The 72089-nt window shown below is 39.3% G+C and overlaps 1 protein-coding gene and 1 pseudogene across 3 annotated transcripts; one reads left to right on the top strand and one right to left on the bottom strand.

Annotated features, from left to right (window-relative positions):
- Positions 1–3133: 3133 nt before the first annotated feature.
- On the bottom strand, positions 3134–32856 carry PI4K2B (phosphatidylinositol 4-kinase type 2 beta). Of its 3 annotated transcripts, XR_002479777.1 has the most exons (11): positions 32372–32856; positions 24507–24643; positions 22673–22873; positions 21918–22049; positions 20138–20291; positions 18299–18360; positions 16633–16732; positions 12716–12849; positions 12090–12149; positions 5280–5559; positions 4027–4048 (listed from the first exon to the last, which is right to left on the bottom strand). XR_002479777.1 is itself a non-coding variant. In XM_021679412.1 (10 exons), the coding sequence occupies exons 1-10, from the start codon at positions 32679–32681 to the stop codon at positions 5386–5388; spliced, it is 1449 nt and encodes a 482-aa protein (XP_021535087.1). In that variant the 5' UTR covers positions 32682–32856; the 3' UTR covers positions 3134–5385. The 3 variants fall into 3 exon arrangements, 2 of the variants coding, with proteins under 2 accessions (XP_021535087.1, XP_021535086.1); XM_021679412.1 differs by having other exon boundaries at positions 3134–5559; positions 20138–20276; XM_021679411.1 differs by having other exon boundaries at positions 3134–5559.
- On the top strand, positions 12940–13087 carry LOC123324270 (annotated as a pseudogene).
- Positions 32857–72089: the final 39233 nt, after the last annotated feature.

Raw genomic sequence — 72089 nt, forward strand, 5'->3', positions numbered from 1 at the left:
TACTTGGTGTTAGAATAAAAACTCTAAAGGTTAGGATTTACTTTCTCAAAAAACTCTTTACATGGATTTTGAAACAGGCTAAAAACTTACTGAATAAAATGATTCTGATTAATAATGCAGTTTGCTTAGATAAATTCATTTTTGTTATGTACTTACACTGTTCAGCCCATGAGCCCACTTAATATTTAGGGATCTTCCTATGAAAAGCACCGAGTAAATAGCAAAATAGCTCACAGCAAGGAATGAAAGCTCACAGAAGTGAAATACAGCTTTGTTGTAAGTTATGAATTTTATTCTTGAGATTTTAGGCTTAATGAGTATCAATCATGACAATATTCTTTTGATATTGTGACAGATTAGTACATTTGCTTAATGAAAACCAACTCATCTTTATCATCCATCCTTCATCATCATCATCATCGAAAAAGAGAGCTAACTTAGAAAAAGTCATTGATAAAGAAGATGGGACAAAAATTAAGTTTTCAAAGAAATGGGCGGGGGGAATCTAACCACCCTCTACACGGACAAGATGATTTGATTTGTGACCAGAGTTCCTACCGCCATAGCTCTCTGGCTCCTTTGGGACTTCCTCCCCTACCATGATGAATTCTTCAATAAAAATGAGATCTCTTTTATCTAACTCTTGATGTAAATGCAGTATGAAATGTGCAGAGTCATCTATGAAATATTCTTGTCAAAAATGTTTAACCTGAACTGAGTCAAGCTTTCAGATCTCACCTCCAGTTTATAGAAAATGTAGGGAATAGAAGATCAAGCTAAACAGTAAGAGGAAATAATTACACAAATTCAGAAGGGAGGATGTTCCAAAAGTTACTGTTGTGGGGAAAGTGAAAGAACTGTTCTAGATTAGAAGATGGAACAAACAAATGCAATGAATAAAACTTGATTGGATCCCAACTCAAGGAAATCTGTTTCCTTGTTTCATTTCTTAATTTCTGATCCTCCTGCCTTTTGCCTCTTTCCTGCCTTGACTGCGCTGGTTATAGGCTCTCCAGTACAATATTGAGCAAGAGCAACGAAAGCAGGCATCCTTACCACGTAACCGATCTCTGAGGGAAAGTACAGAAGGCAGAATAATAGCGCCCCCGAAATGCCCATGTCCTGCTCTCCAGAACTCGTGAACATGTTGTATGGCCAAGGGAGGTTAACGTTGCTGATGGAATTAAGGTTGTGTATCAGCAGGCCTTAAAATAGGGAGAAAACCTAGGTCATCTGGGTGGACCCAATGTAATCACAAGGGTCCTTAAAAATGCAAGACGGATGCAGAAGTCAGTGTCAGAGCTATGTGATAGGAAAAGAATTCAACCTCTTGTCGCTGGCTTTGTAGATGGGAGGAAGAGGGCTTCAAGTCAAGGAATGTGTGAGGCCTCTAGAAACTGGCAATGGTAGGAAAACAGACTCTCCCCTAGAGCCTCCAGAAAGGAATGCGGTCCTGCTCACCCCGTGATTCTAGCCCCGTGAAACCTGCACCAAACTTCAAACCTGCAGAACTTTTAACATAACGGATCTGTATTGGTTTTGTCACTAAAGTTTGTGGCCATTTATTACAGCAGCAATAGAAAACTAACACAGATCCTTGAGACTTTCCAACAGTATGATGTTTGCCGTAGGGTTTTTGTGGATTTGTTGTCTGTTTGCTCTTGTATTCCTTCCAGTTTATTTCTGAAGTGTATTTTTAACTCTAATATTTGCTCTGAGCCCTGTCAGCTCTCATTTTATTTCCTCCTGTTGCTTGCTATCTAATCTGAGCTTTTCCAATATTGATGTTACAGCCTTCTTTCTTAAGCTTCTATCATTCCTTGAATTTCTTCATAATTTTTAAAAATATTAGATCACAGATTTCCTCTGCTTTGCAAGTGTTTTTGGGTATCTTTGCTTTCTGTGGGTATGTTATACAGGTCGTTATCCTTCTCTTAGAGCACAGTGTAAGATGTGGGTTGTGTTTAAGTGAGAAGGATTTCCCTGTCTTTTTATAAGATTCCTGTGTAGGAGGTGAGGTGGGCCAGAATGGTTTCCTAATTTTGTGGTTCGAGGCTTCTCTCTGCTGCAGTTACTACGCAGGGTTGGAGAACGTGGTTTTCTGTGTACCGCGTTAGTACTTTCCATATTCGGTCTCCTTGGGTCCCCTCTTCCATCCGTGTCCGAACCTTCTCTCCTTTACCTGTTCCCGCGCAGTCCGTCCTTTGCCAATGTGTGCTCCACACCCATCATTTCCCTCAGGCCAGGCCCACGTGCTCCCCGGGGCTACTTCTGAGAACTCTGCAGACCAGGTCGCCCTAGCACTCTCGTACCTTTCTGCGGGCTCCTATTCCCAGCTGCCAGCCGAATGCTCAACAGACCTGTCTGTTTCCCCACCACTAGTCCCCTTACTTTGCTTCTGCTCACTCCTCTAAAACCTCTGTTCCCCTGTGATCTTACTGCTATTGATGGTTTTAGCCCAAACTGCTCAGATTCTGGGATTCACAGGGTTACTTACCACCTAATTTTAGTGAAGATGGTGTCACGGTGTTTTCTTCTTTTGCTATAACATAGCACCTGGGGGTTTGGGGAGATTAAAAAACCACCTGCTGTTGCTACCATGGCGCCTCCTAAAAGTGATTTTTTATTTTAAAATGATTTGTATTTTTCTATTATAATGCCCAGAATAGGGCAGACTATGCTACAGCAACACATAAATTCCAGACTTCCGTGACTCAACACAAGCACTTGTTTCTTGCTCACGTCAGTCGGCGCGCGCTCCTGGTGGTTCCCTAAGCCGTGACCGACAGGCCCCAGCCGTGTGCATTCTGTGAATTCTTTGTATATATGCCAACAGGAAGAGAAGAGGTGGTCAATCACGGCCACTGCAGGTGAAGGCAGTGAGTTTTACTGCCAGATCCAGAAGTCACGTCAATCACTCGTCCCCACATGTCATTGGCCCTAGACGAACTGCAACAGAGGCTGGGCAGAGTTAGAGCGACACTTTGTCAATCTTTGCCACAACTCTGTACCGTTGCCCAAGCACCTGGGAGAAAAGACGGACTATCAAACGTAAGACCCTGCCTAGCTCTTCATGCGTCTGTAAGAGGATTTCGGATGTAATGTGATTAAAGAACACTCGCTATCTGTTTTTAATAAGGCTTTAATTCCATCAGTACAGAACTTTAAATAAAAAAAAAAATTGTGACTCAAACTGTTTTCAAGTCTGCAAAAAACCTTCCACAGGTTTTCCACAGCCTCCAACTGCTGACAAATTCGGAGGAGAGTAAGAAAGCATATAATTAAACAAAAGTAAAATGTCTCCAATTATAAAGGTTCCAGTTAAATATGGCTTTTAGAATTTTAAAGAATTAAACTATACCACTAACATATGAGGGAAATAGTGGTTTGGCATCATTCATAAACATAAATGTGTTCACAAATATTCTAAATATTCAATATACGTACTTCAGGAGAACCGTGACCTTAAGCAATGATTAGTCTACCAAGTTTGACGCGATAAATATACTCATTGAAAAAAATTAACACACTATTTAAATAAGAATCAAGTTCATGAAAATTTACAAAATATAACCAATGTACTCTGACTTATGATCATATCTTAAATATTTCAACTTTACTCTTCTAGCCTGATGAGGCCATTTAAAAAATAGTTCCACACTATTTTTAACTTCAGGATATAAAACAGTAGGAATTTACTAAGTTTTCCATTATAAAAATTAATATAGCAATTCTCAAAATACTAAAAAAACCATTTTATGAAAGCAGTACTCACATCGTAACAACTTATTTCTTTAAGAACACATCTTCAAAAGGCACATTTTAATCACTAGTATTTATCTGAAGATGGTAGTTGAGTTTTGAATTTCCAGTCAGTTTCCCATGCTCTCAGCATGAAGACGGCAGGAGGTTGGGAGAGGCAGGGGACCACGGTGTCTAGGGGGCGTGTACTGAGACAGCAGTGTTCTTATTCGCCATATCCAGAGAGACCAGGAGAAAGAGGTGAAGGAAGGGGGATCTGCAGACCTGTCTTCTGTCCTAATTTAACCTTCATGAAATATTTTTTACACGAAAATATTTAATTAAAAAAAAAAAGTCACAAGACAGAAAGCTAAAAAACCAAAAGGCCCAGAACTCAAACTGCCAATTTAGTTTGAGTGGTAATGTTACTTGTTTGGGGCCTGAAGAAAAGAATGAAGCTTCTCGTTCCTTGTAATCAAATCTTTGGACTGGGCTCGTCTCAATTTAAATCACTTGGTGAGTTAAAGGTGCTACAAAGTCCTAGGATGTCTGGTATACTGATTTTCAAAATCAAATTATAAATGACTTTACGGTTATCTTTGTCATGTTCCCTGTTAGTTAGGGCTGATATTTTAAAGTTGACTGTTAATTAAACTAACACTGGTAATTTCAAGTACCCTACAATATGACTGTTATTTTTAAGGACTTACGCCCTAGAACCCCAAAATGCAATCCAATATACCCTTTGAGGTATGGTTTACTTTTCAGTGAAGTTAATACCAACTGAACTACTAAAGTGAGTAAGATCAGTACTCTAAAGTACTAACTCATTAAGTAACTGATCCCATGCAAGAAACAAAAGGGACTTTTAATGCTATTTTGGAATTTCAAAATATTGGAGATCTGCCTTAATTTCATGTTAGTCCCCTCCAGTCTCAGTTGAGTGTTTCCATTTTTTTTTTTTTAAAGAAAGGGGAATATCTTTAGATTTGTTTCCTTACTATAACAAAATAAATGACCAAAAATATTCTGAAGTACAGAAAATGAAATGGTCACTTTTTACTCAACCAAAATATAACTTTCTGGTCCCTAACAATGGTCACTTTAGGGACTTATTCAAGTTCTAAAATAGCAGCTTTTTCAATTAAGGCAACATTGCTCTATTCTTACCTGTTTTTCTATTAACCACTTATTAAAGTTTGTAAGAGCAGTTTCACCCTCGAAGGCCTTTTATAATGTAAGAAGAGTGAACATGAACATCCTTCTCAATGTTTAAAAAGAATATAAAAAGTTATTCAAAGTCAACAAATGCCTTATTTTTCTACTTGGAATTCTAAAGTAGTTACAGTCATTTCAGAACGTATAAACCATGAAATTACCTTTTAAACTAACATCAACAACATAAAATACAATTTTTCTACAAAAATACAATATAGAAGATTTATCACTGCTTCCCTGAAATAGAAATTTAATATTTGGACAAAAAAAACTGTAAACTTTTGATTACATTCAAAAGATAACCTTTTAAAAAGACTTACATTATTTGAGGTTTTGGCAATGGGAGCTCTGAACAGCAGATTTGCATTACTGTATTGTTTTAACGACATTGTGCCAAACGGTTTGTTTGTTTTACTCTTAGATCTGCTACCAGGAGGAAAAGAATGGCTTCCTGCAGTGGACAGTCTGGGTGAACGCACTGCTCAGATGGACGATCCGACCCTGACTTCCACCCTGACTGCGCTCCACAAGCACACACGGCATCTGCACCAGCTGCACAGGACTCTTCCCGTCTTTCAGTGCCTGGGTAAGATTTAAGATCTGTGCGAAGAAGAGATATTTTCACTAGTTCAAGTAAGATAAAAAAACCTTCCCTCAGTTCACTGACATGATTTTAACCATTTGTTCATAACTACAATTTTTATTTCATCCATTTATGCCCAACAGACCGAGTAAAGTAAATGGCTCCACATTCTCCATTTGACATAGAAGCTAAACGAAGACTGGTCTAAGTTGTCTGCTTGTTCCATAATTTGGCTATTGTTGATAGTGCTGCTATAAACATCAGGGGGCATGTAACCCTTCAAATCAGTATTTTTGTATTCTTTGTGTAAATTCCTATTAGTGCAATTGCTGGGTCGCAGGGTAGCTCTATTTTTAACTTTTTGAGGAACCTCCATACTGTTTTCCAGAGTGGCTGCACCAGCTTGCATTCCCACCAGCAGTGTACGGAAGGAGCCCAAATGGCCACCACTGATGAAAGGGTAAAGAAGATTTATATATATATATAAAATATACAATATTTTGTATACAATATAAATATTTTACAATATTTACAATATACAATATAAATATATATATATAAAAAATATATATTTTATATATATATAAAATATACAATGGATTATTACTCAGCCACAAGAAAAAATGAAATTTGCCATTTTCAATGACGTGGATGGAGCTAGAGAGTATTACGCTAAGCAAAATAAGTCAGAGAAAGATAAATACCATATGATTTCACTCATATGTGGAATTCATGAAACAAAACAAACTATCAGAGGGGGAAAAAAAGAGAGAGGCAAACCAAGAAACAGACTCTTAACTATAGAGAACTGATAGTTACCAGAGGGGAAGTGGGTGGGGGGACGAGGGAAATAGGGGATGGGATTAAAGAGGGCACTTGTGATGAGCACCAAGTGTTGTATGGAAGTGTTGAATCACTCAATCGTATACCTGAAACAAATATTACACTGTATGTTAGCTGGAATTTAATAAAAACTTAAAAAAAAAATAGTCTGCTTTTAACTACATACTTGCCTTATCCACTCATCCAACAAAAAAATTATTGCATGCCTACTACGTGCTAGGCTCTAAGTGCTGGGGCTACAACAGGAAAAAACCAAACAAAACCCCTGCTTCCATAAGGCTTACATTTTAGCAGGGGGAGGAGTCACGAAGCATGAATCAGTAAATTATACCAAGTATATTACAGGGTAAAAGTGTGATGGGAAAGCATGAGGCAAGGCCAGGGGGTTAAAGATTTAGGGAAGGTAGCCATTTAAAATAAAGTTTCATTTAAGAGTTTACTCTTAAATAGAAAAGATAAAACTAGGAAGAGTAAAATATATTACATTCCATGTTTAAACATACTCTCAGAATTGCTACTTGACCACATAAATAAGGTTATGAAACTCAATGCATAGCTTACTCTACTCTGTTCAGATAAAATAAAATTTTAATAATTCATTTTCTTTTTTTCCTGCATATCAGGTAAAAAAACTCCCTTTGTTATGTACTTTAGAAACAAAGATGTCTCCTTCAGGTATTTGAAAATATTTAATATACAGATAGTATATATTTTAATGGTTCTTGTAAAGATTATTTAATAGTGATAGCATAAAGGTTTCAACATAAAGCCATACTAATAAATAAAATTCAAATACTTTGAATAGTATAAAACTGGACAGTTTAGATCCTAGAAAATCTGAAGTATTTAACACCTCAGGGAAATAAATCTTTACTAGCTACAGTAGTTACTCACTGTATTTAGGATCCCTTTTAAGTTCTTCCCTTAAAATCTTCTAGGCTGGCTATACTTGGATAACATGACACAAAGAATTCATGAAATTCACATTTATAAGCATTGTTTTTATCATGAAAATAAATGTGGGCACATTTATTAGTTTCTTCTTCTGGTTAGTTTCTTCTTCTGGTTTTAAAAATTCTATTCTAAAAATGTTAGTCTAAACACACTAATTTAAGTAATATCTAATATTTTCCTGACTCTAAAGACATGACTGTTGTAGAGAATCTGGAAAATAGAATTGTATAAAGAAAATGAAAGTCATTCTACAAGCTTAACAATTTTTAAATATATAATAGCAAAAATTACTCAATCCTAAAACTATCCTAAATATTAATGTTTCTTTGAAAGTTGAGAAGACACTTGATGATGTTGGATTTACTTATTAAAGAAACATCTATGGTGCATGCACTGTGTTGGGGCAGAGAGAAGACTGAACAGGAGAAAAAAACCCATATGAGCCCTTAAAGTACACACATTCTAGAAACAAACAGCCATATGAACAAATAACTAGAATAAAAAGCAATGAACACTTTAACAACAGTGGACCTATGCCCTGACTTAAAATCTGATGCCCTCCCCTAGATATCACCCATTTTTTCATTTCTGAAAGAACAAATATATTATTATATATTTAAATCAGAGAAGACTATTTTTAGAAATAGACTAAGCACTGCAGGCAAGGAGAAACACTCTAGTCTCCATCGATGCCACATTTGAGAACTGGGTAGGGATGTGATGGTTAGGCCAAAGGCAGATGATATAAACTCACAGACTTCCACATACAGACTTTGCTCTCCTTTAGACTGGTTCACTGGTCCTCAAATTTTAGTGGGTATAAGAACTACTGCACTATGTAAAACCACACCTATTTTCTGGTTGATTTTAAGTGATAGTAAGCAATAGTAATATGCCCAACATGCTGTTTTAACATCGGATTTTTGAGTCAAGGCTGACACCAGTGTATTTCCAGGGAGTGCTGCAGAAAACAGAACTCTGAGCCTAGGAAGATAGGGCTGGAGCTTGAAGGAAAACCGTCCTCCAGAGGAAGAAGAAAAGGCAACTGAGGAGTGGTAAGAAGGCACATGAGGGCGCCACTGGGAAATGGGAAACGGGAGGGAAGGATGGCTAGGAGTGGCCAGGCTTAGGGGAAGCCACCACTGCCCAGAGATAAGGCAGGTGCATGGGATGGATGCAGGAAGAGTGCCAAAGGTCCCGTGGCCTGTGCTCTAAGTCGGCACTGGAACCAATGCACACCCAGGAGTCATGGAGTCGTAAGTCACAGGAGACGTGATCAGATGTGCTTTTAGAGAGATGGTTCTGGACTACTGTGAAAGACAGGAGAAGAGGTCAGGATACCACTTACAAGATCATTAAATCCAGAGAAGACATGGGAAGGGTCGCAGGCAGAGGCTAAATGCAGCTGATGTGCCAGACGAAGAGCTCCTTATTTTACAGACTTAACATGTTACTTAACCCCGTTGAGTCAAGTTTCCTCCACATAAAACGCAGAGAACTATGGAGAGCTGCTGTAAGGATAAGTGATACCAAACATCACAGGGGTAAAGTACTCAGGAGCTACTCAAGTGTTCGTTTTCTTTTCTTCAACATCAATTATTACTGAATCTGCAAATGAGCTTCTGGTTTAAAAGTCACTGAATAGGTGTTCACTGTGTATTCCTAGGGCAGTTTTATTTATTATTTCTGCCATTTTTTCAGACCACATGTAAAATACATTTCACATAAATATGTCCCGAAGTCCAGTGTTCCCAACAGGCACAGTAATAGTAATATGCCCGGCAGAGATAGAACACAAAATGAATGACCTTAGACTCTTAACGACAGAGAACAAACTGAGGGTTGATGGAGGGACGTGGGTGGGGAATGGGCTAGATGGGTGATGGGTATGAAGGTGCACACTTGTGACGAGCACTGGGTGTTGTCTGTCAGTGATGAATCACCACACTCTATTTCTGAAACTAATATTGCACTACATATTAACTAACTAGAATTTAAATAAAAACTTGAAACATAAAAAATAATAAAACAAAATGAACGATCTTACTGACCCTGATCATGACCTACTGTATTTTTTTTTAAGATTTTATTTATTTATTTGACAGAGAGAGAGAGAGAACAAGTAGGCAGAGAGGCAGGCAGAGGGAGAGGGAGAAGCAGGCTCCCCGCCGAGCAGGGAGCCTGATGCGGGGCTCGATCCCAGGACCCTGGGACCATGACCCAAGCCGAAGGCAGCGGCTTAACCGACTGAACCACCCAGGTGCTCCATGACCTACTGTATTTAAAGTAACATTCAAAATCTTTAACTTTAATAAACATTACCAGTCCCAGTCTTAAAAAAAAAAAAAAAAGCCTTCATATAAGTTCTTAGTTCCAGTCCACATCTTTATGAGAAGAATTAGAACATGTCACTGATTATGTGTGCAAAACTAAAAACTTACCATAAACTAGGGCAAAAGATTTGGTTGTACCAAAGCACAAATCTGAAGTTAAGTGGAAAACTGGAGGGCAAAGAGGTTTAAAGAAAATTATAAACAATAGAAATAAAATAAGTATTTTGACTTATTTAAGGAACCGGCTGAATAATGATTTTGTTGCTGGGAACATAGGTTGCTGTTATTTGTTTTTGTTTGTTAGGCTTCTGTTTCAAAACACTGATTTACTTTAGGACATAAAATACTATCTAACTTTTCAAACAAACTTTTTTTAAAAAAACAGCTAAAACCAAAAAGCTATATACATATAATCATGTACATGGTCAGGGTACCTTATTCTTTTTGGCTATCAGAAAGACAAAACCAAATTAAAATTTTAAAAAACCAAAACAAAATCAAATTAAAACATATAGCCAAGGTATCATTTTATCTTTTTCTTTCCCCAGATCTTGAGCTTATCATTTTTACATATTATACACATTTGTGTAATACCTTAACTCATTTGTGAATGAGATAGGACATGAATAAATAAACTTAAAATAGCAGGTAGCCTCTGGTCTAGCTTTGCGACAGACCTCAGAACTGGAATGCCCCCATATCTTGTCAGACAAGCATTTTAAAATTTATATTTAAATTCCTCAGGTACTGGCTTTAATCTATAATTAAAGCTGACACAATTATTTACAGCTTTTCCTTAAAAAGAATTCCTAAGATATATCTTTAGGGATAAGAGAATTCTTGAAGATGGAACATACTGATAAATCAATTTTGTTTCAATCGAAAGGGTCAACTTAGGGGATAATTATCTATGCCAGAAAACTTAGCTCAACTATAGTTTGGGATGGTAACACTCTTCAACATAATTATAACCACCAATCACTTGAGCCCTTCATACCTGCCTGAATTACCTCACTCACTGAACCCCTCCCTGCAAGGCTCCCTGGCTTCAGCCTCCTCTTCTGCTGAGCAAATCTACACCTCACTGTCCAGCCTCACCTTTTGCAGTAATCCTTAATCTTTGGGTTACAGACTCCTTTTGCTGACATATAAATCCTATTGCCTGTCCCCCACCCTAAAATGCACATATAAACAGAATTTAGCAGAAGTTCAGGGAGTTCACAAAAGCAATCCAGGAGGTGTCCTCTCTAGAAATATTGTCTCATCACACAACATTTCTGAATGGTAGTCTCTCATGGCTCTAATCCCTTCCACGTGGAATCTGTATTCTGGCACTTACAGCCTCCAAGATCTGGCTATAGCCTACTTCTCCAGCCATTTCGCTTACTATTTAAAACTTATGATTCCAGGAAAGGACTGCATACATACAATGGAGCACAGAGAGGTGTATGAAGTAATAATCCATCTCTTTTCCCTGACTCCTGGCCTTGTCATCACAGCACATGCTCCAGGAAAGAAGGAACTGGGTTTTGCTCATGGTTTTATTTCAATCACTAGAACACTTTCTGGCACTAGTTCTGTCAATAAATGTTTGGTGAATGAATGATTTTCTAATTTAATTATATATATTTGTTAAAATTATATAATGTAATAATTAGTACAAAAACTAGACTTCTTTGCCCCAGGTATGCATGCAGCAAACAGCTACCTTAAATTAAATGCGTACTTTAGGAAGAAAACGTTAATTAGTAAGTCACTAAAAGACAATGTTTATAGTAAATTTATTTGTTTACAATATTTACAAAATTATTTACATTAATTTATTTTCATGTCAAGTCTTCCTTTTGGAATCTAAATACTACTAATAGAGTGGAAGGACCAGACATTATCGGTAGGTCAGCCAGCCTACAGGTCCACACCAGCAGACCTAACACCTTATATCCCTAAGTAAAGGAGGTAAGGAGTGACAGGACTGAGTTACAATCAGTACTTTTATGCCTCAATCAGTGCTCAACCTTGGTGATGTGATGATTCACTGACTGCTCCAGGAAAGGCCAAACACATTCTATGAGAAAGACAATCAACAGGCAACGGAACTTGGTATTGAAACATCCAAGCAAGTAGATTTGAGGAGGAAAAATATAGTAACACTCGGGAAAACAGTTATCAAAATGAGGACAAAGAATTCACAGGAGGGGAAACTGGCTAACAAACAATAAACAAAAAGGTAAAAAAATATCTAATTTAGAACACAAGGAAAGCCGCTACTGAAATCCACTTCATTTTTAATCACATGAGCTATTTTGGTTCAGCATAAAAGAACTGCCTCTTTGGGTCACCATGGAGAAAAAAGTTAACAACTGTTTCAAAGAGATTTTTTTCTTAATGAACAAGATCATATAAAAAGGTTAACTTACCTGACCCCTCATCACAGACATCTGACTTTCAAAAGTGGCTTTGTTAAATCTTCTGTCGGTCTTTCATGGAACAGAAAAAAACCCCACATTATTATAATTCCAAAAATCAAGATCTTTGAAACAAATATTTGAAAAGAAATGTACTCTTCAACTTAGCACATAAGGCCATTTTGAAGCCTTCCTAAAAGATAAAATAATGTTTAAAGAGTATTTTTCCTTGATTTATTTTTGGATGCCTCTAGAATGACAAGAATAGTTTATTTATACTCCAACTGGTTCCAAAAGGATTTAAAATGACCTTCCAGCCAATGGGTTTAGGCTTTTTTGAGAGGATTCAATCTTAGCAGCTCACCAAGCATTTATTATAAATTATAGGGTACTTCTGTAAAAAATCAACTTTTGAAGAAAACAACTTGTCAAGTTTTAATACAACCTCACGTCAGAGAACACTCATAATCAGTGTAACTTCACAAATTTATGCTCCTGTAAGGTAAAACTGTTAATTCCTTTTTAAGTCAGGTTCTACTGCAAGTAGTGATACCAGAAGCAGTAAATTGCAAATTAGCTCTATTAAGAAAATCTCCTCTGAGATTTATTTCATTTTCCGCAATTAACTAAAAATTTACCTTAAAAAGTTCATGAAGGTCTTCACATAAATCTTGCACAAAGTTCATGTCAGAAATATATGGTAGAATTAAGTTTCTTATTTCTTCAGAAAAAGGAACTTTTGCTTGAGGAAGCCAAGCCCAGTGAAATGGATCTAACAAAAGAGAGAGAGAGAGAAAGAAGTTATCAGAGAATGATCATCCTGATTCCAAGTTTGGTTGGTTAATTTAGACGGTAAAGCACAATCACTTCTTAGCCTTTTGGCTAAGATCAAGTGTAGATGGTAAAGCACAGGAAGGTATTACTGGAACTAATTAATTAGGTTCCTGAGTTTTAAATAGTAAAGGGTAAGAATTTCAATAATGAGTCTATCTCAAACAGCCCTACATCAAAAATATATCTGAATCTCTGGTTCCTGAGTTTGGAAATTACGGGACACCTATAATTTATTCACAGCCCCAGATCAAATACCATGGCTGACGTTTCCCTGCCCTCTTACTCACAAATCATCAGGAATTGACCACTTGCATACGCACGTAAACATATGATGTTCCAAAATTTTAAGTCATTAGTAGGTAAAGAGGTAAGTGGCTTTAAGGGATCAAAGATCCATTACTCCAGGCTAATTCTAGTTTTCTCCTAAGAAGACCGTTAAATATATGCAGTTCTAGGATTAGAAAGATTTGTAAAGCAGTAGAATCTTCTAGAGAGGGTGCATATTCAGATTCCTGCAAGAAAGTGTAAGGCTTGTAACAATATGATCAACCACAAAACCACTGTGGGTTCATATGATGATGACCTCCAGCTTTGATGGCTCCTACCACTTAGAAAGCCCTAAGGAAAAAAATCTATATCTACAGTCATTCCTTCTTACTTCTCTTTTACTATATCCTTGTACACTGTGGGAAGTACACTGTCCATTCCTCTGGCCCACATCTCCCTGAAGCTATATCCAATTTCCTTTTCCCTGACCAATCACATAAAAGCCCTATTCCAAGCCTGCTTTTACTTCCAATCCCTATCCCTCAATTTCTATTATCACCATTCAAACTCTCTCATTTAGGGGCACCTGGGTGGCTTAGTTGGTTGAGCATCTGACTCGTGATTTCAGCGCAGGTCATGACCTCAGGGTTGTGGGATTAAGCCATGCATCAGGCTCTGCACTCAGCGCAGAGTCGGCTTTCCCTTTCCCTCTGCCCCTCCCCTGCTCAAGTGCACTCTTTCCTTAAATAAAAAACAAAACAAACAAAAAACCTCTCTCCCCTAAGACCACCAGTCATTTCATAAGAGTCTCTCCAAAGGCCCATTTGTTCTCATGCTACTTATCAAGTAGTACTGTTCTTGATCATCTCCCTCTGTAAAATTCTCTGTGTGGCTTTGGAAATACTACTCTCTCAAAGTGTACCTTCTATCTTTTAAGCCACTTCTCTTGTTTGCTGGCTTTTCCTCTCGTCTTCAATGCCACCATTCCCCCTTTCTCTCCTTCATTTGCTAAGCATTCATGAAACATTTACTGAGTATTTGTGTATCTCATATTGTCCTAGTGATGGTATTTGTTCACCATGACCTCCCTGGGCAGTAACCACCACCACAGCTTCCACTACCACGGTGACAATTTAAAAACTATATCCTCAATATCAATTCCTTATTTAAGTTCCAGATCCTTAATTCTCAACTGCATACTTGGCAAAATTTCCCAGATGTATTGTAGGCACCTTAAACTTAACACTTTTAAAATACGATTTGCATATAAATTCCAAACTATTAGAGGAAAAAAAAACAATGAAACAAAGACATCTTAAGTCAGTTCAACAAAAGACAGGAAAGGAAAAAAGAACAACTGGAATTTATGGTCGATAGAAAAAAAACAAGATGGCAGGAAAAGTTCAAACACATCAGTAATTTATTGAGACTTTAACTAGAGTTGAGTATACCTATTAAAAGAATCTCAGATTGAGTAAAAAAAATATCCAGTTAAGTGTTGTTTATAAGTCATATACTTAAAACAAAATGATGGAAGTAAAAAATAAAAGTATAGAATAATACCAGGTAAATGCTAATAAAAAGAAATAAGGTGTAGCAATGTAACAACAGATAAAATAAGAAAAGTAAAAAACACTGAGGGATAAAGTGGGATATATTTCACACTAATAAAAGAACAAGCCACCAGCAAGATAAAATGCTGAGCCTTTATGTATGTGAATACACAACAAAAAACGTATAGAAATGCAGTAAGAAATTGCCAGAATCAATCACAGTGAACTTCAACTCTCTCAAAAATTAACAGATCAAAAAAATTATGATTTGACTAACAACTAACAAACTTTAATTAATAGACAGATGCAGAACTTTGTGTCCAAACACATTCTTTTCAAGTGCCTTCAAACTGGCCATCTATAAGATTATAAAGGAATTACTAACAAATTTCAAAGAGAATTCACGCAGCTGCATTCACAGATCACAAAGCAAAAAAACTTGAAAATGACAATGGGCGATTCTTTTTTTTTTAAATCAATTGACATAGAAAATCTAAAACCAAACAAAATCTTCCTAAGTTACTCCCACCAAAGGGTAAGTCCCATAGTATGAATATGCAGAGCAGAACAACAGAGCAGCCCCTATCTAATCTATGGCTTAGCCAAAAGGATACCTACAGAAAAATATATAGGCAAGCAAAATAGGATGAACACAACAGAAGAAAAGAATAACAATGGAAAACACAAATCAATGAAAGAGAAAAAGCAAACAAAATGAAAACCTGATCAATACAAGGCCAATTATACGAAAACAATGAATCGTGGATCACTACATCAAAAACTAATGATGTATTGTATGGTGACTAACATAACATAATAAAATTAAAAAAAAAAAAAAAAAAGGCCAATTATCTTAAAAAAAAAAATAGAAAATAAAAAAGTGTAAAAAGGCCAATGCTTTAAAAGTCTGTGGCAAGCCTAATGATAAAAAAAAAAAAAAAGCCCACTAATAAACAGTAGGAATTTAAAAAGGCACAGTCATAGATACAGAGATTATTTATTTTTTACTTATTTTTTAAAGTAAGCTCCACACCCAGCGTGGAGCCCAATGCAGGACTCAAACTCACGACCCTGAGATCAAAACCTGAGCTCAGGTCAAGAGTTGAATGCTTAAATCAACTGAGCCACCCAGGTGCCTCGATAAAGAGATTATTTTAAAAATATATTACATCTATTTCAGAAATATAAAAAAATTTAAAAACTAGTACAATGAACTCTTATATTTTGAATAATCTAACTATTCCCAAATTTTTACAAAACGTGTTTCACCTATCCCTGTTTTCCCTCCCCCTAAATATTTTAAGGCAAATTAGATACCATTTCCTTTCACACCTAAATACTTAATATACATACAGGGGATTTTTTTTTTAATTATAAGACAATTCTATAAAAAACTTTGTACCCATAAATCTAGATCTCAAGATGTCATGAACAATTTTAAGCAAAATAAAAATGTCAAAAATTAGCTCAAGAAGATGTAGCAAACCAGACCAGTAACCACAGGAGACTGAAAAGGTAGATAAAACACGACTCACTCGGAAGGGGGTAGGTAAGTCTAAACTGTTTTTTAAGTGAATACTACCCAACACATTAAAGTTAAATTCTACCCAAATATTAAAATAGATGATTCCCAATTTGTTAATATTTAAAAACTTATTCTACAAGACTAACACAAGCCAAAAAACCAAAACCAGACCCAGTCATTCAAAGCTAAGCAAACAATACATGGCAAGACCCACGCAATACACATTTCTGCATCCCCAGACTCTAGACCAGAGCCCTAATCAATGGTTATCCTTCACCCAGGTTTTCTTTTCCTTTTTTGATATCTGTAATTTTTGTTCCCTTCTTATTCTGGAAAAGGGTAATTACAGAATCTATAGGTGGTTCTAAATACTCACATGTTCTCCATTCATCAGGATGCTTAAAAGGAAATGCCAGACCATTATCAATTGCAGCTATTTTAATAAGTGATTCTTTATTATCAATCCATTGCGTTTCCTAAAGAAGAAAAAAATGGTCTGCTGATAAAAAATTTGAATATTTCCAAAAGATCAAGTATTAAATAAATTTTTAAAAATTACTAAGGTTTAAAGACATTTTATTTGAAGAGCCTATAAAAATAAAAAATAGGTTGCCAGAAAATATAAATTTTTACCCTCAAAAGGAAGAAACTGTCTTATAAATCAGTAAGAATTTCATAATCACTGTTTTTTTTTTAATTTGTTATTATAAATTTAGATAGTAATGGTTTCATTTTTTTTCCTCTTTGGGGAAGAGGACCTGGAAATGCTAAGACTTAACAATATGTTGTTCCACGTAATTTACTGCTATATGCACTGCTTAAATGTATGACATTTGCAAAATACTGATATTTTTAAGAGAACTTAACAAAGCTACCTTATTAAAAATTTAGTCTTTCCTAGGGTCCCCTAGAATTAATTAGTCCAAATACAAAATGTTTCTAAATAAAATTACCCAAAGACCAAATATAATAAGGTCCAGTAGAAGGAATCTCAAGATGCTATTCATGACAGAATGTAGGCCATTCCTAACTTCTACATTTTTCCATAGCTGAAACAAAGACCTTGAGAGCAAGAGGGTTTTCATGTTAAGGGGTATGTAAAGATAGATGGCTGCCATTATTAAGTGGCCAACATAAAAACAAAAGGTGAAAAAGATAAAATTAAAAGTATTAGTATGAAGGTCTGTTTGATATATGTCTGGTTTGTTTCTTTTAGTTTATATCAAATATCTGACCTCAATGAAAATGCACAAAATACTTAAAAGAATGAAGTTTTCAGTAAAATCTAATTGCTTAAGATATACCAATAAAATATATTTAGATACTATTTTGAATGTGTATATTTATGTGTGTATTTTAAACCCATTTCTGCTACAATTGCCATTTCTTTTTTTTCTATTTACAATGTCACTGAGGTATAATTTACACACAATAAACTTCACATATTAAAGTATTCAATTTGATAAGCATTTGCAGATGTGAAACCTTCACCAAAAGTTTCCTGGTGTCCTTTGCAGTCCCTCCCTCCCTCTGACCCACCTGCAGGCAACCATGGTCTGCCTTCTGTCACCAGGGATTAGTTTGCAGTTTCTAGATTTTTATATAAGTGGAATCAGACAGTGTGTTCCCTTTGTGTGTAGCTTCTTTCACTCAGCAGGATTTTGAGATTCATCCGCATTATTGAGTAGTCTTAAGACTCAGAAAGAAGCGAATTACTAAAATATAAACATGCTGACCAAAAATACCAGAAGCCTTTATTTTTATTACATAAAGGCAAAATAAATCTAGTGGTTCTACAACAAATTTCACAAGTTCTAAAAAAAAGTTTTAAAAAAATACAACATAAAAGCTACATAGAGATTTAGAAAAATAGAATTTAAAAAATGCAATGTAAACAGAGGAAGAAAAGAAGATGAGAAAAACGGAAAAAGGAGATAAAATCAAGGATCTAAGTGAAGGAAATGAAGAATAACATAAAATTTAAGGAATCTTTTACAGAAATTGATTGTGTGTGTATGTGTATAATTTTGAAATTTCCTTACCTTAATTTCCTTTCCCTGTTTCTGCTTTTCATATTTGATTAACCAATTATCATTTCCCCTGTCTTTCAAGACAAAACAAATCTGTTACTTCATTTTTTATGGGTATCAGAGCTTAACAGAAAAAGGAATAATCTAGTCGCCTTTTGATTTTTAAGACCATGACTGGTTATCTGTGGCCTATGTTTACATATTAAAAGCTCTAATTTGGGCGCCTGGGTGGCTCAGTTGGTTAAGCGACTGCCTTCGGCTCAGGTCATGATCCTGGAGTCCCGGGATCGAGTCCCGCATCGGGCTCCCTGCTCGGCAGGGGGTCTGCTTCTCCCTCTGACCCTCCTCCCTCATGCTCTCTGTATCTCATTCTCTCTGTCTCAAATAAATAAAAAAAATCTTTAAAAAAAAAAAAAAAAAAAAAAAGCTCTAATTTAACACATACAAACTAAAAAATACTTACAAATGTTAGCTAGCACTTTTTGAGAGTTTACTCTGTGCCAGGCATTGTTGTAAGTACTTAACATGCACTAATTCATTTAATCCTTACAACCACTTTGTGAGGTATGTATAATTATTATCAAGAACTATCAAATCAGGGTGCCTGGGTGGCTCAGTCGGTTAAGTGTCTGCCTTCTGCTCAGGTCATGATCTCAGGGCCCTGGGATTGAGCCCCACATTGGGCTCTCAGCTCAGTGGAGAATCTGCTTCTCCCTCTCCCTCTGCTCCTCTCCCCTGCTCAGTGCCTGCTCTCTCTCTCTCTCAAATAAATAAATAAATCTTAAAAAAAAAAAAAAAGAACTATTAAATCAAGTTTGTTAAAATCAAGGATAACTTCTCTTCATCTTAGGAAGAAAAAACATCTACCTCTATTGCCAGGCAAATTTCTGGGTAGATTCTCACCTAATGTCTATATAGAAGTTCTCTAGTCTCTACATCAATTTTAACATTAATCCAGGACCATATTAATTAAAAAGGTAACTCTGGAAAAGTATAATAATGCTTTTTCAGAAACCAATATAAATGAGCAAGCATTTTGAGCCAGGGGTTCTCAAACTTCAGAGTGCATCAGAATTATCTGGAGGACATGTTAAAACAGACTGGTGGCCGCCCTTTGCAGAGTTTCTGCTTTAGTAGGGCTGGGGTGCATTGTACATTTACATCTGAGAAGATGTAAATGTAACAAGTCCCCATATAATGCTGACCCAGTCTGTCCAGGGAACCACATTTGGGAACCACTGTTTCAGATTTTCTACATCATTGCTCCCTTCTAGAACAGAAAAAATTAAGAGTATAATGTATTTATAGACTATACCAACAGTTCCCTAACATCAAAATAAGCATCTAAAGTAATTTACACAATCAAGTTTTAATTATTCATATTACACAGATAACGTTTCTGGCTTTGTCCTACTGCCCAGAAATCCCCCGGTAGGGACAGAAACTGACCTCTATCACGGGGGCAGGAGCCTGCTAGGATTTAGGATCTCCAGTACAGGATTAACTTTTTGCCCAGGGGAGTTAGTACTACATCTCTGTTTTCCAAGGCAGGTAGAGAAAAAGTAGCCTCAAGACTTCTGCATCAAGAGTTGAATACGGGGACATCTGGGTGGCTTAGTCAGTTGGGCGGCTGCCTTCAGCTCAGGTCATGATCTCAAGTGTCCTGGGATCCGGCCCAGAATCAGGCTCCCTGCTCAGCGGGGGAGAGTGTGCTTCTCCCTCTCCCTCTGCCCTTTCCCCTGCTTTGCTCTTTCTCTCTCTCAAATAAATAAATAAAATAAAATAAAATAGAGTTGAATACAGTTTGCAAGCTAACAAGATTTGAGTGAACGAATAAGAGAACTTCAATACCTGTATTTCTGATGATGTAATCCAAAATAACTAATCTTTCAAATTGTGACTGAAATTCTTTTCTAATATTCTCAGGCAAAGGGTCAGCTTCAAATTTCCTAAGCCAATATTCAGCCTCCTTGTAACCTTCAACAAATAACTGAAAGGAACCAATCTATAATTTTAAGAACTATAGTTAGAAAAGAAAGTACAAGAAAAAAGGGATTACTTTTTCAATTTCTCAGTAGTATCATCATAAAATATGCTATATAAACATGGTAAGAAAAACAAAAGAGTTAACACTAATTTAGATAAGCCACATTTATCAAAACCATTTTTATACACTAATTTTAAATAATCACACAAAGAATACATAGCAAATTAAAAATGTTCAACCCTAGGCTTTTGAGGAGCACAGAGACTATTTTAGGATAATTAAAAAAGAAAATGCCTCTCAAGGTGATAATCTCAACTCAGAAAGCTGTTTTCTAAAAATATTCATTAAAATGACTTTAATTATGGAAACCAAATAGTACACCTCTCCTGGTCATTTAATAACAGTGCAATTTTATCTTACTGAAGAAATACTTCAGGATTTTTTCTTTACAACATAAAATACAGAATATAGCCTTATTTTAAAAAAGAATGCATTCTTTGCCTTTGCAGATTACAGATCCTGTCATAAATTTTAAATAACTAATCAATCAATCATAAACTCTAGAGTGGTTTTTAAGAAAATCCTCTCCTTGAAAATATGTCCATTTTAAAATGCATTTCTGTCACTAAAATTACTACATGCATGTATGTACAGCACAGGACATACAGGTCACCTAGTTGGTCTCATAAATACAAACTACCACAAAGAAAATCTAGTTCTTATCTTAATACTATGTTCTTCTTGTTGGCATGAGATTTTAACTATTTCTAAAAGGTTTTCTTTAAAGCACTTATAATTAAGTCCTAGTAGTCATGAATATGGAAATAATAATACCCTTCTTTAGTCACACTTAATTTCAGCATATCCAAGGAATAACAGGCCTTGTAAAAATTTTCAAACTTCCTGCTTACCTGGAGTACAATTTTAAAAACAATTTATGTTAGCCATGAATTTTTATTCAAATTCTTTTATCTAGACAAATGCATTGCAACCACAAAAGAAAATCACAAATATATTAAAACAAAAAAAAAAGCCTCAAGTTTTTCTAGAATGCTTTCCCATTAATCCTCCCCACTCTTGCTTAGCTAGCTGCTAATCATTCCTGAGGTTTATTTAAAAGTGGTAAGAATAAAATCTAGTATGTAGCCAGTAACATAATTACTACCACTTACTACACTGTGTGCCGGGTACCATACCAAGGACTTGACATGAATTTCTTCATTTAATCTCACAGCCCCAGGAGGTAGTTTTTCTCACCCCTGTTTTATAGAGCCTAGGGCTTAGAGAGTAGGGGACTTGCTCAAGGTCTCCGAGCTAACTGGTAGAGAGGCTGGGAGGGAAACCCAGGTCTGGTTCTTGACCTGTGCGTTTAGCCTTTACTTTAAAAAGCCCTAGGTGCAAACTCCTCTTGGAAACACTCCTTAGCCATCCAAACCGAGTTAGACAACCCAAAATCTCCGACCTTCCTGCATTTAACCATCCTAACAGCTTTACCATATTGCACTGAGATGGCTTATTCACTATAAGCTCTTTGAGTATGAAAAACCCATTTTATTTACTATTATATCTGCGCCTACAACACACAGTGCTCAGGTAATACATGCTGAATTGCCCCCCAAAATAAAACTTAGCACAGTAATTTACCTTAGGAGGGAGTCCTATCCGATGGAATTTTCTACCTACTTTTGGCACTTTCTCTAAAGCATACTTTTTGCCTCTAGATTTTGCACGGTCAATTGCACTGTAGTTAAATGTCTCACTGACAAGCCAAACCACCTGGAAACATACAGTTTTAGAAAAATGGTTATCAGAATTTGCATTATAGTATTTCTACTCATATACTACATGAAATGTACTCTAAAACTGTAAATTAGCAGAGTTTAACCCTATACTAAATGTCTCAGAGAATCTAAAATAGAAAGGCTTAGGGATTTTGCAAACTCAGTTAAATGGCATATATTTCTGGAAGGGACAGCCTAAAACTGGCCAGTGGAAGCAAGAAGTAATCGTCCAGAGATGTAGAATTAGGAACGAATATTCTGAGGAAGTCTTCAAGTAAAAATTTATAAAGCCTAAAAAGAAAAAAAATAGTCTTTTGAGCGCATTAGTTATCTCTACCTTCAAGAGAGTATCTAGAACCTCGATATTTTTCTGCTCTCTAAATGTTTGTTTTTTTCCCTCTTGTCAGCACCATCGAAGCTTGTATGAGCAAGGGATATTATTCCCCTTGGAACACTTTGTGGATCTCCACTAGAATCAATTTATTAGTTACTCATGACTCTGGATTACCAAAACAAGGGCTCAACTTTAGGCTCTGTCGTTAGAAATATTACTAAAGTGTTCACAGAGAAGTAGACTATAAATTAGAAGTACATAATTAAAAACAGTTTCTCCTTTACCTTTGTTTTAGGTACAATGCCCAGATGAAGCTTTTCATCCACAAGGGAGGCGCCAGCTTCAGAAAGGTATCCCTGATTAGGAAGCAGGCAGCCTCTACCAAAGCAGCAAGGGCAGCAGACCTTATGAACATATTTGGTCCATTTCGGATTCAGTTGGCCATAAGGCTCTTCTGATTTGGGTTTAAACACACCAATAATTTTCTATATAAAAAAGTAGAATTTTTGTTAGATTTTTAATATAGAGAGACAATAATCCATAAAATGCATTTTGAGAAATCTTTTTGTATTTCTTCCCACCAGATTTGGGCATTACCCTTACATATTAAGAGGTTCAGTTTTAATTATATTTTTATATTCATTCTCATCCAACAATTTAAAATCAATAATCCTTTGGGCTAGTAGTTTTCAAACTGTGCTCTGAAAAACACTAGGAAAGGTGAGAGTGGAGATGAGAGAGGGCTCTAAGACCCCATGCCACTTAACTAGATCAACTCTGACTTCATCTGTTTTGTTACTGGACTTCCAAGTTATGAAAGGGTTACACTGATTTACAATGTTTGAAAACCCACTGCTCTAGGTCAAATGATGTTATTATTCATTATTTATTAAATATCAAAATTATATGTTTATTTGTTTATCATCTACTTTCTCATTAGATGTACATTCTAAAGGACAGAGACTTTCCTTGTTAGGGCTGTATCCCAAGTACTCAGAACAGTGCCTGGTACACAGTAGGAGTTCAAGCATTTGTTAAATGATTTAATAAATCCAATGATGAAAAGTAGTCTCTAAAATACAAAGGTAATGATAGCTATATGTGAACATCTATGCTGTGAGACTCTCCTACCCTAATCATTCTCCATTTTTTTTATGAATCAATTTTAAATAAATTCTCTCCTCTTAAAAAAATTGCTCATGGATGTCTAAAGTCTATAATCTTTATTACTGGTCTGATAAAATATATTCATATTAAATTTAGAGGGTGAAGTATCCTTAGACAAGATTTAAAATTTTAAGTATATAATTGCTATATAATGTAATAAAGTCTAAGTCACTAGTAAAAAAGTCAACAAGAACAAATTACAAAATCATACTTGGAATTAGGCTGATAGATTGACATTACCTACATATACATTTAAAACTCAAAAAAGACTTTGTTTTTTAAAATATATCTTTGATACTTGCAAAAAATATTAGGATGAAATCATAATCTTTTTTACTCCTGAAAAAAGAACTGCTGGCTATGTAACATTCAGAAAGCTTTCAGAGATAATAATATAGATTTCTGAAAAATTCTAGACTAAGTGGAACAAAGTCCCATATCAACTTCTCTCTTCCGCCCTAGAATTATACTTTGGTTCATTTCACTATGTCACATTCCAATGCTTTCAATCTTCAGACTGCCCAGGCTCCTCTGGCATAATGCAGGAAAAAATACTCCTAGGGCAAAATAAGCCTTTGAAAAAGATCTGGAAAAGACATTAAATATGTTTTGAAAGTTTAAATTTCTACTTTGGTTGGCTAATATAGTTACTGTAAAGTAAGGACTTATGAATATAAACTCAACAAATCCTTTGCTGAATATGAGTATTCCATAAATGCTTGAAACCAAGTATTAAAATAGTAGGACAGCAAACTATGACTTAAAATGAAGAGCTTTATTTCTAAATAGTAGAGTGCTTTAGTTAAAAATAAAAACCTGATCTTTATTTTTGAAAAGGGTGCAATCAGATTTATTAGGAAAATATCTTCAGAACCTCACAGTGATTTCACATTCAAATTAGTGTTTTCCAAAATTTCTGTTATGTATACTACAGATCTGTGAAATTCTCACCCTCTTAGGATCCTTCACAAAGTAACTTCCACTTGAACCTTGAGAGATTCTTTCTGGAAAAACTCCAAATTCTATTGCTTGCTCTGCTTTCAACACAATATCAGCAAATTCAGGATCATCCAAGAATGTATTCAATGCTGAAGAATCAACAATTATTGCATTAAAAAAAAATCAATGTTAATATAGAACATGAAGAAAAAAGAAAGGCCAGCTATGAGAATGCTCATGACAGGGACCTGTAATACTGGGTTAGGTTATTAGCATTAGGATATTAAGGTACAGAAAAAAAATGTAATCAAGCATTGTATGGGTTGCTTGGATCCTTCCTTTTTTGCCCCTAACCCTACTTCCCTTTAAACTTCAAGTAATGACACATGAAAAACAAAATCCCTATTTGTTGAAATAATCACACTAATGAATATCTCACATTACTCTGAATTCCTCTCTTCCAGTGATTTTGTTCTCCAGCCTATCTCAACTTCCAACTGCACAGTCATACCTCAGATCTGTCATTACTAATACCTGCAACCTCTCCATACCTTTCAATTTCAAGCACCTTCTATCTCCTAGTTCATTCCCTCTGGTACCCTGAATCCAAAAATTCTTCCACCCCGCCTAGGGCCTACAAAGCACTGATCTACCATGTTGTCAACTGATCTTTGTGTCCTTATGTCCCTCCTTGGCCAGCTTAAATTATGGTCAGTCATCACATAATCACTCTTCCTTTCCTCCCTCCCCTCATCATGGTCACCTGGAAAAATATCAGTCCTAGTTAAACTCAACTGTCTGCTAAGCATGCCTAGGCCCGGAGAGCTAAACTCGACTAGACAAACATACACAAACACAATGCCCGATGGCTCTCTTTAATTTAAATTCATCACCAGAAATCTCAGGTGGGCCCTTCATGGTGCCTGGGAAGCATACCACATTCCTGTTATGGACAGACTGTCCTCCCAAAATATGTTGAAGCCCTAATTCCCAATGGAATTGCATTGGGAGATGGAGTCTTTGGGAGGTAATTATGTTTAGATGAGGTCATGAGGGTAGGGCCCCCACGACAGGATTAGGGCCAAGGGCATGCTCTCTCTCGTCCTGTGTCACATGAGGATACAGCGAGAAGGTGGCCATCTGCAAGCCAGGAAGCCAGCCCTGATCACGCCAGCACTCTCATCTTGGACTTCTCAGTCTCTGGAACTGTTAGAAATAAGTTGTTTAAACCACTTCGTCTATGATATTTTGTTCTAGCAGTCTGAATTAGCACAACTCCCGGTACATAGTCTCTCCCACTGTTCTGGGCAACTCTCACACCCTCCCCTCTTCTCAAATTTCCAACACCTCCTCTCTCTCAGATGAGCCTTATGATATGCAATCAGAAAAAACTATCATCAGCCCTCTGCACCACATCTGCCCACGACATCCTCTGCCTTCCACCTAGTACTATAGATGAACCACCTAAGCTCCAAGATTAGCTCATTCACTTTGTGTACCAGACCCTACCTCTTCCTGACGACTCCTGGGCATTTCTTCAGCAGTCCTTCCCTACATCAATATTTCCCTCTTTATTGGATCATTTCCATCACCATACAAACCATGCTGTAATTCTTCTCATCCTAAATCTAACTCCCACAACACTCCTAGAGGTTTCCTCACTTTCTTTGACCCTCTGTATAGCAGAAGGCCTCTATAGTTATTTATATTTACCATCTCCAAATTTTCTTCCCTGATTTTCTCTTAAACCCATTTAAATCAGGCTTCTGTCCCAACCATTCCATTGATAAAACTTTTGTTGGGGTATGTAGTCGTCCATATTGCTAAATCTAACCTTAGAACTTACCTTTCTTGCCCAACTCCAACATATGACCCTGTTGGTCACTCCCCCCTCCTTCACTTGGCTTCCAGGATCCCCCTTCTCCAGGTTTTCCCACTTCATTGGCTCCTCTTTTTCAGTCTCTTTGCTGGCTCATTTTTATCTCCCTGACAGGATGACTTTGCAATGCCTCAGATTCAGTTCATGGTCCTCTTCTCTTCTTCATCAACACTGATGACTCCCAAATTTATATTTCAAGCCTGGACTTCTGCCCTGAACTCCAAACTACTATACTCAACATCTCTACTTGGATGTTTAATGGACAGCTCAAACTTTACTCCCCAAAATTCAATTCTTATCTTCGTCACCCCTCCTGACTGCTTCCCTCCCAGGTTTCCCTATTTCAGTTGTTGGCAACTCCAAATCTTTCAGCTGCTCAGGCCAAAAACCTTGGAATCATCCGTGATCTTACACTCTCACCTCCAACACCCAAGCCATCAGCAGGTTGCCTGGCTCTACCTTACATAAACACCCAGAATCCAACCATCTCCATTCTTCTAATGTGATTCAAGTGACCATCAACTCTCACCTGGATAATTTTAAGTCTAACCACTCTCCGTCCTTCACCCATGCCTTCTCTATACTCGACAGAGAAGCTATAGCAGTAATCCTTTTAAAATTTGTCAGATCTGGGGAGCCTGGGTGGCTCAGTTGGTTAAGCACCTGCCTCCGCTCAGGTCATGATCTCAGGGTCCTGGCATTGAGACCCAGTTGGGCTCCCTGCTCAGCAGGGAGTCTGCTTCTCCCTCTCCCTTTGTCCCCCCACCCCCATCCCCTGGCTCATGCTCACTCTCTCAAATAAATAAAATCTTTAAAAAAAACCCCAATGTCAGATCGTGTCACTCTTCTGTATAAAACAGCCCAATGGTTTCCCATCTCACTAAAAGTCCAGTCCTTATAATGGCCCCAAGGCCCTATACAATCCTCCCCAACTTCCACTTTATTTTCCTGTTTAGCACTTATCACCTAATACATAATTTACTTTGTGAGTTATAAGAAGACAAGGATTTCTTTCACTGCTGTATACCCAGAACTTTTATAGTTCTTGGAACATAACAGGCACTCAATACACACTTGCAGAATGAATTAACAATTAATCATTTAAAGTGACAGACAAGGCAAAAATTATTCATACTTTGGAAGGTATTTAAAGGCTATTACATGCATTCAACATTATGAAAATTCAAAACATAAATTTACCTTAATTTAAAATTTGCCTTAATTTAGGCAGAAATAAAACAGTTATTTATTTATTTATTTGTTTTTTAAGATTTTATTTATTTATTTGACAGAGAGAGATACAGCGAGAGAGGGAACACAAGCAGGGGGAGTGGGAGAGGGAGAAGCAGGCTTCCCGCCAAGCAGGGAGCCCGATGCGGGGCTCGATCCCAGGACTCTGGGATCATGACCTGAGCCGAAGGCAGACGCTTAACGACTGAGCCACCCAGGCGCCCCTAAAACGGTTATTTATTTTTAAAAGTATGTGCTAATGGGGCACCTGGGTGGCTCAGTCTTGAAGGTCTGCCTTCAGCTTGGGTCTGGGAAAGAGCCCCGCGTCGGGCTCCCTGCTTGGTGAGAAGCCTGCTTCTCCCTCTCCCACTACCCCTGCTTGTGTTCCCTCTCTCGCTGTGTCTGTCAATTCAATAAATAAAATATTTTTTAAAAAAAAGTATGTGCTAAGAAAAATACTACAAAAAGGGCAATTGGGCATATTTAATTTACTTAAAAGAAGAATAAATAATCCAAGTATTGTAGTTATGTCAATACAATTGATATGCTAATTCCTAATAATTCTCATTTACCCCCTGAAAGTAATTAAGAATGGAGGAACTTTATCTTTCTTTATTCACTGTATATCCCTGGCACCTGGATGAGGGATCAGCATTTAGTGGGTACTTAATATATATTTAATTGAATAAATGCAGTATTGTTTATGTACTCCCTTTCGGTCTCTAAAATGTGATGATCTTCTACTCAAGTTCCAGTCCTATATGAGCTCCTCACTTTTCCTAAGATATCCAGCACATCCTCTCAACATTTGCCTATGCTATTCCCCATGTATATTCCAAGCTTCCTCCCCAGGGCTAATTCTTATTGATCCTTGAACTCCATCTCCTCACTTGTAACACTAAAAAAAAAAAAAAAAGATCTAAGTTCCAGAAGGGCACAGATCTTTGTTTTGCTCTCTGGTATACTCCAAGTGCTTAAAAACAGTGCCTGGTACATAGTGGGCCCTCGATAAATCTGACAATTATTTATTAACAAACTATCCCCTTGACCACACGTAAGGGTTATCACTGGTCCTTTAGTAACCAGACTTAAAAATGGAGTAAGAGAATCCATTTTATAAACCTTTTACATAGGTATATGTGATAATTATCAAGTTCTCATTTTAATAAATAAGCCAAAATGAGCCCCTACTCACTTACCCACTGACCGGAATATTCTTTAAAAAGAAAAGTGGTTAGCTCACTAGTTTGGTGATCGGAACCCTGCCCTTGCGAGTTCCAGGGCCAGCCATTTTTCAGGTATCAAATTGGATACTATTTCCTCTGCTAAGTGTTCCTTGGTCCCTAAATCCAGGGCACAGTTCAATGGAACCCTCAGTTTTCCCCATCCAAATATACAGGCTGTTGGAACGGTTTTAATTGACCATTTCCACTATTAGGCTATAAAGCTATGTGGGGACAAGGCTAGTGACTGAACATGCATCTGATATCTGGTCACTACTGTTTCCCCAAGGCCTCAATTTCCTCGGGCACCCAGCAGGCACTCAAGCATTTGAGAATGATGTATCTCGGCAATAAATGGAAAACAAAGAGTAGGTATCTTCTCATTACTGGCTGAAGAATGACCTCTTGACAGGGAGAAGTGGCTGCTCACTCACTATCTTTCAAAAGCTCAGCTATGGAGAACTGTCAAGACACACAGGGCATCTACTCTTCTCATATCTTCCTCTAAATTCAGCCAGCTTATCAGTGTCTAGAATACGGATCCAGCAATACTGATAGCACCACCCATTAGAATTTTCTTCTATTAAAATGGGCTTCAGGGAAGTTACAAGAAATGTTCCTATGAAACTCATCACTTTTATTACAAAGATACTATTCATCATATAGTCTCTTCTCCAAAAGATACATGACAGGTTTTCCTTTGTCTGTTTTGATTCAAATCATTAGTTTAACTTTATGGGCACATTGATTGTGCTCCTCTCAAGTTGCCTCCTCAGGAACTTCAAAGAACAGATTTTTGGGCTGCCTGCATCAAGCGTCTAATGTGCATTTTGTGTACTCTTATTCCAACCTCCATCTTATTTATTTCATCACCTTATTTCCCACTCACCTCTCTCTTCCTTAAAGTGATGTTATTTTGTTCATACATTTATAAGGCACCATGAATCATTAAAAGGCTTATAAATAAACACTTCCTTTTACTTTGGTAGTTCTTTGTGTGTTCTAACACCATTCTCTAATTGTAGGTTCTCCAACAAAACTGTTAAGTGCTCCTGGTTTGTATTAACTGGGACCTTGAGAAGTCACTTCATTTCTCTGTGCTTCCTTAAAATGAGAATAACAAATAGTAGTCACTTCATGGGGTTAGTTATGAATTAATATAAGTGAAGCTCATAGAACTATGCCCTACACATATTGCTACCTAGGTATTAACTATTATCATCTTTATTACTTTCCAGCTCACTGATTAAAATGACAACTAGAACAAGGAATGCCACTAATCTTTCTACTTTGATAATGACCCAACACCACTATGTTTATGCTGGTTCTAGACTTTGTCAGTGTCTTGCTCAAGTGAAGGTTACAGACATTCTTCCACTGGTAGAGTACATAAAGCTCCTATTTACATAAACAAAATAGTTAAGCATAAACGCATTTGCATTAAGCATAAGATAAATGATGTTAATATCAATCTAAAGGTAGGAATTTCTTAGAACTAGAGAGGTGGCTTCATGGAAATTGGGTGGTAAAGGGCAAAGAAAGTTAATGGACTCATTAAAAAATAACTTAAAAATCTAGTTATATTACTCAAAAACTAACTTTTTGGAGACTGGTTTGAAATTTTTAAAATACTTTTTACAATTCAAAAACTATTTTTAAATCCATTAAAAATCCATTTTAAATCCATTAGTAACCACAAGTAACAGTTATTTTATAATACTTGGGATCTACAGCAAAATGGAAAAGTACAGGACATAAAAAGAAGAACTAGGCTCAGTTCTGGCTTTATCACTTCCTGTATACTTGACTTTGGCTCACCGCAGAAGTTCTATGACCGACTAGTCATTACAGTTTTATTCATTTTCAATCCTCACAGCATGGATGAGGGTGAATAACAACCTGTTGTGTTGCTGTGAGAATTAATGAACTATACAAAAAGAGATCTTAGCAAACTGTAAACTGTGATACAAATAAATTATTACCACTTAAAAAGGGAGGAATTCTCTTTAGTAACCCATTTGTATTCTGAGTACTATATTCTATTCCACTGTTACTTTTTCTAGCCTTAATACTTTTCTTTTTTTTTTTTTTTTTTTACAAAACCTCACTTTCACAGAATAAACACACTCAAGGTTTTAGGGTCTTTTAAAATCTAGCTACACAGGTAACTTGAGGGTAGAAAAAAGCAAGCTAGCCACACAGATCTTAGTTACTTTACAGAAGCGATTCTAGGTAATACAGAAACAAATTACGCAGCTAGGTGAATGTGGGTCCATTTGTGATCATCATGTTTGTTCTATTCAATGTTGCATACTGTCCATGCACCTGTTAGCTAACATAATAGCATAATGCATGTCTGACCAGTCTGCTAAAGCTTTATTCATGAAACACTTGAAGGGGAAAGTTTGGTTCTCTGGGGCCTCTTTGATTTACCTGCCTGAGAGGATGTTTGAATGTAAGTTCAACTACAACTTGAATAATCTATTCTATCCCAAATACCTTAAATTGTAGGAGCTCCATTACTGTACTGGTAGCAGGACATGTAAAATCTAAAAACTCCAGGAAAACTAAGCAGCATTAATTAAAGTGACATTGTCTATGGCTTTTCTTTAAGCCATCACATATGGACTTCTACTACAGGCACAGCGCACACACCATCTCGCTTAAACCATCCCAACCACCAACAAACAGATGTTATCCTAAGTTTACAGACTAGCCCGTCTCATCTCCAGCTAGGATTCATACAATTCCACCCTATTTTACTAACAAAGTAGCCTACCTCGACTCAACTTGCCAAAAAACTTACTTTATCAACAAATACCCACGCTTGCAAGAGCATGCCTACACTTTTACTAGTTTTCAACATCATATCATACCAATTACCCTCTTTCCCACCTGAGGCTACCAGTCCACCTCTTATAGTATAAGACTAGAAATGAGTCAAGAAAGAAAACTTTGCAAGAGAGTTGGCAGCTAGAGAAATTCAACTGCCTCTGCCCCCTCTGGCTAACGTCACAGTAACACTAACCAGAAAAAGTTTTGAAAACGCGTCCCAATGGCACCTAGATATTCTTGCTGTGCATCTCTCTGCTGTCATCCATCTGCCTTGCAAATTCACAACCCGGGGAACTTTCCTGATAGTTCAGGGTTCTTAATCCAAACCTCAAGTCCAAACTTGAGCAAACAACTTACATTTTATCGTGCTAAGTTTTTCTCAGGGTCTGATTTCAAAAGTTTAGGCTTACTCTTAGGGGAGGCCCCAAGGATCAGTTCCGTGACAACCACAGGCCTTAGGTGACGTGGCCAGTGCCCCCTGGAAAAGGTGCGAGGAAACGGGGGAGCAGAGAGAAAGGCAAGGGCTCCGAGGTTCGACCGGCGACGCGCCCCCTGGCCGGTGCTCCGGAGGGGAGGGTTGCCTGGCTGGCTGCCTTTCCTCCTAGGCAAGTGCTGGTGTGGGACAGAGATGGGACCCCGGAGGGGCTGGGCGGCGACGGCAACGCGCGCGCGTGGAGGACTGCGGGGTGGTGGTAAGGGCCGGGTCGCACCTGCACCTCGGGGGCGTTTCCGTTTCGGGCGGGTGGGCGAGCTCCGGAGGCCACTCACGCTCCCGGAGGGCCCGCTGGGCGCGTCCCAGGACGGGAGCAGCAGTTCCTTGTCTCCAGCCTCGCGAGGGGAGGCCGCGCTCTCCTCGCCCGCAGCCTCCACGAGCCTGACGGCGCTCCCCGGGGCGCCCTTAGGTGGCTGGGCCCAGGCGATCCGAGGCAGCAGTGGTTCCCGCTCCTCGTCGTCCTCCTCTTCCAGGCTCCCGCCGCCGTCCGCCGACGCCAGCCGCCCGGGCTCGGAGGACTCCGCCATGGCCTGCCTCCCTCTGTGCCCTCCGCGTTGAGACCGGCTCAGAGAGGCGAGCTGCCCGCCTCTGGCCTCGGCATCGCGGGGGACCGCAGCCGCTGGGTCAGGTCGAGGACACCTCACAGGCGTACCACCCCGCTCCGCGCCAGCCGGGCGGTTGTCCCCGCGCAGCCGCCAGTCGCACCCCACCTCGCGCCAACCCTGCGCTTGCGCGGAAGGGCGGGGGCGGTGGTGGGCGGGGCGCGGGGCGGGGCCGTCACCTGCAGCGGCGGGAGCGGGAAGACGCGAGGCGGGGTGGATGTCCAGGAGGAGCGCCTGGGTTAGCGTTAATTTACCTCAGCCCAGGAGCCCCCGTCCGATCTAAATCAGTTTCTCCTCCACCGCAGAATTCCTTCATAGAGTTTACCACAATTCATACCTACACATTTATTTCTGTGACTAACATTTGTTACCCCCACTATAAGCCCACGAGAGTAGGGACCTTGTCTTTTGTTCAGACATCCTGGACATTGGTTGGTTGTATACTGTCTCTTTTTCCCCCGACTAATTTAGCGAGAAGTTTATCATTTAAAAATTTTTTTTTTTCAAAAAGCTGTCTTTTGGTTCCAATGATTTTGTTTTCTAGTTCATTGACTTTTGAGTTTTATTATTCCCTTCTTGCTACTTAATTTCTATTTGATTTCCTCTTCTTTTGCTAGCTGCTTAGAGTAGAAGAGTGTATTATTGATTTTGGACCTTTCGATTTTTAAAAAATATAACTATTTAAAGCTATGCTGGGTTGCCTGGGTGGCTCAGTCATTAAGCGTCTGCCTTCGGCTCAGGTCGTGGTCACAGGGTCCTGGGATTGAGCCCCACATCGGGCTCCCTGCTCATCAGGAAGCCTGCTTCTCCCTCTCCCACTCCCTCTGCTTGTGTTCCTTTTCTCGCCATGTCTTTATCCATCAAATAAATAAATAAAATCTTTAAAAAAAAAAGGTTATGCCTTGCCCTCTAAGCACTGCTTTATCTGCATTCACAATTTTTGCTATTGTGTTTTCGTTTTCATCATTTCAAAATAGTCTTTTATTTCCCTTATGATTTCTTCTTAGACTCAATTCTTTGAAGTGTGTGTGTAATTTATGGGCTATTCTAGAAATTAGTATTTATTTCTAATTTAATTATGTTGTGACCAGAGAAGATACACCAAGATTTAAACTTTTTTCGAAATTTATTGAGACATTTCATAACCTAGCATATTACCTACATTAGTGAACATTCTATGTGCTCTTTAAAAAAGAATGTGTATTCTGCAGCTGAGTGATTCTATAACTATCAATTGTTTCTATAAATATCAATTCAGTATTGATAGTGTCATTCCCATCAGCTATATCCTTATGGATTTTTAAAAAAAGATTTTATTTATTTATTTGAGAGAGACAGAGGGAGAGAAGGGGGAGGAGCAGAGGGAGAGGGACAGGCAGACTCCAGGCTGAGCACAAGCCCCAGGTGGGGCTCAATCCCAGAACTCTGAGATCATGACCTGAGCCAAAATCAAGAGTCAGATGCTTAACTGACTGAGCCACCCAGGCGCCCCTATCCTTATGGATTTTTACATTTAGTTGTTCTATCACTGACTGTGATAAGGGTTACACTCTATGATTGTAGATTTGTCTATTTCTTCTTTTTTTTTTTAATTTTTTTTTTTAAAGATTTTATTTATTTGCGAGAGAGAGAATGAGAGACAGAGAGCATGAGAGGGAGGAGGGTCAGAGGGAGAAGCAGACTCCCTCCTGAGCAGGGAGCCCGACGTGGGACTCGATCCCGGGACTCCAGGATCATGACCTGAGCCGAAGGCAGTCGCTTAACCAACTGAGCCACCCAGGCGCCCTTGTCTATTTCTTCTTTTAGTTTCGTAAAGTTTTGCTTTATATATTTTTGAAGTTGTTATTAGGCGCATACACAGGATTTTTATGTCTTCAGTTGGGTTTTAATTTCTACCTGATGATTTGATTTGACCCTGTCCTTTCTTTCCTTCCTTCCTTCCTTTTATAATGAATGGTCCCTCCTTATCTCTCCTAATACTCCTGCCTTGAAGTCTATATTGTCTGATAGTAATATAACCACTCCACTTTTCTTAGGCTTACTGTTTGCCTGATAAATCTTTTTCCATCCTTTTAATCAGTTTGTGTCTTTATGTGTGCATGTTTGTAAATATGTATCTCCTCTAATAGCTTATAGTTGTTCTTGATTTTATTATTTACATTTAGTCTGATAATTTCTGCCTTTCAATTAGAGTTTTTAGTATACTTACATTTAATGTAATACTAATGTGGTTGGATTTAGATTTACTGTCATTTGCAATTGTATTATATTTGTTTCATTCTTTTTTTGTTCTTCTGTTCCTCCTTTCTTGTTTTCTTTTGGGTTAATGAATATTTCTTCGTATTTCATCTTAAATCCTCTATTGACCTTCTGCTAAATCTCTTTACATTAATTTTGAGTGCTTATTCTAGCACTTACTGTATACATCCTTAAATTATCTCAGTGTACATAGAGTTTATATTGCTGTATGTGATGTAAAATATAAGAACCTTGCAAAAGTTTTGTTCTATTTATCCCCCATACTTTATGTTATTATTGTCACATATATTAGGTCCACATATGTTTAAATAAAGTGAATATTTTTTGTCTTAAACATTTACATGTCTTATAAAGAAATTAAGAAACCAATGTATAGTGTTTTATATTTACCCACATATTTACCATTTCCGGTGCTCTTTTTTTCATCCAGTGCTCTTCATTCTTTTCCGAAGATCTGAGTTTTCAACTAGTATAATTTCCCTTCCCTCTGAAGAATTCTTTTAAAGCATTTTTTGTAATAAAGATCTGCTGGTGATAAATTCTAAGTTTTCATTTATCTGAAATTATCTTTATTTCACCATCATTTTAAAAAATATACTTTCTCTAGATATAGAATTCTGGATTATGTTGTCCCCCTGCTCCCCCTCCAAGTTCAAGTCTAAACATGTAATTTCATTGTCCTCTACCCTTCATTATTTCTGAATTCTGTCCCTCCACCCACCCACCCAGTTTGCACTGTCATTTTCTCTAGTTGCCTTTAAGATTTTTTTCTTTATCCTTGCTTTTTCAATAGCTTGAGCATGATGCTCTTGATATAAATTTCTTTATATATATCCTGCTTGAGTTTTGCTTGGGTTTCTTGGATCTGTAAATGTATGTATTCCAACAAATGTGGAAACATTTCAGCCATTATTTTTTCAAACTTTTTCCTGTCCCATTCTGGGATTCCTATTATATATATGTTAGACTTTTTAATATTGTCCTAAAGGTAAATAGGACTCTGTTAATTTTTTTCAATAGGTTTATCTCTGTTTTTCAGATTATATAATTTCTCTTAATCTGTTTTAAATTTGCCAACCCTTCAGCCATTTCTTTCTTTTTTTTTTAAGATTTTATTTATTTATTTGACAGAGACAGAGATAGCGAGAGCAGGAACACAAGCAGGGGGAGTGGGAGAGGGAGAAGCAGGCTTCCCGCTGAGCAGGGAACCCAATGTGGACCTTGATCCCAGGACCCTAGGATCATGACCCAAACCAAAGGCAGACGCTTAATGACTGAGCCACACAGGCGCCCTCCTTCAGCCATTTCTAATTGACTGTTAAACCCACCCTGTGGGTGTATTTCAAATTTTGTACTTTTCAGTACTAGAATTTCCATTTGACTCTTCTTTAAGAGTTTCTATATATCTGTTAACATTTTCCATCTGTTAATTTATTATGACTGTATATATTTTTAAGTCCTTGAATATATGTAAAGTGTTTGAAAATCTTTGCTAATTCTTACATCTGAGTTATCTTAGAGTCAATTTCTATTGATTATTTTTTTTCTTGACTATGGGTCAAATTTTCCCATTTCTTTACATATTTGTAATTTTTTAAATTGTATATTGGATTTTGTGGATGATATATTGTAGAGCCTCTAGATTCAATTTTCCTCTGATGAGTGTTAATATATTCTAGTATGTAGTTAAGTAGTCTAGAGTCAAATTCCACCTGAAATTTTTGATGATTTCTTTCAGCAATCCTGATGTTGCCTTTTGCTGGGCTCCTTGGAGTCTCCTTCATGCAGAGTTCAGGAGTCAACCAAGAATTTGGGTAGGGTGTATGTGTAGATTTTGGAGCTCTTTCCCTCTGTCACTCCTTCCTTTTCAGGATTTCCCTTTTCAGTTTCAGCTGTTCTGATAGCCAGACTCCATCCTTAAGTTATTAAGACTGTGGCTTTCTGATTGGCTTCCAGGTACCTTCCACAGTACAGACTGAGTAATCTCCCCACATGAAAAGATGTATAAGCATAAATCATACTTGTTGTATTTCAATTCTTTGAAGAGTGGCCATCCTTTCAATTACTGCCTGCCTGATTTTGACTGCTTTCCAGTATCTTCAAATAATTGTTTTTTTATTTTCCCCAAAGTTTAGCATTTTTATCCATAAAGGGGTTAGTCTGATATAACCTCCTTTGACATATTTTATTGGAAATGTATCCTTTAATGAAATAAATGGTACTATATTTTTGTCAGTAGTTTACATGTTAGTACTGGACTATTACTTATTGCTTGATAAGGCAGGATTCAGCATCAGTTCTATTTGTAGTTTTAGTTTTTATAGACATAAATGCTGAGAAAATCTGTTCAAATTAATAGATGAATATGGGAAACATTTTATAATAACTATGCCACTCAAATCTTTGATCTTTCTTTCACCACTTTCATTCACATGAATATGGTAAAATATGTCCCTGTGTCAATATCTCAGTTTTGAAGGCTCTGTTACCTTCAGTGTTTCTCACAGATATTTACTTTGTTTCCATGGCATATTCCCTTAGGGAGGTGCATTTTTCGATAGTATAAGGTCTAGAAGAAGCAAGATCTTTAAATGAAATTTGTCACCACTCCCACAATCTCATTCTACAATATCTATGTATTCAGAACATCCTAACACAGGCCTAAATGCACCATGTCTAATGTTGCCATCACCTTTAAAATGATGCTTCTTTAATAAGAAAATGCAGGAAGCATTGCTGCTACCTTATGGGGCCTTTGTTTACGGAGGCTTTTCCAAAACCTGTATTTTAAATCTAATCTTTGTTGGGAGCCTCAGGTTTTTTATACCCTGAAGCAAGGAGGCTTTGGATGATTCAGGATAGACATTCCTATACCAACTGGTATACCACAGTTCAATTCTGGCACTAACCATCCACAGTTAGCACAGGTTCCACAAGTTAAGGGGTCAGTCCCCCACAAAACTGCCCTCACTTCAGATGCCAGCCACATTTCAGGCATTTATGACCAACTGTCTACAAATTTGGGGTGATCCTATCACTCCCCCAGATTCTATAATTTGTAGAACAACACACAGAACTCTGCAAAGGGCTCAAGGTTCTTCCCCTCATGGAGATTATGAAGACATGGAACTTACAAAGAAACAGGCAGTTACAATATAGTATGCTAAGTGCCATGTGGAGGCTACTATGAAGTCATGTAAGAGGACCAAAGATCAGGAAAGGTGGTTAAGAAAGAGAATCCAGGAGTAGTGGAGAGACTTGGCTGGAGTAAAATCCCACCTGAAATTGCTGACATTTCTTTCAGCAATCCAACTGTTGCCTTTTGCTGGGCAAATAGATGACAGGGGAAGCCCTCAGGGCAGATGACATTTAGTTTTGTTGGGTTTTTTTTAAAGATTTTATTTATTTATTTGAGAGAGAGAGCATGAGTGAGGGAGAGGGGCAGAGGGAGGAGCAGACTCTCCACTGAGCTCTGTATGGGACTCGATACCAGGACCCTGGGCTCATGACCTGAGCTGAAGGCAGATGCCCAACCGATTGAGCCACCCAGGTGCCCCAAGGGCGGATGACATTTAGAAGGAGACTTGGGGGCTGAAAAACAGCTGTTTGTGAAAAGAATGGGGGAAAGAGCAATCCTGGCATAAGAGGCAGCTTGAGCAAAGGCCCTGAGGAGTGCCTGTTGTGCATTAGGCACCAAAAAAGAGAACAGAGTGGAGGAGTGGTGGTCATGAGAGAGAGAAGCATGACACTGGGTTCAAAAGGTAGTCTAGGGCTTCATTGTGTTGCCTTTCAATACAAATCTCATGCCAACATTTTCACCCTTTTGCTGAAGGTCTTAACCACCCCTCCGCTCTCTGGCTAGAGCCCAGGGTGGAGAATAACAAAAGATGAGATTAGAGACTTAGGGCATTTATGAAGCTGGGCTTTGTGGGTCTGAATAGAGCTTGGATTGAATTGGAAATCCAGTGAGTCCATAGCCCTCTCAAAAAGGATAACAACTTTTGCTTAAAGGTATTTTAAGGATAGCTTAAAGGATTTTAAACAAAAGTTTGATTTTTCTAATAAGTGAACAGAACACATAACTCTAAAATACTGTTGAAGATTAATCTTAAGTACATATACATGCATTGAATGTTTTTGGAAATATACACAGAAGAGTGATAACCATGGTTGCCTCTGGAAAGGGAATGTGAGATTACAGTTTGGGGCGGGCAGAAGATCTGCTTTTCTCTCTATACACGTGGCAGGACCATGGGGGGCTTGTTGCTACTGGTTGGGCTCCATCAGTAACCTTCTTTCCTCCAAGGCACCCCAATCTAAGTAGAAAACCATACTTACTAAGCAAACGCAGATTCAAAACATCCTAGTTCCTCCATTCATTCATTCAACAAAAACTTATTCCCCTACTGTGTGACAGGTGCTATTCTAGTGCTAGAGTGGGAGGAGTGAACCCATCTCTGGTCTCAAGAAGCTCCCATTCTCATGGGGGAGATAAACAATAACAAATAATGAAGAGGATTTAGCATATAAAATGATAACACATGCTATGAAAAAGGACAGTGCAGGAAAGGGAATGCAGAATGATGGTGGTATGAATGGGTAGGTGCTATCTTACATAAGGTAGTTGTAGTGGGTTTAATGGTGGTTCCCCCAAAAGATATGTCCACATCAAATCCCTGGAACCTGTGAATATTATTTTATTTGGGAAAAGGGTTTTTGCAAATGTGATTAAGTTAAGAATCTTAGGATGAGATCATCACAACAAATGTGATTAAGTTAAGAATCTTGGGGTGAGATGATCTTGGTTGGCTTTAAAGCTAATGACAAATGTATTATAAAAGAAAGGCAGAGGGAGGTTTGAGAGAGAAGACACATGGGAGCAGATGTGAAGATGAGGCACAGATTGGAGTGATGTGGCCACAAGCCAGGGAAGCCAAGGAATGCCAACAGCCACAATAAACAAGTACAGTAGTCAAGCACTTTAGGAGAATCTTGATGGAATTGAGTGTGATAGTGATAGCTATTAGGTTAGCTGGGAGAATGTTCCAAATACACTAAATTCTTTCTATATGAAAATTCTAAGAAAAAAAAAAAGGAAGAAATTCTGGAGCTTCTACTTTTGTATACCTTTTCACACTATTTGAATTTTTTTAACCAAAAAAATTACATTCAAAATGATTTTAGTGCATTACAAAGTTTTTATAGCAATGGGGGAAAAAAAACAAGAACTATTTGACTGAGGTGAAAGTTTTAATTAGATGTGATTTTAAAGGTCGTGGTTCAACTGCTGTGCAATCAGTAAGTACAGAAAACAGAGAACACTTCTGTTTAAGTAAATCTGATAATAGCCACTAGATTGATAATCTGGTTTTGGCTTTGTTGATCTAGCTGCAGTGAACTTTTGCTTCATAGGGAATCTATTATTACGTTGAGAAAACACAGAGATCTTCTAGATGAGCCCTTCAATCTGTATTCTGCTTCACTTCAATATTTACATGTGTATGTTGTGATTTGAATACAGATATATTTAAGAAAAACTTAACTCCCAGTTTCCTGTCATTTCCAAAGTTTATCTTATACTAATATTGGATCTTGCTTTAAGCAGAATCTGTTCTCAAAAACTTATGTACAAATAAAATGCTGCTTTAGTACAGTTTTAATGAAGGCTACAGTTTATTGAAAATCAGCTACTGTTCCATGTACTTCTAATTTTTAGCATATGCACCCTCACAGCAACTTATAGAGGCAGGGGTTCTTATTATCCCCACTCTACCTGTGGAAAAACTAAGGCATAAAAAGTTTAAGTAATCTGTCCCAGATCACCCAGACATAAGTGACAGAGTTAACACCAAATACAGGGGTCTGGCTTCATCTTCTTAAGCCACTCTATTATGCAGCCTCTCTTCACTTAGGATACCAGTGGAAAGTTCCTTCAAAATCATAATTCTGATCACTGTCACTAATTTCTAATGCTATCCCGTTGCTTGTCAAAACACAAACACAAAAACAAACGAACAATGTACTATGGTATGTAATTCCTCCCAAAGACTGGGCTCTAATCTCTGACATAAGCCTTATGTTTTACCTCATCCCAGCTACAGCCACCCTGAACTTCTCCCTCTTTCTAGAATCAGTTATTTCATGTCTCTGTGTCTATCCTTGCTGTTAGGATATCCTTACCCTCTTCTTCATTTGATCCACATCTACCTGGCATCTAAATCCTAGTTGAATGTCAATTCCTTTGGAATACTGTCCCCAGTTTCCTAAACAGAGATCATCATGTCTCTGCCTTGTATTCTCCCCAAACCCTCGCTCTGACCTCTGATGGAGCCCTCTCCCACTGAAGTTGGATTATTTCCCTATTCAAAGGTGCCATGAAGATATGAGCCCCTTGAAAAGAGAGATACGTTGTTCTCTTCTCCATAGTTCTCTCTCTCTCTTCCTCTAGTTTCCAGTAGGAGAGTGACTAGAACATAGTGTGTGCTTGACAAAAGTTTTGGAAATTAATGAACAAATGAATGAATGAGTAAAATTATATTTAAATGAATTCTGTAAATGAATTTTGTAGTAGAAGCCATCACCCCCAACTCCTCTTTGGTGGCATTGATAGCCGCTCTCCAAATATCACCAAGACAATTTGTGTTGGAGGTTCCCAGGAGCACCCCCAGGTTTGATGATTCACTAGGAGGACTCATAGGGCTCAGTATATAATCATACTCATCATGACTTATTATAGTGAAAGGATACAAAGCAGAATCAAGAAAGGAAAAAGATACATGGGATGAAGTGCCGAGGAAAGCAGGCACTCATTTCCAAGAGCTCTCTCCTTGTGGTATCACACAGGACTCTCATACCTCCTCCAAACTATAAGTCATGACAACATTTGTGAAATATCGTCTCTGAGGGAACCTCATTAGAGACTCAGTACCTGGGGTTTTTATTGGGCCTGGTCATACAGGCACCCTCTGCCTAGCATCTATCAAAACTCCAGATCCCTAGAAGCAAAGCAAGTGTTCAGCATAAACCATATTGTTTCCGCAAGCAGTTTGGGTACAGTGAATCACTCTTACCAGGAATGGTGGGAACTCTCCCAAAATCCAAGTTCTCAGATGTCAGTTAAGGGCCATCATGACCTTTTCAGAGATGCTCACAACTACCAAATGAGAAGAGGAGCTCCTGCAGGGAAGGCTACAGCTCAGCAAGAAAAGAGGGAGGGGGTTGGTCAGCCCCGAGCTCCCGAATGAACAAAAAGGACACAAGCCTAGTTCCTCAGGGACGAACTCAGAAGGGAGTTAAGAAAAGAGTTGTCAGATTTGCTTTTCCAAAATCCTGGTTTGGGATAGGGATGGGGATTGGTTCACGGGATGCATAGCTGTGGTGGTTGTTAAAAATGCATGTACTTCATTAAAATGCACTGGTACTTCCTGTTTGTGCAACTTATATTAAGAAAAATTTAAAATATTTTATAACCATATAGATGTAGACAACTCAAATTTTGTTTTTTCATTTCAGCAGAGAAAAAGCTAAAATCCCCAAGTGCCAGTTTAATTGCAGGCGCTAGATAAATCCAGGAACCAGAGAGCTGGACTATGGTTTAACAAGTTTTATAAACTTTCTCATTTCCCCAGGATCCTTATTTCTGTGGTTGCCTGTTTGTCTGTGGTAAAGAACAACAACAACAAAAAGCCACTGAAAACAAGGAGAGGACTATGAACTTGTCAGCAGGAAAATGGGGAGCTGGGGAAACTGGGTACCACCCACTGCTGGGCTTGGGGGAGAGCAGGTGAGTGGGTGACAACAGGTGCTGAAAGAAAAGGAAAATAGGTCAAATCCTTAAGTCCCGAACAGAGAGAAAGAAACAGGTGACAGGTTCAGGCCTCCAGAGAGTCTGCAGCTCAGCCTTTGAAGCCTGTATTCATTTCCTGGGGCTGTCCTTACAAATTATCCCAAACTGGGTGGTTTAAACAACAGAAATTTATTCTCCAACAGTGGGGGCCATAACTTGGAAATCAAGGTGTCGGTAGAGCCATCCTCCCTCCAAAGGCTCTTCCTTGCTTCTTGCATCTTCCAGTAGCTCCCACCATCCTTGGCCTGTAGACCCATCACTCCAATCTCTGCTCCAAAGTCACACAGCCTTCTCTCTGTGTATCTTTGTGTGTCTTCTCCTCTTCTTATAAGAATACCAGTCATTTGATTGAGGGCCTTGCCTAATCCAGTATGACCTTATCTTAACTAATTATATCCGCAAAGACCCTATTTCCAAATAAGGTCACATTCTGAGGTTTTGAGTGGACATGAATTTTGGGGATGGGAGGGTCGAGGGGAGCTATGGAATCCACTATAAACTGCCATCACAGTAACTTGCACCTGTTATCAGTTGGAAGTTTCCCCCATCAAACCTTGGTATGTGTATTAGTACAGCTTTACAAAAAAGGAAAACATTAACCAATCTAAAAAGTAGTCATAAAACAGAGCGAGCAAAAGCAAAACTGCTTCCGGCATGTGACCAGATTTATGTTTTTTTCCTTGGATGCAAAGACCATGATTCTAAACTTCACAATGAAAGCTCTTTGTTGAAGGAAACCTGCCAGAAAATTTGCCTATGAAACACTACGAGCCGAATGTGGTTCCATTCATTTGTTGGGACATCTCGAATGCTCTCCGAGCTTCCTCACACAGTGCCCCCCTGCCGGGATCCAGGTGCAATCAAAGGCTAGGGAGGGAACAGGATGCATATGCTCATAAACATAGCCAAACCTGTCCAAGCCATCCATGAAGATGTCCCACCTATGCTAAATGACCTCCAGCCACCCTCTTCTAGAAGCTGCTCCTCTGCTAGGCTTTCTCATTAAGCTGGCCTCAGAATAAAGGACAAGTTTATTTGTTCGAGAAAGCTCTGGCCATTTGGAAATGGTCACTCTCGGCTCTGAGGAAACCCTTGAGAGTGGCTGCGTAGTCATTTCTGCTCCCAGTTAGACTTCTGGATGCTGACATCGATCAACAAAGAAAATTACGTGCTGATACTATTTTTAACTTTGACCTTAGAGTTGGTATTGTTGACCATTGAATTAGATGCAAAAGAAGCTCAGAAGTACAATGCAATCATTTGTGTCCCGCAAGAAATTTTCAAATGATATATTAAGCTATTAAGAAATTAGCATAGGCTGGGCGCCTGGGTGGCTCAGATGGTTAAGCGTCTGCCTTTGGCTCAGGTCATGATCCCAGGGTCCTGGGATCGAGTCCCGCATCGGGCTCCTTGCTCAGCAGGGAGTCTGCTTCTCCCTCTCCCTCTGCCTCTCCTCCTGCTTGTTCTCTCTCTGTCTCTCTCGCAAATGAATAAATAAAATCTTTAAAAAAAAAAAAAGAAATTAGCATAGGCTAAATGTGTTCTGCCAAAATTCATATGGTGGTATCTAAACCCTAATGTGATGGTATTTGGAGGTGCGGCCTTTGAGAGGTAATTAGGTCATAAGGTGAAGCTCTCATGAAAGGATTTAGTATCCTTACAAAAAAAATATCCCTGAGAGCTCCGGTATCCCCTTTCACCACATGAGGACACAACAAAAGATGGCCGCCTATCGCCCCTTTCACCACATAAGGACAAAACAAAAAGATGGCCACCTATGAATTAGGAAGTGGGCTTTCACCACATGCCAAATCCACTAATTGGACTTCCCAGCCTCCTGAAGTGTGAGAAATAAATTTCTATTGTTTATAAGCCGCCCAGCATATATTTCTGTTACAGCAGCCCAAATGGACTAGGACAGTCATTGTCAACATGGACGGCACTTTCCTAATGATTTAATCTATCCATCCCTCCATCCACCCACCCTTCACCCTGTTGATTCTACTCCTGAAATATCTCCTAAGTCATCAACTTCTCTTTCCCTTCATCACTCCCAGCCCCGTCCAAACCATCATCATCTCTGTCTTGACCACTCTAATAGTTTCTTAACTAGACTCTTACTTCTACTCTAGCCCCCCAAATAGTTAAGATGTCATGGAAAGCAAAAACAGAAATCCCAAAGCAAACTGGTTTAAAAGAAATTCATTATCTTGCAAAGGAGGAAGGCCACCAAGTGGGCAAGTTTGGGAGCTGGTTGACTCAGGGACTCATCACTGTCACCAGAGACCTGGGTTCTTTACCATTTTAGCTCATGCTTAGTTTGTTGGCTTTACTCTCAGCCTGCCACCCTTATGGGTGAAAATGGCTATGCAGCTGTTGTAAGCAGCTTCAAACCCAGACATGGCCATATCCAGAAGCAGGAAGAGACTGTCCCCTAGTGCATTCCTACAAGGGAAAATACCTTTCCTGTAAGTCTCCCATGATTGACCTCCCCTCAAAGCTCATTGCCAAGAACTGGTTCACATGCCTACAGTGGAACCAGTCTCTGACAAGGAGAATGAGACCATGGTACTGACTTGGACAATCATAATTTATCCTTGAAGTTGGGAATATGATCCCACTTTCCTGAGTCACCTTGAAGAGATGGACACCAGAGCAAAGGTAAGAGGTAAGGAAGGAAAAGATACCAGCCACAGGAGGTGTCAGCCAGACCTTCCATTCCATGTCTCTCTTCTCAATTTGCATTTGTAATTATGTTCCGCCTCTGCCTAAAGCTTCAGTGGCTTCACCTGATACTTAGAATGTAATCCAAAAACCTTATTTGGGTTGACAAAGCTTTGCAAGTTCTGGACACTTCCCTCTCCACTTTCTGTAGCCCATCCTTCTGGTTTCCTCTCTCAGGGCTTACATCTGTACCTGTACATGGACTGTATCAGTCAGGGTTCTCCAAAGAAACAGAACCAAAGGGATGGAAAATATTTATTTTGAAGAACTGGCTCATGTGATTGTGGGGGTGGCAAGTTCAAAATTTGTAGGTCAGGCCGGCAGGCTAGAAACTCAGATAGGAGTTGATGCTGTAGTCTTGAATTTCCTTTCTGGGAAACTTCAGCATTTGCTCTCAGGCCTTTCAACTGATTGGATGAGACCCACCCACATTATGGAGAGTAATCTCTTTCACTTAAAATGAATTGATTATAGATGTGACCCATATCTCCAAAAAACCTTCATAGCCACACCTAGACTAGTATTTGATTAAATAACTGGGCACTGCAGTCTAACCAGGTTGACACATAAAAGTAACCATCACTTGACCATTCTTCTCCTCCTGTCTAGCCAGAACATGCCCACTCCCTCTTCCAGGTCTCAATTTCCCAGGGAAGACTTCTTTGCAGGCCTCCTTCCCCAATCCAAATAAACTCTCTAACTAGCACTAACATCATCCAATATTGTAATAAGCTGTTTGTCTGATTACCAACTAGAACATAAGCCTAAAGAGCAAAAACTGTGCTTAGTTCTCTGTCCTATCCCCATCAGCTAGTACAGAACTTGCCACATAGCAGGTGCTCAATAAATAGCTACCAAGGGAACACATCTGGTGCAACACCATTTTATGGTTAAAGTAACAGGTTTTGAGATGAAAAACACCTTACTCGTGATTACCCCACAAATCAGTAGCAGAGCGGGTGCCTGGGTGGCTCAGTTGGTTAAGCGGCTGCCTTCGGCTCAGGTCATGATCCTGGAGTCCCGGGATTGAGTCCCACATCGGGCTCCCTGCTCAGCGGGGGGTCTGCTTCTCCCTCTGACCCTCTTCCCTCTGCTGTCTCTCATTCTCTCTCTCAAATAAATAAATAAAATCTTTAAAAAAAAAATCAGTAGCAGAGCTTGATTAGACCTCATGGCTATAACTTCAGGTTCCTTTCCCCTTTGCTCCTCCTATTTGTGCAGGGAGGTTAAGATCCACCAGATGTGACAAGGTTTAGTTTTTAAAGGAGTGTGTGTGTCCAGCTCTTTTGTATTAAAAAGGGGATTCACACTCAGGTTCCTGCAATAGGGCTTTGTGGGTTTGTTTGTTTGTTTATTTGTTTGTTTTTTAAGTGTATACATGATGATAGGAAGCTCATGTGACAGAAACTACAGTCTAGCTGAACTTGAGGGAATCCTGGCTAGGAAGTAGCTTCTCTCTCTGCCCCCCAGCAGCAAGGGGTCACCAATTCCTGCCATCCTGCTGATTCAGCGATGCCCAATCTCATCTGTTCTTTTCCTGCTACCTGCCGACTCCTCATCTGGTCGTGTTTTCCTGACCTTGTGGCCCCTGCTAATGAGTACTATGGGCTCACTCATGCCTTTTCCTTACAAGTTTCCAGAGTCTCTTCCTGCCACCCAATTGACTCTCTCTTTGTGTTTTCTAAATCTAATTTCCAACAGGGCACTCTGGTTGGCTTCTTTGTTACTATCTTTCCTGTTTGGATAGAGTTTTTCATGCCTCATCACTTCAAAGTTTAGCCCATGAATGGGCTGCTTTTAGGTCCAGTCAGTTGTGGTGGAGGTGGTCTGGAGGCAGGCATATCACGTGGCATAGAACATTCTGGAGACTGCAAGGGGGCATTTTTTTTTTTTTCTTTTCCAGTGACCGAGAGTGAGGCAGGTACCTTCACTGACCTTTCAAATACAGCAGAAAAGAGATGGCCAGAATTTTCGGATAATGGTCCAAAGTATTATCTCATGGCAAGGTATGGTAGTATTTTAAAGAGGCTCAGGTGCCTCATTTCTGGCACATGGTGGCTTTAGATTTTCCTTTTCAGGTTAAGAGGCTGGGAGTAAAACATGCTGGGGGCAGTGTGAAGAAAATGGGGAAAAAATGGTAAATGGAAAGAAGTAAAATAATCCTGAGATTATAACATTATTTGACTTGGACAATAACAAGTGAATTTAAATGAAGCTAGATCTCAAAGTGATTTCTATGAAAACAGACAACGACATTTTATTTTTCTTCCTTTCTTTTTTTTTATAAAGATTTTAATATAATCTGGTAGAGTAGAAGAAAATAACTCAATGTTCTGAAAATAAATTTCCCAGAGGAGGCCATTAAGGCAGGCCTTTTATTTCCTGTCATACTCTGAATCAGTTACAAGGACAAACTCTATTTGTTTGGGTACATTAATTTTTTTCAATGGCCTTTCTATAAAATGAGCATCAGATTGATGGGACTGGACCTCAGCAAAGAAGAAGTTCCAATTTTCTCTGGATGGATTATTCTGGACGTGCAGTGGAAAATTATTATTAATAGCGATTCATGTTTACTATTCAGTGAGCATGGGAGAAAAATAAGAGTTTAGAAATGCAGCTGTATCCAACTAAGCACTGAGCATCATAGGGCAAATTACTAGGGAGTGATGACCCCAATCTTTGGCTCCTGTGTGGCTGGTCTGTCTGGGCCACATTTGGTGTGTTGGATCATCGGTTTTCTCTGACTATGCCTTGGTTTGGAGACTTCAGGGAAGTAAGATAGGTTTTTGATAAGATCTAGTCATGTGAGTTGTCTTCTTGCAGGTTCCATGTGGTGCTTATGCTCTGGATGCATCCATGTGTTTATTTCAATCATTCAACTGAGCTGAACAGACATGCTCCCTTCCCTCATGGAGTTGATATTTTAGTGATTCAATTTGGTTCCTAGGTCTTTCTGACTCTGATTCAGCCTTCAAAGATTAAACAACAGCAGAAGCATTTCGTGGCTTTGGGTTTTCCTTTCCAGGTTAAGGGGTTGGGGGTAAACCATGTTGAAAGAGGGTGTGAAGAAGGAAATAGAAAAAAGTAAAATAACTCCATCTTCTTGGGGCTTAATCAGAACCCAGCTAGTCTCTGTGGTCAGTGGGTATGGAGAGTTGCTATCATGCTCATTTCTCATAAATGTATGCTTTTGTCACCTTTGTTATTTGCATTCTGTGCTAAGCTCTCTCCTGAGTTTATTTTTCTTTCTCTTCTGCAGAATAAATGAAGACAAACCAAATGAGAACAGGCAAGGTGTCTTTATTTAGAGCTTGCTATAGCAAAGGAGTCAGCCACCACCATTTGCGCTTTGGCAGAGACTGAAAGGCAGGCAGAGGAGCAGGAAAGTTTCATAGTGAAACAAAGGGAAGGCTTCAGGTATGTCCTGATTGGAGGCTGTTGGCATGGGGAAGCTGGAGGTAGGCTAACTAGAAGGGGGCATTCTATGTGATTGGTTAGGGGCATTCTATGTATTGGGCTGTCTTTGGCTGGTCCAAAGTTAAAAAATAGGGAAGTTCACTTACTAATCAAGTCCTGGCTGTTTTGGGTCAATTGTTACAGAGACTGTTGTCTAGCCTAATGGCTGGTTGACAGAAATAGTGATCTGACTTAGAGATAGAAGGTTGGCTTCCTGGGCTAGTTACTATAGATAATAGGTTGGTTTCCCAGGCTGGTTGCTGCAAATTGTGGGTCAGAGTCTGTTTTTATATATGGTCTGGCCATTGTCTGTTTGTATATTCAGTCTCTCATTCATTTGTTTTACTTAGGGTGCTTCATCTGTTTTAACTTTTAAATCCTTTAGTTTTTACATATTTATTAGTAGCCATCAATTCTGCAACCTTCATCGTACATTTTCAAGAACTTTTAATGAACAAAATAATGCATGTTCATTGAATAAAAGGTTTTAAAATAGAAATAAGGAAATGGAAAAATAATTTTATAAACTCGCACCAACCATGTTCCTACTGACAATTTGCTATATATTCTTCCTATGCATATATATCAGTATAATCTCATAGTACTTTGTACATTCATAACTCTCTTATAAAGAGTAGTTGGTGTGTATTTCTCCCACTGAGGTTTTGCAGAGATGGAGTGTATTTCTCATTCAACCGTTACTCCCCAAACCTTGCATAGTGCATTGAATAATGGTATTACTATATTACAGTATATACACTATATACAAGTGTTAATTGAATATTTTATATTGAACCACATGAAGTTGTCTCTTTTTTAAGTAAAAAAAAAGGATCAAATAATGGCAACTCAATGTGGTTAAACCTGTTGGATGGATGATTCAATGGACGGACAGATAGACAATGGATGGATGAATTATAATGCCTTGTCAATTCTATTCCGCATCAAAATTCTGGATGAATGTGTTGTGGCCTCTTGACAATGATCGGGAAAATTCTGACTTCTGCTCTCAACTTAGTTATTTCTTCCCTTTGTTTATGACTGTTATTTAGCCAATTACCAAATGGCAGTGTCAGTCCTTTTCAGCCATATATGCATTCAACTTTTTTTTTTTATAAGACTTCAATCTCCTTGTCCTGAGTAGATGGATCATTTCATTTTTCAATTATTTGAGCTTCCGTTTAGGATTTTGACTAATGGGTTTGCAAGACGTTGATTAGAAAGGTCTTTTCTTTCCTGATTAAAAGCATATATGAAATCCTTTCTCCAGCTCTCTTTTATTTGTATCTAGTAATTGTGGATATAAATATACGGACTCTGGTGATCTGTCACATATTATATTACGTGAATTTTTCAGGAGGCAAAAATTTTTTTTTAAATCATTTCAGAAGATTGTCATTAGTCAGACTAAGGATTCTGGAAGTAAATCTTAAGTAAAATAAATTGTTTTCAATAAAACACTATAATAGCAAATCACTGCTGCCAACTCCTATTTAATATTCCTCCTATTATAATATCTGTGTATAATATCTGGAGTAGAGTTGCCATTAAATTATCTTTAACGCTGTGATCTTTAGGGCTTGGTGTTTAAAAACTACAACCAGTTGGTGATTGAGTATAGTGGGTAAAAGTACAAGGTTGGGGGACACCTGTGTGGCTCAGTCGGTTAAACATCTGCCTTCGGTGCAGGTCATGATCCCAGTGTCCTGGGATTGAGTCCCGCATTGGGCTCTCTGCTCCGGAGGGGAGCCTGCTTCTCCCTCTGCCTGCCACTCCCCCTGCTTGTGATCTCTCTCTGACAAATAAATAAATAAAATCTTAAAAAAAAAAAAAAAGCACAAGTTTGGCTGTCCTTAGTTCTCTTTTCTTCCATGTCTGTCTCTTACAAGTCCTGCTACCTCAGGCATGTTACTGTTCCTCTTGGAGTCTCAAGTTACCTTCTCTGTAAAATGGTGCTGCAGTTCAAAACCAGCATGTTGTAGTTGGAGGAAAGAGTACTTGGGTCCAAGTCTGTTATTAGATCTTGGGAAACTTCTGAGCTCTTTCCACTCAGTTCCCTCCTGGGCAAAAGGTAGATAATGGCTTCAGCCGCTCTCACCTCCCAGGATTGTTGAGGCAGTTACTTACACCTGTTAGCAGTTCACATACGTTATCAGATCATCAAACGAGATTAATTCTTTGAGTGCCCTTTATAAACTGTCAATGTAGTAGTGGGGATTAAGAATCTTAAAAAAAGTCAAACTTAGGTTGGTTTGAAGAAAGCAACGTTTTTTCTGGTTTTTTGGTTAGAGCGTTAAACATTCCCAGAGGAGTTTTAGAACTCTTTCCTTCACCTGGGGAGAAAAACATATCCACAGCATTTCTGGAAGGCATCACTCTCCACTCTGCTTATTAATATTAATTGGAATACATCTTAAAAATACCTGTACCTGGGTTTCTCACCCCAAGCAATTGCATTGCAGCCCCTGGGGATAGGATGTTTAAAACAGTTAAAAATCACTTCCAGGTGGTTCTACTGCGCAGCCTGGGCCGGGAAGCACAGCCCCAGGAGATGTTCTTCTACATTCACTTCTGCCTGTTGTTTTGCACATTACAATTGTCCCTCGGGGGCGGGTGCTGGTTTGCTCAGCCTCCCTGCACCTTCGAAGGGGGCAGCTGTGGCAACGCTTGAGTGCTTGGGCGGTAGGACAGGGGACCTGCCCTCTGCTCTTACAAATGGCATCGCCAGCATTTCATACGCTTTACAGTAGTTCTAAAATCACCCGTAATTGAATTGCTTCACACATTACAGAGTGCTTTCAAATGCATCATCTCATTGAAATAAATTTATTTTTTTTTCAGATACAAGGAAACATACGCTCATCAGAGGAATTTTACAAAGTATAGAAAAGTGAAAAAAAAAGGCATTAAAAATCTCTCCGATCCCATCATCCAAAGACAACCATTGTTAATATTTTACAAATTTCCTGCCAGCTCTTTCTAATGAGTTACAATCTTATAAAATTATGCATATTCATTGTGAAAAGTCAAATGCAGGGTTTATAAAGCGGAAAAAAAAAAAAAAAAGGCCCTGTCCTCTCCCTAACCCCCACCCACCCAACTCCAACAACCACCTTGCCAAATCACATTCTTTTTTTTAAAATTTTATTATGTTATGTTAGTCACCATACAATACATCATTAGTTTTTGATGTGGTGATCCACGATCCATTGTTTTCGTATAACACCCAGTGCTCCATGCAGTACGTGCCCTCCTTCATACCCATCACCGGGCTAACCAATCCCCCCTCCCCCCTCCCCTCTAAAACCCTGTTTGTTTCTCAGAGTCCATGGTCTCTCATGGTTCATCTCTCCCGCCAAATCACATTCTTTAGAGGCAGACATTGCTAATGTTCTTTAAATGCATACACTTTCAGGCTTTTTCTTTCTATAGGCCTAAGTTTAAAAAAATTTTTGCTTTTCATGGTTGTATTCTTTTTTTTTTTTAAGATTTTATTTATTTATTTGAGAGAGAGAATGAGAGAGAGAGAGAGAGCACATGAGAGGGAGGAGGGTCTGAGGGAGACGCAGACTCCCCGCTGAGGAGGGAGCCCGATGCGGCACTCGATCCTGGGACTCCAGGATCATGACCTGAGCCGAAGGCAGTCGCTTAACCAACTGAGCCACCCAGGCACCCTCATGGTAGTATTCTTAAAACCAAATTCAATTTCATTCCATTTCAGCCCATTGAAAATTACATCATAAGCTTTCTTGAGCATAATTTCTAATGGCTGCCTAATATTCTACTGAATATATGTATTATCGTTTGCTTAATTATATGCTGTTGGATAATTAGGTTGTTTCCAGTTTTTCACTATTATAAATTCTGCAATGACTCTCTTTGTACATAAAGACTTTTCTGTTCTACTTAGGCAATTTCTATAGAAAAATCCACGTTCTGGGAGAGTACATTTTGTAGTAACACAGAGAAAGCATCATGGGCTTTGGGATCAGATACACTTGTATTCAAATACCATTTTTGACATTGATTAGCTGTGTGACCTTGGAAAGTAACTTAATCTCTCTGAGTCTCATATCTGCATCTGTAGTATATAGATAGCAATGCCTACTCGATAGTGTTACTAGAGGTTATTTTGTAAGGCACTTAAAGTAATAGCTTCCCTAAATAAATACTGAGTAAAAAAATGTTTTGGGGCACCTGGGTGGTTCAGCCAGTTGGGGGTCTGCCTTCAGCTCGGGTCGTGATCTCTTGGTCCTGGGATCGAGCTCTGCGTCAGGCTCCCGGGTCAGCCAGGTTGGGGGGGTCTGCTTCTGCCTCTCCCCCTGCTTGTGCTCTCTCTCTCTGTCTGTCTCTCTCTCAAAAGAATAAATTTTAAAAAATCTTTTAAAAAAATGTTTCCTGTACCTCCTTTAAAAGAAAAACAAAACTTTTTTTGGCCTTAGGAAAAATTGAGGCATAACATATACAGTAAGGGGCACACCTGTGAAATAGCTTGACGATGTTTTACGTGTGTATAAACCTACCTAATCACAATTCAGATCAAAATGTAGAACATTTTTATCACCATAGGCGATTCTCTCTGCTCTGTACCCCTCAATAACCATCCCCACCTCCCAGAGGTAACCACTGACTTCTATCACCATGGATTCGTTTTTCCTGCTCTTGAACTTTATTTAGTTGAGTCATGTAATATGTACTCTCATGTGTACAGTGGTTTTTGCTCAATATTATGTCTGTGAGAGTCATCCATGCTATTGTATTAATAGTTTGTTCTTTTATATTGTTGTATAGTATCCCAAAGCATGAATATTCCAACATTTACTTATCCATTCTCCTGTGGATGGACATTTGAATTGTTTCCAGTATGAAGGTGTTATGAACCCTTTTCCACATGTCTATTATAGACACATAACACTTATTTCTTTTGGATACATACCTAGAATTGCTGAGTCACAGAGTAGATGAAGATTTAGTTTGAGTGGATATTTCTTTTTATCTTCTTTGAAGACAAATTTTGAAAAGTTAAAACCATTCATTTATTCATTCAATAGAGCTTTGTTAAGTGCCTAATCAGCATCAGGCACTGTTCTAAATCCTAAGGTAGAGGGGTGCCAGGGTTAGTTAAATAAGAGCTTCAAAGATGTCATTAAAAACCACTCTTCCTTTTCACCACCTTAGAGGGTTTTAGAGTATTCAACATCGGGTTTATACCCTCAGTCTCAAGAAGGCTACTGCAGCTCCAGGTATCACATCATTACAAGATCTCATCCACAAACAACAAGTAGGGAGAAGAAGGGTGCTTCTTGTGTGTATGAATTTTATTTATTATTTTTTATTTTTGTGAATTTTATTTTATTTTTTAAGATTTTATTTACTTATTTGAGAGAGAGAGCATGAGCGGGGCGGCGGGGGGGAGTGGGTAGGGGCAGAGGGAGAAGCAGACTCCCCGCTGAGCAGGGAGCCCAACATGGGGCTTGATCCCAGGACCCTGATATCATGGCCTGAGCTAAAGGCAGATGCCTAACCGACCGAACCACCCAGGCGCCCCTGTGAATTTTATTCTTTAATAAGGGAGAAAACTTTCCTCTAAACCCCCAGCAGACTCTCCTTCAGGCCCTATTGGCTAGATTGTCATATATTCATGCCCTAGCAGGAAAGAACTCTGAAATAAAGTGTATTCAGAAGTTTCAACTTTTTAAACGAGAAGCATGTTCAACGTGCAAAAAAAAAGGGAACTAGCTGTTGGTGAGCAATAACAATGTCTGCTATAGCTATTTTACATCTGTTCAAACTTGGGTCAATGACTTGCAGTCTTTGAGGCTTGCCCATCAGAAAAATGGGGGCAGTAACACCTGCTCTAAAGTCCGGACCAGTATTAAGTGAAATAAAAGAACATGCGATGTGATGGGCAAATAATAGGCGCCAAATAAATGTTAATACTCTCCCTTTAGGCTGTTCTTATGCCCATGCCCATGTCACTCGATGTTTGTGGGGGATTTCAAAAAGAATTGTTAAAACGAAAGATCGGTTGAGAAAAGTGAAGAGGAGAAAGGCAGGGGATGCATTTCATGTGGTGATATAAGTCTATGTAATTTAGAAATTATATGGCTAGGGAAATTGTAGCTTATTATTTTAGGATGCAAAAGAGAATGTGGAAAGCTAAATCAGTTACAAGGAGATGTAGTGCAGTTAGCCAAATTTTGTTGCTTCACAAATACATGAAAAAATATGATCACGTGAAGGCTATTGGATACCAAATGGGTTTTTTTTTTTTTTTTTCTTTTTGGGCTTTATTTTTAACTGTTTGTTTTAATAGCTCATGAAAATATGGTGGTGCTTTTTATGGCTGTAATGAATTTTAAGGATATGAGACTTCACTTCAGCTTTCTAGTACTAAATTTTTTTAGTAGAGAGATAAGATACTCAGTATGCTGGTATCTCTCCATGCTCCTGGTGGCCAATTCCTCCTTCTGTCGCTATTCATGCTTTTCTAAAAATTGCAGGCTGTGAGTATGCATAGACATGATGATAATTTCGCTTGCAGTTGGTGCCTAGGAAATTGGTCTCATCCTCTGTGAGCCGCATTTGCCTTCTTCAGGTTTATTCTCATTTCTTAATTTTTTTATTTTTAAATATTTTATTTATCTATTTGAGAGAGACAGAGGGAGCAACAGAGATAGTGAGAGATAGCACGAGCCGGAGAGGAGAGGGGAGAAGCAGGCTCCCCACTGAGCAGGGAGTCTGACTCAGGACTCGATCCCAGGACCCCAGGATCTTGACCTGAGCTGAAGGCAGATGCTTAACCGACTGAGCCATCCAGGTGCCCTGGTTTATTCTGATTTCTTAAATAGGAACCTTTCTCCTTCCCTCTGTAGTTTTCTTAAAGAGCACGAGCTATGGAACTGAAGTGCCTGGGCTTAAAACCAGGCATTTCTAGCCCTGGCATTACTGGCCGTGTGACTTGGGGCATGTCACTTAACCTCACTATGGCTCAGTTTCTTTATTTGAAAAATGGAGATAATAATAGGAATTGTTGAGAGAATTAAGTGAATAATGCACATAAAAATACTTACATGATAGACTGGATCTCTAATCACCTATATCTAATCATCTAGGGGAAGAATGTATCTCCCCAATCTCCTTTGAAGTTGTGGGGCTTGGCCTTGTGACTTGATTTAGCAAAAAAAAAATATGAGAGGAAGTGACACATGTTCCTTCTGAGTGGAAGCTTTAAAGGCTAGTGTGTGTTTTGACATATGCTGTGTAGCACAGAATTTGGCCTTGCCCAAAGAAAGGACTGGCCTTTGCCCTCAGCTTCGAGCAGGTGCTCAATGTCCTACTTGATAGAAGTGTCTTTGGTGAGGGCGGGGCTTGGCCATACCAGAGAGACCAACCGTGTGATTTAGGATGGGGACTTTGGGTTACATGTTATGAGTCAATGATTCAATCAATCCTTAAATCATTCAATTAATCACACCTCTCTAACCTCAATAACAACTCTGGACACAGAATCTCGGGTGAGCTGCCTTGGTCGGTAATATTCTGTGTGTATCATCGAACATCGATGCTGGGAGGGTAATGCATCCTGAGGACTGCATAGCTTTGTGTCTGGAAACTTCTCAGGTTCTCTCCTATGTGTCTCTTCCCTGAGCTGATTTTGATTAGTATCCTCTCCCCATAGAAAACTGTAACTGTGAGCATAAAAGCTTTCAGTGAGTTCTCTGTGTCCTTGTAGTGAATTATTGAACCTAAAGGTATTTGGGGGAACCTCTGAACTTACAGTTGGTATCAGAAGTGAGGATAATCTTGGGGCCTGTGCCCTCCAATTTTTCAGTTTGGTTAACTCTGGGTATATGCTTTTGTTTTTTTTTCTTTTGATAGGGCACTGGCAATGTTCCAGATGTTGGCCGCTCTATCAGCCCGGCTCTTAGGATAAAGAAGATGATATGCTGGAACACAGTCCTTGGGCCAACCTGTGTACCATGAGTGAGGAAAAAACTCTAATTAATTTTAAATAAAATTGCACTTATTTGGGGATTGGTTGTAGTCAGAGTGTAACCTAACCCATTCTAACGGATGAAGCACGGCACAGGGCCATGCTCAATATTAGCTACTAGAAATTAGTACTATAACATAAACACTTTTTTGAAACATAAGCATATATACAGATCAGCTTTAAATTACAAAAAAGCTTCCTACTAGTGTCCATTCTTTAAATCTTGGGAGGTAAAAATGTATAATTTCTGAACAATGTTCCATAAATAACAAGTCCCCTTTAAGTTCTTTGTACAATGAAGACAATTGATCTTTGGGAGCGCTGAGGATTTAGCATTACCAGCAGAGTAGCTGTTTTTCCAAGATCCAGAGCCTCCAACCTCCACCCAGGAAAAAATCTGGAGCAGGTTTTTTTTTTTTTTTTAAATTGTGGGAAAATACACATTATCATAAAATTTGCTTTTTTTCTTTTGAGAGAGAGAGAGCACACGCATGTTGGGGGGAGGGGTAGAGGGAGGGAGAGAGAGAGAATCCCAAGCAGGCTCCACACTCAATGCAGAGCCCAATGTGGGGCTCCATCTCATGACCCTGAGATCATGACCTGAGCTGAAGTCAAGAGTTGGATGCTTAACTGACTGAGCCACCCAGGCGCCCCATAAAATTTGCCATTTTAACCACTTCTAAGTGTTCAGTTCAGTAGTGTTAAACATATTCCCGATATACCCCTCACCCTGGCCTCTGGCAACCACCATTTTACTCTCTGTTTCTATTAATCTGATACTCTACCTACCTCATATAAGTGGAATTAAGTGGTATTTGTCTTTTTGTGACTGGCTTATTTCACTTAGCATAATGCCTTAAGGCTCATCCGTGTTGTAGCATGTGTCAGAATCTCCTTCCCTTTTATTTATTTATTTTTTAAAGATTTTATTTATTTATTTGAGAGAGAGAATGAGAGAGCACATGAGAGGGGGGAGGGTCAGAGGGAGAAGCAGACCCCCCGCTGAGCAAGGAGCCCGATATGGGACTCGATCCCAGGACTCCAGGATCATGACCTGAGCTGAAGGCAGTCGCTTAACCAACTGAGCCACCCAGGCGCCCGAATCTCCTTCCCTTTTAAAGCTGAATAATTTCCCGTCATGTGTATGTAACACATTTTGTTTATCCATTCATCCATCAGTGGACACCTGGGTTGTTTCCACCTTTTGACTGTTGTGAAGAATGTTGCTAATGAGTGTGGGTATTCAAACACCTCTTTGAGACCCCGCTTTCGGGTCTTTGGTATATATACATAGAAGTAGAATTGCTGCATCATATAATAATTCCACGCTTGATTTTTTGAGGACCCACCATATTGTTTTCCATAGCAGCTGCATCTTTATATTTCCACCAACAGCCAAAGCAGTTTTAAAGTAGATTCTGCATTGAAAGCAAGCAAGGTGCACTTTAGAATTAGCCCAAGTCTACGCTTCCTAGGATCTGTTCCATCCTAGAAATATGGGGACTAAAAAGAATTTTCTTCCTAGATAATATATGGGGGAGGAGAATTCAGGGAGATTAACCAAAGGAAGGAAGTAAGCCACCACCTTAATTTGACTTCCTCAAAGCCTCACCTTTTTTATACATCTCTACCTCCCATGTAGTCTTAATCTCTCATCCAGAATCTGCAAAGAGGACAAGAGCTTGACAGAGCTTCCATTTTTTATTTTCAACCATTATTTTTCCTCCTCTTTTCAAAAGGGAAATGTTTTCTTTAAAGGATTACATGCTTCTTTTTTTTCTCCATCTATCTTACCAGTGTGTGGGTGGCTAATACCCCAAGCTAACTGCTGGTTATTTATCACCGTGTAACAAATTACCGCCAAACTCAAAACAATGACCATTTAATTATATGTCATGAATTTGTGGGTTATGAATCCAGGCAAGATTAGTTGGATGATTCTTCTACATAATGATTGTCAACTCAGGTCACTTGGTGGCTTTAGCTTGTGGATGACTGCTTTGAAAGGCTTCATTCACTTGTCTGGTTTCTTGGAAGATGACTGGCAGGCTGGGACCCCCCCCCCTGCTGTTGGGGGCTCCCACACAGAGCATGGTGGTCTCAGGGAGGTCAGACTTCTAACATGGCAGCTTAGGGCTCTCAGAGAATGTTCCAGGGACCAAGAAGTGTATGTTTCCAGTCTTTTAATGCCTACACCCAGGCACAGAGTGAGCTTTGGTCATATTTTATTGATGAAAACAGTTACAGAGCCTACCTAAATTGAAGGGGAGGGCACATAGACCTTGTTTCTTGATGGGAGGAGTGGCAAATAATTTTTGGCCATTTTTATCTTTTGCACTATTTACATAAGAAGAAGCTAACAAGACCATGACTCAGGTAGAGTCTGAGTTTCATAGTGATCAAGGATGAGGATTAAAGGACGAGCTTAGGTTCAGCAGAGCAAAGACTGACGTTCCAAAAGGTTAGCTATAGCCAAATCCCAAAACAGTGAATGAAAGATTAATAGATTAAGCTAATTAAATATTAAAATTACTGAAGAGAAAAAAAACAATATACAAGAAAAATAATATATTTAATAAAAGGTTACTATCAACATAGAAAAAACTTTACAGATTAATGGTAGAAAATACATATGGAGAGATGCCTGGGTAGCTCAGTCAGTTGGGTGTCTACCTTCGGCTCAGGTCATGATCCCTGACTCCCAGGATTGAGCCCTTCATTGGGTTCCCTGCTCAGTGGGGAGTCTGCTTCTCCATATGCCCCTCACCCCCGCTCGTGCTCTCTCTCTCTCTCTCAAATAAATAAAATCTTAAAAAAAAATACATATAGAAATGCAAGGGACCCAGAATATACAAACAATCCTAAAAAACAAAAAGAACAAACTTGAAGGACATACTCTTTCTGATTTCAAAAATTACTACAAAACTATTGTAATTAAGACTATGTGGTACTGGAATAGGATAGAATATAGATCAATAGAAGAGAATTGAGAATTCAGAAATAAACCAATTTATGGTCAATTAATTTTTGAAAAAGGTGCCCAGAACAATTCAGTGGGGAAAAGATTAGTCTTCAACAAATAGTGCTGAAATGACTGGATATCCACATGCAAAAGAATGAAGTTGGATCCCTACCTCCTACTATATACAAAAAAACAACTCAAAATGAGCCAAAGACCTAAATGTAAGAGTTTTTTTTTTTTTTTTTAAAGATTTTATTTATTTATTTGAGAGAGAGAATGAGAAAGAGAGCACATGAGAGGGGGGAGGGTCTGAGGGAGAAGCAGACTCCCTGCCGAGCAGGGAGCCCGATGTGGGACTCGATCCTGGGACTCCAGGATCATGACCTGAGCCGAAGGCAGTCGCTTAACCAACTGAGCCACCCAGGCGCCCTAAATGTAAGAGTTTAAGCTATAAGACTTGCAGGGGTAAATGCTCTTGTCCTTGGATTGGGCGATGGTTTCTTTTTTTTTTTATGTTATGTTAATCACCATACATTATATCATTAGTTCTTGATGTAGTGTTCCATGATTCATTGTTTGCATATAACACCCAGTGCTCCATGCAGAACGTGCCCTCTTTAATACCCATCACCAGGCTAACCCATCCTCCCGCCCCCCTCCCCTCTAGAACCCTCAGTTTGTTTTTCAGAGTCCATAGTCTCTGGGCGATGGTTTCTTAAGATGTGAAACCTGAAGCATAGCAACCAAGGAAAACATATATTAATTTGGTTTCATTAAGATTTAAAAACTTTTTTTCTTTAAAGAACACTATCAAGAAAGGGCAAAGACAACACATGGAATGGGAGAAATTTTTTCAAGTCATATATTTAATAAGGAATTAGTTTTCAGAATATATAAGGAACTCCTAACTCTACGTTAAAAAGACAGATTACTCATTTGATAAATGGGCACAGGATCTGAATAGAGATTTTTTAAAGTAGATATACAAATGACCAATGAGCACATGAGCACATCATTCATCATTAGGGAACAGCAAATCAAAACCACAATGAGATAGCCCATCACACCTACTAGTATAGCTATAGTAAAAGACAGATAATAACAAGTGTTGATGAGGATCTAGAGAAATCAGAACGCTCATACATTGTAGATGGGATATAAAATGTCAGAGCTGCTCTGGAAAACCATCTGATAGTTACTCTAAAAGTTAAACATACATATACCAAATGATTCTCAATTTTACTTCAAGGTATATACCCAAGATAACTGAAATGATATAAACTGCTATAACATTTCTAGAGAGCAGATTAGAAATAGGTATCATGACTTTATTTTATTTTACTTTATTTTTGTTTTTATTTTTTTTTTAAGGTTTTATTTATTTATTTGACAGAGAGAGACACAGTGAGAGAGGGAACACAAGCAGGGGAGTGGGAGAGAGAGAGAAGCAGGCTTCCCGCTGAGCAGGGTGCCCGATGTGGGGCTCGACCCCAGGACCCTGGGATCATGACCTGAGCCAAAGGCAGACGCTTAATGACTGAGCCACCCAGGTGCCCCTTTATTTTATTTTTTTAAGTAGGCTCTACACTGGGTGTGGAGCCCAATGTGGAGCTTGAACTCACAACGCTGAGATCATGAAAGACCTGAGCTGAGATCAAGAGTCTGATGCTTAATTGACTAAGCCACCCACGCACCCCGGAAATAGTTATCATGACTTTAAATGTGTATACCTTTCAACCCATAAATTTCACTTCTAAGAATATATTCTAATGAAATATATTAAGGCATGAGTGCAAAATACTTGTCTAAGACATTCCCTGAAGTGTCATTTAATAGATTTGGAAATAAGGTAAAATATCTAGAAATAGAAAGTCAGTTATGACATACATAATTTCTATTAGTCAGACATTTAGCACTTCTTTAAGAGGATATGGTGTTGCTGAGCTTTTTTTCCTGTAGTTTTCCCTATCTTGTGGAGATGAAATGAACAGACTAGGGCAAACATCTTTTTCTTTTGTAACCCTGGGCCCAATTCCCAGAAGATGGACTGTGTATTTGAAGCAAAGGAGGAGAATGTGTGATGTTTGCAAATTCTTTTTTGACAGTTCTCCTAGGTTGGGGGGGGTGATGCTGAGTTGCTTTTTATGTGTCTGTTTGAGAGCTGGGGGAAGAAAGATGCCCCTCGGTGTCCTAAATGAGAGAAGAGGACTGTGATCGGGAATGGACAAGTTTCACAATTTCATCCTGGAGAAAGTTCAATAGAAGAGGTGAGGGCAGCTCCTGCCTGGGAGAGGGAGTCCCCATAAGCCTGCAGGATACCAGAGGTTGCTTGCTGTCTGCTCCCAAATCACGAGACAGCTTCCCTGACTTGAGGCCCAGCATCCCTTGGCAATCTCTGCATCTCACCTTTAGGGAGATGCTTGGAACCGTATGGGCTATTGCCTAGACTTGGCTTCACATTGAGCGACTTTGCCCCTTTTGGCCCTGAAACTTCCACTTCATTGCAATGAGTCTAAGTAAAACTTAGCTCTGGGTGGAGGCAGGGTTGGCCAGCCTGAATTTTAACAGGTCCTATGATATCTATTTACAAAATAATTGTATCCATAATATATTAAGTAGGAAAAACAAAGCTGAAAAATTATGTATGTTGTGATTTCTATTTTTTTATATTAAAAAGCATACAAGTGGGCGCCTGGGTGGCTCAGTTGGTTAAGCGACTGCCTTCGGCTCAGGTCATGATCCTGGAGTCCTGGGATCGAGTCCCGCATCGGGCTCCCTGCTCAGCAGGGGGTCTGCTTCTCCCTCTGACCCTTCCCCCTCTCATGCTCTCTCTATCTCATTCTCTCTCTCAAATAAATAAATAAAATCTTAAAAAAAAAAGCATACAAGTATTGGTATAGGCAAAATATTTTTTTAAAGATTTATTTATTTTATTTTAGAGAGAGAGAGCATACGTGTGTGCAATGGGGTGAGGGGGAGCAGAAGGAGAGGGAGACAGAGACTCTCAAGCAGACTCCTTGATGAGTGGGAAGCCCGATGTGGGGCTCAATGTCACAACCCTGAGATCATGACCTGCCTGAGCCAAAATCAAGAGTCAGAGGCTTAACCAACTAAGCCACTCAGGTGTCCCTAAGACAAAATATTTTGATAGGCATACAACTAATATGGTAACTGGCTACCACTGGGTGGTGTGTTTTCAGAGGTGATCCTTATCTTCTTATTATATACTTTATTTTCTTATTATACTTCACCAGTGTTTGATCTTTTTTTTTCCCTGTGAGCATATATTACTTTATAAAAGGAAGAAACAAAACTATTTTTTTTTTTTAGGTATGTCAATGTGAAAGGGTTAGGTAGATATTACTGGTCTGAATAGGTGGACTTTGGAGCCTGGCTGGTCCATGATGACACGTGGAAAAGCACACAACACAATCTGACTGCCGATTGCAGGGCAGAGGGCATTTACTTTCTGGTCCACTTAATACCCCTCTCTAGATGCTAGCGGTCATATTTCCTTGTGTGTCACATGGCAGTAAAAGGGATGTCAGAAACTGGTTCTGCAAAAGGAAGAGTGTTATGAGCTGAACTATTTTACCCTAAAATTCATACGTGGAAGCCCTAAATCCTAGCACCTCTGAATGCGACTGTATGAGATAGGGTCTTTAAAGAGGTAATTAGGCCAAGACGAGGCCATTAGGGTGGGCTTTAGTCCAATCTGATTGGCATTCATATAAGAAGAGGAAATGAGACACACAGAGAGACACTGGGGTGTGTAAGCACAGAGAACAGACCATGTAAGGACACAGCCAGAAGGCAGCCAAGGAGAGAGGCCTCAAGAAAACAAACTTGTTGATGCCTTGATCTTCCAGAGCTTCCAGAACTATAAGAAAATGTCTGCTTATGCTGTGTTATTACAGTGGCCCTAGGAAATGAATGCAAGGATATTCATGATTTTAAGTTTTTGCATGTTGCAATGTGTAAATTTTTCAGCCCAAATATTTTCACAAACACTGACTTTTTTGCCTTCACTGAGAGTACTTTTCTTTGACAAATATTTTATAAGAAAAACCTCATCAAAGAAGTTGTCTCTATTTATGATGTTGCATAATTATAGGCCTCCTACATTTCATTTCATTCCTGTTCAGAACATAAATTGGCCCAATTAAAAATAGGTGCTTTAGGGGCACCTGGGTGGCTCAGTCAGTTAAGCGGCTGCCTTTGGCTCAGGTCATGATCCCAGGGTGCTGGGATCGAGCCTCACGTCCAGCTCCCTGCTCAGTGGGGAGCCTGCTTCTCCCTCTCCCTCTGCCTGCCTCTCTGCCTACTTGTGCTCTCTCTCTATCTCTCTGTCAAATAAATAAATAAAATCTTTTAAAAAAATAGGTGCTTTAGTAAATGATTTATCTTACAAGTTGAGATATTTCAAAATGCAATTACAGAATTTCAGTATCAATATTGTACACTCGTTGAAGGCTCATTGTTTAATTTGTTCAGAACCTCCTGTGCTTAGGAAAGGATAAATTTCCAGGCTCTCTGTTTACAAGTCATGCTTCCAATAACAATTTTGGAACTTGATTTGATAAATACTTTGATCAGAAATGTTCATAAGCACATGCTAAGATGTCCAATTTTATTGATCCTCAGAGAAAAGTCCATTAAAATCACAATGAGATACCACTATATCCTAGGCTGGATAAAATAAAAAAGACGGACACTACCAAGTGTTGTCAAGGATATGGTGCAATTGGAACTCTTATACACTGCTAGTGGGACTACAGTCTCTTTGGCAAACAGTATGGCATTACCTTACAAAGTTAAAGATTCATTACCATACAAGCATACAAGCAGAAATTTACTTCTGGCTATTTACCCAAAAGAGATGAAAACATACATCCTAACAAAACACGGACATGAATGTAGCAACATTATTCATAATAGCCCCAAACATAAAAGCCAATGCTCCATCACTGTTGAATGGATGAACAAAATGCGGTGTATCCATAGCATGGAAAACTACACAGCAATAAAAAGGAAGGAACTTTTTTTTTTTTTTTTGGAGAGAGTAAGAAAGAAAGGGAGAGAGAGAGAACAGAGGGAGGGGCTAGAGGGCGAGGGAGAGAGAGAATCTCAAGCAAACTCCCTGCCGAGCCCGAAGCCGAACGTGGGGCGCGTTCTCATGACCCTGAGATCATGACCTGAGCTGAAATGAAGAGTCAGACATTCAACCAACTGAGCCACTCAGGCACCCCAGAAGGAAATATTAATACAGACAATAACATGGATACATCTCAAAATATTAGACTAAGTAAAGTCAAACACAAAGATTCCAAACTGTGTGACGCTATTTATATGAAATTCTGTAATACGCAAAACTATAATGATAGGGACATCAACAGCTGCCTGGGGCCAGGGTAAGGGGAGATAAATGAATACAAAAGGGTCTAAGAAAACTTTTTCGGGTGGGAGAACTGTTCTACTTTCTTGAGTGTGATAGCGGTTAAATGATTGTACAAAATGACAAACATTCATCAAACCGGACACTTAAAATTACTGTATTACCTTGATTAACAAAAAAGAGGAAAAAATTTCCAATTAGTTTTGAACAACATACAATCACAATTTAGGGGACTTGTTTACCAAAAAATGTTTGACACACTGGTATCGGGACAAGCAGATTTGATGTCAGATTTAGTGGCAGGTCACTTGGTTGTTGGTTTGCAGCCTCAAGCGCTCCCTGGGTGAAATTCAAAACTGGCCTCCATTTGCAAAGGGCAAGCAGAGACTGAAGAAAGAGGCATGCCACTGCAGATGGGTAGGTGGCCGTTTTAATAAACAAAGGAACTAAACAGACAAAACTTGTCCTGGGCAACGGGAAGATGAGTAGATCTCTGCACCTGCTCACCAGAATCTCAGGAGTTCATATAGACACCTTAGTGGGGTTCAGTCATATGTAGAGTCCAGATGGTCTCAACAACACCTACTCTCTCAAGGCGACATTCTTGAAGTGGCTCTTGCTGTGGGAACAGTGGGCAGAACGTACGTTCCAAGCACAGGGGAAGGAGTGAGGAGCCTCCAATGGCCCGTGTCCACCCGTGCCCGGGTCACTCAGGTCACGTCCCCTTGATGACCTCTTCCAGCACGAAGCCATTCCACCAACTCTTTGAGAAAACATGATCTTCATTTTGAAGGTGATAAAGCAGAGTGCGTTAACATGAGTAACTTGCCCAAGGACATAGCTACTAAGTGGTGAGGCTGGGATTCAATTACGTCTGAATTCAGAGCTCACTTCCATCTACTACATACCTTTGACTTCTTAATTGGACCTGACATTAGTGTTTAACATGATCTTTTGGGGCCACTTGAACATGCTGTGAATAGTATTTAATGAGAAACCTCCTTTTTAGCCTGTTTTAGATGTTGTTTTCCTATCCCATCCTCTACTACAGCACTATGCTCTATCAGCAGTCCCAGAATGAGTCTCAGGGGTCCCTCCTTCACATCTGGATCTCCTTCGCTTCATTTTTTAAAAAAAGATTTATTTATTTATTTATCTGAGAGAGAGAGCCCTCACAGAGGCAGAGGGAGAAGCAGGCTCCCTGCTGAATAGGGAGCCCGAGGCGGGCTGGACCCCAAGACCCCCAGATCATGACCTGAGCCAAAGGCAGATGCTTAACCGACTGAGCCCTCCAGGCTCCCCTGTATCTCCTTCATTTCAATCAATCTCTCACATCCTTTCGCTACCCATCAGAGGTTCACACTCCAGGAAAGTCCAGTCCTCTAAGGGGTACTTGAAAACGTGTGTGTGTCAGGGAGCATTTTGGACCTACTGGTACTTAGTGGGCAGAAGCTGGGGATGGTGAGCATTATGCCAGGCATGGCCCATGAATGAATCATCCAGCCCAAACTGCCAATAGCACTCCCCCACCCAAAACTTGGGCTAAATCCTGTCTTTAGAGACCTAATCAAGGTATCTCTGCAAGGCTTTCTCTGCCCAACCTGGCCTCAAGTCACCTCCCCCTCTCGAATGACTCTCTGCTGTTGTAACCTCTGCTCTTCTGCATAGCTTTTTGTCCTACCTTTTCTATTTATTTCTCTTCTTGCCGTAAAAACCGGTCTGTCAAAGCACATTGGAGGCACTGTGGCTTCAGGAAGAGAGTCTGCCATCCAGTTGTGTCCAGCACTTCGGGGCTACCGTGCTTCGCTGGCTCGGTCACCCAATCACAGAATGATTTAAAAAGGCTTCCACTGGCAGTGTCGTAGGAATTTCTCTAGGTATCTGTAGCTAGAGAGACAAGAACAGGGGGCCCTTCTACAGAATGAGTAAGATATGTGTGCTACGGATGCCTGTGAGAGACCCGGGGCTGGGGGAGGCTGCGTGGTGTGGGGGGCTCCAGCCGTGTCTGGGCTTTGCTGGGGCAGCATCGGAGATGGTTCTCCCAAACCCTCCTGTTAGCACTTCATCCTGCAAAGGCAGTCACTGTGATTCATGCACCAGGCCATTAATCCAGGAAGAAGCCGCTAAATGGGCAGACAAACAAAAACAGGAGGCCCTTCTGAGAGCTGTAAATTATTTCTCATAACAGCTTTATATACTTGAAAGTGAAGGGTATTCCAGGAGCGTGGTGGAAAGTACCTGGAACTTCAGTTTCTAATAGAAACCTAGGAAATCCGGTTCAACCATGAACACATTGAAGACTTATTTTGTACCAGTGGCTGGTCCGGCACAGAGATGAATAGAAAGACAGTACTTAATCTCTCAGGAGTTCAAAAACTCCACAGAGTGACTCACAGCACCAATCTTCCCTCCCCTGCCCCCCATATCTAGTCCTAAGACCAAGCCCCTTCATATGCTGTCTGGACCTTCTCTTCCTCTCCGCCCCTACTGCTGTTGCTAGGTTTTCTGGAAGTCTGGACAAATGGCAGCCTGGCCTCTTCACCTGGTTTCCCTGGCTACCCCTGCCCCATGTGACCCAGCGTCCACACACCAGCCCAGGTGAACGTTTCAGAAAAGCAATCTGATCATAACGCCCAGTAAAGGGTGTAAACCCAGTGCAGAACTCTTTAAAGGCGCTCTATTGTTTTAAGGATGAAATTCGAACCCTTCACCCAGGCCTTTCACCACTGCGGCTCTGTTTGCACACCTGGCCTTTCTGTGATATAGTTCCTCCATCCCGACTTGGCAACCCTCTGGCAGTTTCCCAGAATTCTATGCTCCTACTCTTGCTTGCTTACACATCACGTGTCTCAGCCCCCCAGTCCGGCTCACCAACCTTTCAAGATTCAACCCAGGTTCCATGTCCTCCTCCTCCTGCCCCCTGGGTGAGGGGTGCCCCTCTTTGTGCTCCTGCACTTTCTCCCTCATCACATGCTCTGTATCTGACTCCTTACGGCTCTCTCAGTCGACTTTGATTTTCTCAGCTAAACCACAAGAACTATACCTGATTGGTCTCTGACGGCTCAGCACCTTGCCAGGGGCACCGTAAATGTTTGCTGAGTGTATCTGAAGGAGGGCCTAGGCAAGGTCATAATACATAAGACAAGAATAGCTAATTCAGAGCTGCCCTAATGCATGTTTATCTGCATGTGCTCCCTGCTTCATTCCTAACGCTGCACTTGGAAAAGTTGTCGTGGACAATCTAATGCTTCATGGTTCCCGGATGATGTATGGGAGTGCTAAGATGTTAGAAGAGACAGCTTTGTTATCTTTGGAGAAGTCGGAACACAAGTCTCCAGTGTAATTCTGTCTTACAAATGATATAAACGTTCATGTTCACAGGGATATCTGCACAGAAGATCATAGAATGTTCAGTAGGTTGAACATTTTGGTTAAGTAGTTGAGTTTGAAACTTCATGATTTTATTAAACATTCTGCCTTGCTTTTGACTCGGTTTTATTTAGTGGGACTGTATATTGGTTTCTTAGGCCTACTCTAACAAATTACTACAAACCTGGTGGCTTGAAACAACAGATAATTCTTCTCTCACGGTTCTGGAAGCCTGAAGTCCAAAACCGTGTGTTGGCAAGCTGCACTCCCCCCACCGAAAACTCTAGGGGAGAATCCTTCCTTGCTTCTTCCAGCCCCTGGTTGCTCCTGGTGTTCCGTGGCCTGTGGCTGCACCTGTGGATCCATGCCTCCATCTCACATGGTCTTCTCCTCTTCTCCCTGCATCTCTCTTTTTTTGTGTCTTTGAAGGACACTTGTCATTGGATTTAGGTAATTACCCAGGTCATCCGTAATGATCTTGTCTTGTTATACTTAACGTGATTAAGTCTGCAAAGACTCTTTTTCCAAGTAAGCTCATATTCACAAATTCCAGAGATTAGGGCACAAACATATTTATTTATTTTTTTTTTTGAGGAGGCATAATTCAATCTACTACTGTAGACTGTAAGGAGTAATTTTAAATACATTTATAAAAGCCATTCATGACATAACATAATAAAAAAATTAAAATAGAACTGTAAAGTAAAAAAAAAAAAGCCATTCGGATGAAATTTTAGGGAACATGATTATTTTACCTTAATTATAAATAAATAACTATTTTGAAATGTTTGTGTGTGTGGGGGGGGTCTTATTTCCTCAAGTTGGAAGGAGCTGCAACTGAATGAGCATTTAGCATTTTTTTATTTTTGTTTTTGAGCATTCAGTATTGATATCAAATGGGAATGCCACCTATTGGCTGCAAAGATTTACAGGCTGGCAGAACTTGGATCTAGCACTGAATGTAGCACGACGTGTGGTTGCACAGATAATAAACCTAATTACATGGTACCTGTTAGCACATTTGAAAATGTAAGATGGCTCTTCAAACACATTGGATATGTTGAGTCCAGTAAAGACACTTGTCAAATTTAGTTTTCTCTAGGGTTTTGAAGCCGTGAGCTTGAAGAGAGTCCACTTTTCCCCCTTCAAGTTGATGATATTTTATGTTCATTAAGAAACAAGGAGAGGCAGATGAACTCCCTTGGAATCCTTGAGCATCAACCCTAGAGTTTACAATAAAAAGGATGGGAAAGTACGGCATTTATAGTACTATGGTGCCATGAAATCAGTCCTTTCATCCAGGCCAGGAGATGGCAAGCTATGTCACAGGCCAAATCTAGTCCACTGCCTGACAAAACAAATAAAGTTTTATTGGAACACAGCTATGCCCATTCATTTATACAGTATTTGTGGTTACTTCTACACTACACTATGGAGTTGAATAGCTGGGACAGAGATATGACCCTCAAAGCCAAAAAATATTTACTGTCTGGCCCTTTACAGAAAAAGCTGGCCAACCCCTGATTCCACTCAATCAATAATATTTAACATTTGGAACATACATTATGGATTAGATGCTGTGTTGTTTCATGTAATTTTATTTCATCCTCTTAGCTATGCTATGAATTGACTATTATTATTATTATTATTATTAAAGATTTTATTTATTTATTTGACAGAGAGAGGTAGCGAGAGCAGGAACACAGCAGGGGGAGTGGGAGAGGGAGAAGCAGGCTTCCTGCCCAGCAGGGAGCCCGATGTGGGACTCGATCCCAGGACCCTGGGATCATGACCTGAGCTGAAGGCAGACACCCAATGACTGAGCTACCCAGGAGCCCCTGAATTGACTATTATTATTATTATTATTGACATTTTATAGGTGACAAAGCTGAGGCTTAGAGGACCCGGACCTGGATCCAAAAACTACTGAGTTAGTAGGTGGGGCTTGAACGGATGTCTGTTTGATTACTAAACACGAGTTTTCATTTATCAAACTATATGCAAGCTTTTTGGTCTCCTAATTACCTAAATTAGCACAGAGAGTTTTACACACCAAGGACCGTGAGGAAAATAGTATATATTAGCATATATTTCTTATTTCTTTTTGAAAAACACAAAAATGCTTTTTAAGCCTTATTGGAACAATACTGAAAAATAAACTTTAGCTTATTTTATTTAGTTAATATTTGGTTAGTGAAACTGAATCATATGCAGAGAGGCAATGAACTTGCCTGTGAAGCGTACCCTTTTCTCTTGGTTATAAACATGATTAAAGGGAGGTCGCTTTCCAAAGCTGCACATGGGATGGAACCTTGGACAACAGACTTCATATAATATTATGGTTCTATTGACAAGACCATCTTTGCTGTAGGGAAGAATGTCTCAAACCATGTTATCTGATGCCCACTTCTAAACTCTCCACATCTGACTTTCCTCACCCTGATTCCATGTTCAACAATCAACCTATTGGTTATTCAGAGCTGGTACACTGCACAATTGTGTGTGTGAGGGACATTACAGTCCACGTGAATGGCAGTCCCTAGGGTTCTGCATTATACAGCCTGGGAAGCTGTATGTAGATGGCTCTGGAAAGAATGGGCAATTCTTGCTGATGCCTATAGTTTTAATGAAAGTTACATCACTCATTGTAAAATAAATTGGCATCAGTTGTATGCATTGCTATCTCTGAACCTTAGTTAATGTGAGTATATTACTAAGACTAGTCCATATTTTATGTGCTGACACTGTCAGAGCTCACATCAGTTTTGGATTAGGCAGACCAAGAACCAGTCCCCGGAGAGTTTTAATGTTTCGAATAGATGCCACATTATGAGGTCTTTAGGTAAAGAGCCATAAACTTCCTTGGCATTACCATGGTTAAACCATGTTTTCCCATTTGCAGAAGATGTTTTGCTGTGCCACTCAGAAGTGAGGGACTAATTCCCCAGCCGTTGGGAGTGCACCTGGCCCCTAGCCCGCAGCTGTCCAAATGGACTGTATTAGCTATAGAGGGCTGCCTTGTCCCCTTGTTCCAAGTTGAGACAGCCTCAAAGGTCAGCCTATCTTCAGAATTCCCTGTAGGTTTGCTGGAGGCTCCTACTAAGACTGTGTCAAAACTCGACTTCTCCCACTGCCCAAGCCTGCTTTCTTCTCTTCCTCACCCGGATGCTGATGAACTTCCTGCCTGTTAAGTTCCATCTCAGAGTCTGCTTCCTGGAGACCCTCACCAGTCCCACTCAAGCCTCAAAATCAGAGACCTCTAACCTTAGGGCCTGGCAATCTATGGAAATGACAATGAAGAAATCTCCACTTACTCATCCAAC

The sequence above is a fragment of the Neomonachus schauinslandi genome, chromosome 2 (genome assembly GCF_002201575.2).
Source record: "Neomonachus schauinslandi chromosome 2, ASM220157v2, whole genome shotgun sequence".
NCBI lineage: Eukaryota > Metazoa > Chordata > Mammalia > Carnivora > Phocidae > Neomonachus > Neomonachus schauinslandi.

Bases quoted from the DNA above. Each gene is read 5' to 3' on its own strand.
- PI4K2B (XM_021679411.1), bottom strand. From the start codon at position 32,681: ATGGCGGAGTCCTCCGAGCCCGGGCGGCTGGCGTCGGCGGACGGCGGC. The intron at 24,644-32,371 runs GTGCGACCCGGC...TTGATTCTTCAG, and splicing joins GAAACGCCCCCGAGGTGCAG to CATTGAATACATTCTTGGAT. The intron at 12,850-16,632 runs GTGAGTATTTAG...CTCTTTTGTTAG, and splicing joins TCCTGATGAATGGAGAACAT to ATCCATTTCACTGGGCTTGG.